Genomic DNA, 70,696 nt, shown 5'->3' with positions numbered 1-70,696 from the left:
CTTTTTTTCTATCAGGATCTGAGATCTGTTGTTGTGAAGATCAGTGACTTTGTGAGGAAAAATTTGACTGACGCAGCAATTGATGAAATAGTGAAGCGAGTCACCTTCTCAAAGATGAGGGTCGATCCTTTGGCAAACTATGAATTCCTGCTGGATACTGTCATGGACAAAGAGAAGGGAAAGTTTCTTCCCAAAGGTATGGAAAAGAAATAGCCTGATCAGAATTAAATAATTCTTCATCAAGGTCAGTCCTTGAGGGACACAATAACCTGAATTACTTTGGTAAATATCCATCTGTATATCCACACACATTGTTTGTTGAGTATGTATCTGTATAAATGGTGGAAGAGGCTGTCCTAGACACAAATGAATAAAGTTCAGAAGTCTTAAAATGTATAGCTGCTATAAGGTGTTTAGATTAATCTGCACCATTCTCTGCTCTCTCAAGTAATTCAGTAAAAATGAAATGGTGGTAAAATGACTACCTTCCTTCCCCATTCACGAAATTCATTTTAGTTAATTTCCTGAACTCAGAAAACTGAAATGGAATGGACTCCAATCCTCCAATCCTCTGCCCCCCGACTCAAGTTTGTCAGCTCCCTGAATAAGGATGTATACTGCACTCTTCACCTGGAGTATCTGCAATAAGATTGGGAGAGGTTTTCCATATGAGCATTTTAAGCACAAGATATTCTTGTGTCAGATGTGCTTATCTTACCAAATACATCCCTAATGACAAATATAATATCAAGAATACTTCTGATGATGAAAGCAATGCAGTTGGCTACCTGTCATAGTTATCTGTGTGTTGTTGTGATTCAGGTACAATTGGGGACTGGAAGAACAACCTTAAGGTGGCTCAGAGCGAACGCTTCGACAAAGTCTTCCAGGAGAGGATGAAGGACTTCCCTCTGACTTTTGTCTGGGACATTAGTGAGCTCCATGGCTGATGGCTCGGTTTCAGATGTCCTCTACAAAATGTACAGAATATACTGTATATCTGTGTGGCATAGTTACCCATTGTGTCTTCATTTAGTCACATTCTTTCATTTTCAATATGGAACGATAGGATGAGAATACCGTATATGGCAAAAGAAACAAAACATTCCATCAATTTAGAGACAGAAATATGGATTATGGTCCAGAATATTTCTGTGGTAAATATTATGCTATAAAATGCAATATTCAGCAGTATGCATATGGTATCAAACCAATATTTGTCTGACAGAAGTGTTTTCTACATAGTTGACCTATTGTTTTTGGGGAGATTTAAAACATTTTTAATTGTCAAATTCCTTTTTTCCTTTGTTTGAAGCACATTGCGCATGTCCATGGAGGGGAGATCAGAGCCAATGATTCTCTCTGCTGTCTTTATGACCCGTTGCAGTTTTTTCCTCTCAGCCATAGTGGTGTTTCCGTACCACACTGTGATACCACTGGCGAGGATACTTTCCACAAGTCCTCTGTAGACTTGGGCGAGGGGCTGGAGTCCGAGTCTGGCCTTCTTCAGCAGCCTGATGAAATATAACCTCTGCTGAGCTTTTTTCACTGTAGCTGCAGTGTGTTTTGCCCAGCTGAGGCTCTCACTGATCTGAAGGCCCAGGAACCTGTAGCTCTCAGTCCGCTCAATCACTGTCCCCTTGATGACGAGAGGCTGCAGAGAGGGGGCTTTTTTCCTGAAATCCAGATTCAGTTATTTTTTTTGTCCAGGTTTAGAACCAGATCATTGTCCTCCCCATAGGCAATGATCCTGTGGACCAGGTCTCTATATGATGACTCGTCCTCCCGCCGAGGATGGTCGTGTCATCCGAGTACTTGATGATGGTGTTATTGTCCTGATTGGAGGCACAGTCATATGTGTAGAGTGAAAATAGCTTAGGACTGAGGCAGCAGCCCTGCAAGGTTCCTGTACTCACTGTGCGCTCAGCAGAGACCTTCTTTCCCATCCTCACCACCTGTGGCCTGTCTGTGAGAAAGTCCAGGATCCAGTTGCGGGTGGGTGTGGGTACTCCCAGGTCTGCCAGCTTTGCGGTCAGCTTCAGCGGCCTGATTGTGTTGAAGGCTGAGCTGTAATCCAGGAACAGAAGCCAAGCATAAGTGTCATGAGAGTCCAGGTGTTGCAATATGGAGTGAAGTGCTAGTGCCACCGCGTCGTCCACTGATCTGTTCGAGCGGTAGGCAAACTGAAGTGGGTCAACAGTGTCTGGAACCACAGAGTTTATTTGTTCTAGCACCAGCTTCTCCAGACACTTCATGGCAACTGAAGTGAGTGCCGGAGGTCTGAAGTCATTCATTGTGGTTGTGTTTGGTTTTTTAGGGGCCGGCACAATGACAGAGGACTTAAAGGTACGTGGGACTGTTTCCTGTGAGAGAGAGGAGTTAAAGATGTCAGTGTACACCCCTGCCAGCTGCTCTGCACAGGCCCTCAGTGCTCTCGGTGCCACTCGGTCGGGTCCCACTGCCTTGCGGGGGTTCACCCGCCTCAGAGCCCCGAGGACCTGTGTGTGCGTCAGCTGAAGCGCTTTCTCCTCTGGATCACAGGTGGCCTTTAAGGGAATGTCTCTGTTTTGTTGGTCAAATCTGGCGTAGAAGCAGTTGAGGTTGTCAGGTAGAGCAGTATTAAGTATTGGAACATGTGACTGACAGGTGTTTCATGTTGCCCAGGTGTGTCCTCTTAGATTAATTGGTTAAACAATACATCAGTCTACTCGCCTTGGGTTTTGCCTGTGAAGACTGCATTTGTGTTAGAAAATATAAACCAACATGAAGAGAGAAAATTAGGCCATTTTGAAGCGGGGAAATCGAAAAGAGGGGAAATAGCTTGGACAACAACTTGGAATGTCCTAAAAAAGAAAGAAACTGCTGGCATACTGAGCCATCAGACATCAAACAGGTCGACTAAGGACAACAACAGCAGTTGATGACAGAAACATTGTGAGAGCTATAAAGAAAAACCCCAAAACATCAGTCAGTGACATCACAAACAATCTCCACAGGGCAGGGATGAAGGTATCTCAATCAACCATTCAAACAAGACTTAGAGAGCAGCAATATAGAGGCTATACCACAAGATGCAAACCACTCATCAGCAGTAAGAATCGGAAAGCGAGATTACTATTTGCAAAGAAGTACAGAGATGAGCCAGATAAGTTTTATGGACTGAAGAGACCATGATGAACCTCTACCAAAGTGAAGGAAAGGCCAAAGTGTGGAGAAAGAAGGGATCTGCTCATGATCCAAAACATACAAGCTCATCTGTGAAGCACAGTCATGGCTTGGGTTTGCAGGGCTGCTTCTGGAGTGGGCTCACTAATCTCTATTGATGATGTAGCTCGTGATGAATTCTCAAGAATTGATCATTCAGGATGAAATTAGGCTCTACACTTTCACCTCACCTTTTTTCTTGATTTGGCTCCATCCTTCACAATTTTGAAATCACTAGTTCACATTGATGCAGTTAATTAATGTATGTGCAGTTGAATTAGAGATTGGTAGTCAGAGCCCACTTGCTTAAGAGCGTTCTTCATTGTTCTCTCACTGATTCTGCCATCTTGTTACATTACATTAACAGCATTTGGCAGACGCTCTTATCCAGAGCGACGTACAACAAAGTGCATACCCACAACCAGGGCTAAGTGCGCTGAAAGACCCTAGAGGGAAGTACAATTTCAATTGCTACCCGTACAACAAAGATAAGGACCAGGGCCTATTTTTTTATTTTATTTATTTATTTATTTATTTTTTAAACAACAAATAAACAAACAACAAAGCAGAAGTGACCAAACTTAACTATCTAAATACTGCTTACCTAGCCAACTAAAAATACCGAAACACTACGTAAATCACAAAGACAAGAATTAAGGATCACAGGGAGGTAGGGAGGGATGGGGAGAGGTGCTGCTTGAAGAGGTGCGTCTTCAGTTTGCACTTGAAGGTGGGGAGAGATTCTACAGTTCTGACCTCAACGGGGAGTTCGTTCCACCACCGTGGAGCCAGAACAGACCGTAGTCGTGAGCGTGAGGTGGAGGTTCGGAGAGGGGTAGGTGCCAAGCGGCCTGTGGAGGCTGAACGAAGAGGTCTGGCAGGGGTGTAGGGTCTGATGATTTTTCGTAGGTGAGCTGGGGAAAACCCCTTAACTGCTTGGAAGGCTAGCACCAATGTTTTGAATTTGATGCAAGCCATGACAGGCAGCCAGTGGAGGGAAGTAAGCAGGGGGGTGACGTGAGTACGAGTGACCAGACGTGGAGGCGGTCTGGTCACTCGTTGAAGTTGGAGGGGTCTGATGGCGGACGCTGGGAGGCCAGCCAAGAGGGAATTGCAGTAGCCCAGGCGGGACAGAACCATCGCTTGGACCAGGAGCTGGGTCGAGTAGGGGGTGAGAAAGGGGCGGATTCTCCGTTTGTTGTATAGGAAGAACCTGCATGACCGGGTCACCGCCGCAATGTTCTCGGAAAGGGACAGTCTGCTGTCCATCACCACGCCGAGGTTCCTTGCACTGGGTGATGGCGTGAGTGTGGTATCCCCGAGGGAAATGGAGAGATCCAGGTGGGGAGAGGTATTAGCAGGGATGAATATCATTTCAGTCTTGCCTGGGTTGAGCTTTAGATAGTGGTTATCCATCAATCTGGCAAGCAGAGATACGGGCAGAAACCTGTGTATCAGATGGTGGGAACAAGATGAAGAGTGGGGGATCATCCGCATAGCAGTGGTAGGATAGCCCATGTGCAGTGATCACAGGGCCAAGGGAACGAGTGTAAAGAGAAAAAAGATGCGGGCCTAGGACTGAGCCCTGGGGAACTCCTGTGGCCAGTGGCCGAGGTGTCGATACCGTACCAGCCCAGGCAACCTGGAAGGAGTGACCAGAGAGGTAGGACTCAATCCAGTCCAGGGCTGTGCCACAGATGCCCGTTGCTGACAGGGCGGACAGGAGGACGGAGTGATCCACAGTGTTGAAGGCAGCAGAGAGATCTAGAAGAATGAGGACAGAGGAGAGGGAGGCTGCTCGTTCGGCATGGAGCGACTCACAGACGGAGAGGAGCGCGGTCTCTGTCTAGTGGCCCGATCTGAAGCCAGACTGATGGGAGTCTAGCAGGTTGTTGTTAGAAAAAAAAAGAAGAAAGTTGAGTAGAAGCAGCTCGTTCTATGGTTTTAGAAAGAAAAGGAAGAAGAGATACCGGGCGGTAGTTCAGGATGATGGAGGGATCCAGGGTAGGCTTTTTTAGCAATGGAGTGATGTGGGCCCTCTTGAAGGATGCTGGAAAACAGCCAGAAGACAGGGAGGAGTTGACAAGGGAGGTGACAAATGGGAGAATGTCTGGTGTGATAGTCTGGAGAAGAGAAGAGGGAATAGGGTCAAGGGCACAGGTTGTAGGGCGGTGGGAGAGCAGGAGTTGAGAAACATCAGAGTCTGTAAGGGGGGAGAAAGTGGAAAAGGAAGGGATGGGCCTAGAGGGGCGGAAGGGCACAGTGAGGGAGGCGGTGGTTGTAAAGGATCTGCGGATGACTGTGACCTTCTCATCGAAAAAGTCAGCAAAGTCATCAGCAGCGAAGGAGGACTGAGGTGGAGGAGGTGGTGCGTTGAGGAGAGAGGAGAAAATGGAGAACAGTTTCCAAGGGTTAGAAGCGGAGTTCTGAATTTGTGTCTGATAGTATTTTGCTTGGCGGCAGTGACAGCAGAAGAGAATGCCGCCAGGAGAGACTGGTAAATTGTGAGGTCTGAGGGGTCTCTGGATTTTCCCCATTTCCTCTCCGCTGCGCGGAGGCTGGTCCTGGAGGTACGGAGGGTGTCAGATATCCAAGGACTGGTGGGGGATGTGCGAGGCGGCTTTGAGACAGGGGGACAGAGAGAGTCAAAGGCGGAGGAGAGAGATGAAAGGAGGGTGGCAGATGCAGAGTCAGTGGGGAGTTTGAAGAAGGATTTGAGAGGGGGGAGTGAGGCGGTGACAGTGCTGGCAAAGGAAGAGGGTGAGAGGGAGTGGAGGAGGATGGGGAGGAAGAGGGAGGGAGAATGAGATGAAGTGGTGATCAGATGTATACAGAGGGGTAACCATGAAATCGGAGCATGAGCAGTTCCTCACAAAGACAAGGTCTAGGAAGTTGCCCGCCTTGTGGGTTGGAGGAGAATGTTGCAGGGAGAGGCCGAAGGAGTGGATTAGCGGTAGGAAGGCAGCAGTCTGGCAGGCTTCAAGGTGGATGTGGAAGTCTCCAAGGAGAATCAGTGGGGTGCCATCCTCAGGGAAGGAGCTGAGAAGGGTGTCTAGCTCATCAAGGAAGTTTCCCAGGTGCTCTAGAGGATGGTAGATAACTGCAATGAAAAGGTTAGTAGGGTAGGATACTGCAACAGAATGGAATTCAAAAGTGGATATGGACAGGTCAGAGAGGGGGAGAAGAGAGAATTTCCATGAGGGGAAATTAAAAGACCAGTACCACCGCCACGGCCGGAAGGCCAGGGAGTGTGCAAGAAGGAGAAGGAGGATGAGAGGGCAGCGGGAGTGGCGGTGTTGTCAGGTGTGATCCAGGTCTCTGTGAGGGCAAGGAATTGTAGGGACTGGAGGGAGGCATATGCAGGGATGAAGTCAGCCTTCCGAGTGGCAGACTGGCAGTTCCATAGTCCCCCTGTGACAGCAAAGTCCTCACAGGGGGTCAGCAGGGGGTAGCTGAGGTTCGAGGGGTTCCGACGCCGTGGAGGCCCACGTCGCAGGGGGGGTCTTCGTGGGAGAGAGCAGACTGGGATGGGGTGAAACATAACATCTCAAACTGGAACGGAGCGCTCTGACACGTCTATTTAAATTGCCTACAATTGCAATATCAAATCAAAGCTAATCTACTGATAAATTCCACAGCTATTTAAGCTATTTAAGACAAACATTCAATCACTCTACAGGTATGCAACTACTAGAAGTGATTAAGAGCGATCGAGACAAACAAACTGGCTCAAGCCCTAACCCTTGCTGTTCAAATTAGCAATTTTAAATCAAACGTTACCGCGTCTAGAGGAAAATCGGTTGGAATGATGCACTTACTGAGATCTTATTGTGGCTACACCGGCTACACCGGGAATCTAACCAGCGACCTTGCGGGTCCCAGTCATTTACCTTAACCTCTACGCTACAGACCGCCCTACTTTGTTGCAGTGGGCGACATGGCTCAGGCAGTAAGAGCTGTCGTCTCATTGGCTCAGGCAGTATGAGCAGTCGTCTCATTGGCTCAGGCAGTAAGAGCAGTCGTCTCATTGGCTCAGGCAGTAAGAGCTGTCGTCTCATTGGCTCAGGCAGTAAGAGCAGTCGTCTCATTGGCTCAGGCAGTAAGAGCTGTCGTCTCATTGGCTCAGGCAGTAAGAGCAGTCGTCTCATTGGCTCAGGCAGTAAGAGCTGTCGTCTCATTGGCTCAGGCAGTATGAGCAGTCGTCTCATTGGCTCAGGCATTAAGAGCTGTCGTCTCATTGGCTCAGGCAGTAAGAGCTGTCGTCTCATTGGCTCAGGCAGTAAGAGCTGTCGTCTCATTGGCTCAGGCAGTAAGAGCTGTCGTCTCATTGGCTCAGGCAGTAAGAGCGGTCGTCTGGCAGTCGGAGGGTTGCCGATTCGATCCCCGGTCTGTGTCAAAGTGTCCCTGAGCAAGACCCCCCAAATGCTCCTGGTCGGCGCCTTTCATGGCAGCCAATCACCGTCAGTGTGTCAGTGTGTCAGTGTGTGAATGAGAAGCATCAATTGTACAGCACTTTGGATAAAGGCGCTATATAAATGCCTGCCATTTACCATTTACCATATAAAACATTGAAAAATAAAGACTGAAAAACAGGCATCGCAGATAAAACATACTTTTACATTTTAGTCATTTGGGCAGACGCTTTTAATCCAAAGCGACTTACAAGTGCATAGATTCTCCCACAAGTTAAAGCATCACATCCGTAACTAGTAAAATACACATGAAGTGCTGTTATAAACCAAAATACAGTAGAGGGGGTGACATGGCTCAGGCAGTAAGAGCAGTCGTCTGGCAGTCGGAGGGTTGCTGGTTCGATCCCCCGCCAGTGCTGTGTCAAAGTAAATTCCAACCATTTACCAAGTGGAGACTGAAGACACACCTCTTCATGTTGCACCTCTCCCCGCCCCTCCCTACCTCCTGTAAACCTTAACTGTTGTTGTTGTGTCTTTACTTGTGTTATTACGCTAGGACTAGGATAATATCTTTGCTAGTTTTGTTTGGCTAGGTAAGCTGTTTATTGTTCATATATTTGCATGGTACTGAATAAAAAACTATTTTTAGATGTAAATATCATCCATTAATCAGATTAATCAAATATGGCCTAGTCCTTATCTTTGTTGTACTGTTAGCACTTGAAATTGTACTTCCCTCTTTCAGGGCAATTATCCCTGGTCATGGGTATGCACTTCATCTGCAGAAAATAAAATGTCTCCATCCCTCAGGTCAGGTGCAATTGGGAGGCTACATAAAGCTTGGAACTTGGACTCGGCATATTGCCATGAAAAAAAAAATTGATTAAGCAAATACTTTTTCAAAACACATTGTCAAATATCCTTAAATGAACTCATCTCCACGCTGGAATGCAGCTGGTTTTCTGTGAGCCTGATTACATAAGCATGGGGGAACGGTAATTGTACTCATACTGCAGTAAAGCGTGTGGAAATGGTCATGTGACAGGGTGTGGAAATGGACTTAGTCATGTGACAAACTACATCTGGTTTATTGTACCCCAAATTAGTTACATAGGTGTAAGTTGTATACTGAAATGTCCTTTCTATTTTTATTTATTCAGGTCCTGTACCCCACTCTCTTCCTTCTGGACATCTGTTATCATTTAATATCAAGATGTACTACTATTCATATTCCTCTTTCTCCCTGTATTTGTCTACTTGGTACAAACAAGATTTTCCAAGGAAATTAGAAAATCTCGCCTTATTAGCAGCAAGAAAATGTATAACAATCAGCTGGAAATCAGACACCCCTCTCTCTCTATCCCAATGGCTAAATTAACTTTTCAGCTATCAACCTCTGGATAAGATTCATTAAAATAAAAAAGGCAGGCAACACAATTTGAGTATTTGGCAACCTTGCATTGATTTTATGGCACACAGATCACAAGGTACCAATCTGGGAAAATAAATCTTTTTTTTTTTTTCTGTTTTCTGTTTTTTTTTTTTTTCTGGCAGGGTATTACTGATAGCGCCCCCCCCCCTCAGGGCAAGGGTAGGAAAAAACAGGAGAAAATAAAAGGCATGTGATAGGGTGGAGGAACAAGCCTGGGAGTGGGGCGTGAGTTTGTGAATGTTCAAGAAAAGAAAAAGGTTTGCCTGAATAGGTGCTGATTATTCTGTTTCTACGCTCCATGAGATCACTGGAATACATCAACAGCTTAGAACACTTTGACATCAGTGATTATTACTGTATATTGACACCTTTGTTGTCACTTTCCCCCTGACACTGGTGAGACTTCTGTTGATCTGATTTCACTTTGCGCTTAAATGGCAGCATCTAGGCTGGCTTTTTTATAATAGAGCAGTGGTTAGTGAGATGGTTTGTTTGTATCTGTGTGCGTGAGTGTGTGTATGTGTGCATGGGTGTGTATTACTACTGCAGTTGTTTCTACTCCATATTTGTCCATGGAAATTGCAGCTGCAGATCGTTTGAGTTACCCGTTTGTAATTTTTACCTCATTTCAGACTGATGGCTCAGCAGGAGTACAAGCGTCTTAGCGATGCCTTGTTCACGTACAAGGGAACAGCCTACCCTACTGATGACACCTATGAACTTACTCCGGAATATCTTGACAGCATGGAACACTTTGAGATCAGAGACAGTGACATTTTCGTTGTCACTTACCCAAAATCTGGTGAGACTTTCCCTGATCTGAATTTGCTTTGATCTTAACCTTCCTATTATGTTAAGAGTTTATGACCGCTTTTATTTTTGCGGTCAAATTGACCCCAACAGTTTAAATAAACACAAAATTATTGGAAAATAAAATTTTTGACACTTTATTTTTTCTTTATAATAATTATAACAAGAAGTTATTTTTCATTGTTATAATCATGTAACACGCTTCTGTTACAAATGTCTCGCACATACTTCACGATTGTAACATCAGTCGACGTTTCTGTTTCTTTAAATTGTACATTAATTGTTTGTGATCACCTGAAACATAATGTGACTTATTGTAGCAGACAAGCGTATGCTCTCTGAAGTGATGTAACCATGTCAACAACCATGCCTTCAGCTACAATCACGTATTTTCCATCTGGAAATGCTGGTTAGGTCTCTCCCTCAAAAGGAATTGCATCGTATGTATTTCAGTCAAATGTAGGTTTGTAAACAGCTATTCATAGAACTTTATGGTCAGACTTTGAAACTTGCAAAGTAGTCTATCAGTAGTCAGATATAATAATATATCTATAATGTGATCGGTGTTCGTTTCTTTTAGCACGTACATGTAAGTAAGTGTACAAAATAAGTTTCACATTTATTCTTGCTTTGTGTCTCTCTTCTTATGCTCCTTTTGCCCACACATACAGTCAGACAGGCAAATTGTTTATTTAGTCTTGCAAAAAAAAAACCCCACAATGTTTTGAAAAAAGTTTTATCTGCTCCATCTGGTCGTTTTCACAATAGATCTTTCATCAAAGAAAAGATCATCATGTGGCTACACCGGGGATCAAATCACCGACCTTGTGGGTCCCAGTCATGTACCTTAACCACTACGCTACAGGCCACCCTGTGCGAAAGGCACTAATTTGTGTACCGTCCGTGAAGGGGAGTCGGGTACAGTATGGGGGGTTTCCTTTAGCACTTTTGCTCTGCTGTTCTAAATATTTGTATTATTCTGTTAGAATAGTGAAGTATCTAAACGGGTAGAAACAACATATATTTAAATGGATCAGTAAATCAACAGGCTCCTCTTGGTTGCTTGAGTTTCAGGTCATCCATATTTTTTAACTAAAAAAAATAATTAAGACAATGTGGGTTTGTCATGTTATCATTTGCTTTATCCTAGCAACAATGATTTCGTTTTAGTAGTCATGTGTCCCCTCGTTCATCAATTAACAACTTGTTCAACACAGTCTTTAATTTTATCAGTTAAATAATGGAGTTAACGAACATTTCATGACGAATAAATAAGAAACTATTTCTTGATAAGCGTTGGTTTTTGCACCACCTGTCACAGGCTGAAATGCAACGAGGCTGCCCCCTACTGTTGAAAACCTATTTTGGTAACGCTTTATAATAACGGTCCCAGCTTTTTAAATTGTCAATATTATTGGAGGCCTCCAACAAATAAATAATTAATACAACTACAATGTGATAGTAAGATATAGATTTTTTTCTATTTCTCTCTCTCTCTCTCTCTCTCTCTCTCTCTCTCTCAGGCACAGTATGGACCCAGCGCATTGTTACCTTGCTGTATGAAGAGGACTTCCCAGACTCTCTAGACAAGACCACAATTGAGCGCATGCCCTGGCTGGACTACTTGGTTAAAGGTACAGACTACAGCAAACGGCCATCACCCAGGCTGTTTTGCTCCCATCTGCAGGAGCACCTGTCCCCCAGAGGCCTGCAGGAGAAGAAGGCCAAAGTAAGTTGTCAGGTGGAGGTGCCCCATGGACATCACACATTGTACTCTTCATTTATGTCCATAGACTGTAAACCTGTATACCCTGTAGGTCAGTGCAGGTATGAGAGTACTAATTTCCCTGCTGATGGCAGGAGCCCTCAAACTATTCGTGTGTAACATTAAGCCTGCTGTATCTCTTTCGTTCAGGTCATTTACATAATCAGGAACCCCAAAGATGTCCTTGTTTCTTATTTTCATTTCACAAATTGCATGGTCTACCTGGAGAAACACAAAGACCTGGACGAAACCCTGGATAAGTTTTTCTCTGGTTGGAGTAAGTGTGTCAGGGTTCTCACAGCCATGAATATTAAAATTATTTGAGCTCTTTCACTGGTCTTCTCAATTAATACTATTAACCCCTTGTATCTGGTTCAGCCCCCTAACCCTGAATAATTTCTTGTTTTGACTGATCTTTCCAGTTGTTGGTGGTTGCTGGTTTGACCACATCAAGGGATGGTACAACAACAGAGACAAGTACAACATCCTCTTTCTAAGCTATGAAGAAATGATAAAGGTGATGTTGATGAAAGGGGGAGGGCATATTCTTAATATTGGAAAAATTGCATACACAATACACTACTTGCATTTGTTTGTACAGAATGAAGTGAAAATCTCCAACCAAGTGAAACCAAATTGTGCAAAAGCTAAATTGAACAGGCCCATAATTTGTTTGCCATATTTACTGTAATTCCACTTTTAATGTAATGCCAGCCTCTTTCCAAGCATATAAATATGTCACACTCTGTACTCCCCTGTCATAGTGTTTTCGGTTTCCTGCCTGGTCTTTCATGTCCCTTGTCCTTGATTATCTCTCTTGCCTGCATCCGACCCCTGCTCATTCAATGAAGACAGTTATTCTGCCTACTTCTCGGTTGCGATTGGTTCTTAGGTCCCGACACCTGATAGAACCAGCCACCCAGCAGACCGGTCAGGAAGGTCTCCGATTCCAGGGTGAGGAGCTGGGTCAACACGAGTCGGAGATTCGCTCCATCCACCATAATCTCTGGTCCTTGCACGCCGGATTCCCTCTCCGGAATCCAAGCTGCCCGACCACAGGACCTCCAGTCGCCGTGGTTCCAGAGACGCCCTGACGCCCGTGACGCTTATGTGACTTTCTGAACAGATGAAGGATGAACGGCTCTCCAAACCCACTGCCGCTCCCCCGTGTCAACACCCCCATGGGGATTCTGGTCTCTGGGAATCGGGTGTGAATAGATTTCATTCTATGTCATGAAGTCGCCTCACGTTCCCGTGGTGTTGGGCAGACGCGACATGACAACCTGCAGATTGACTGGGTCCAAGGGATCATCGGCTGGAGCCCTGGCTGCCACGTTTTCTGTCTCCACTCTGCTTCCGGTCCTTTTGCTCCCAGGCACCTCATTCCCCCAGACCTCAGATCTTTCCCATAAGCGACGGAGGCCATGGAGAAGTACATCAGTGAGTCCTTGGCTTCCGGTCTCATCCGTCCTTCTTCTTCCCTTGCCGGAACGGGGTTCTTCGTCGTTGAGAAGAAGGACAAGTCCCTGCGGCCCAGCGTCGATTCCCGGAGCCGGAGTGACATCACGATCAAGAACCGCTATCCGATTCCACTCGCCTCCTCGGCATTCTCCACACTCCAAAGCAGCAAGTTCATTACTAAGCTCAACCTGCATAATGCTTACCACCTGGTCTGCATCAGAGATGGGGATGAGTGGAGGACACCCCCAATGGTCAGTATGAATACCTGGTGTGAATAGATTTATGCCGTTCTGGTTGACCAATGCCCCGGCCGTTTTCCAGGCGATGGTTAATGACATCTTGCGGGACATGATCTCCAGGTTCGTCTTTGTTTATCTTGATCACATCCTGATCTTCTCCTCCTCCCTTGAAGAGCACATCCAGCTCATTTGACAAATCTTTCTTTTTTGTTGTTGGAGAACCAGTTATTTGTCAAAGCGAGAAAGTCTGAGTTTCACCAGTCGAGAGTTCAGTTACTGGAGTTTGTGGTCTCCTGAGGCCAATTGAACATGGTCCTCGTAAAGACCAAGGCAGTCATGGACCAGCCTTCTTCCATCAATCACAAGGAACTACCTGGTTTTTGCCAACTTGTACTGATGCTCCATACGTAATTATAGCTCTGCTGCCGCCCCTCTCACTGTAAGACCTCAAGCATAGAAAGGAATAGAAAGCGTTGTAAGTTCCCGCCGCTCAGCTCCTGGTCCGTCCCCAGTACACCTTTGGACACTCAATGGTTAATTGGTTCATACCCCATCACCAGAGTTATAAGTTCCTCTGCCATCCAGATTTTGATTCCTCGATTACATTCTGTACCGTTGGCTGTCTGTTCTTCGGCCCCGGTACCTGATATAAATAAATGGTAAATTGTTGGAATTTATATAGCACCTTTATCCAAAGCACTGTACAATTGATGCTTCTCATTCACGCATTCATACACAGTCACACCAACGGCGATTGGCTGCCATGCAAGGCACCATGCTCAGGGACACTTCAACACACCCAGGGCAGAATCGAACCGGCAACCCTCCGACTGCCAGATGGTTGCTCTTACCGCCTAAGCCAATGTCACTGTCATACGAACAGCTTTCAGATAAGTGCTGAGTTTTGTTTGTTAAATGTGTTAAATGTTGTAACTCTCTGTTTTGCTTTGACGTTTTTTTCTATCAGGATCTGAGATCTGTTGTTGTGAAGATCAGTGAGTTTGTGGGGAAAAATTTGACTGACGCAGCAATTGATGAAATAGTGAAGCGAGTCACCTTCTCGAAGATGAAGGTCGATCCTTTGGCAAACTATGAATTCCTGCTGGATACTGTCATGGACAAAGAGAAGGGAAAGTTTCTTCGCAAAGGTATGGAAAAGATAAAAACAAGAAATAGTCTGATCAGAATTAAATAATTCTTCATCAAGGTCAGTCCTTGAGGGACACAATAACCTGAATTACTTTGGTAAATATCCATCTGTATATCCACACACATTGTTTGTTGAGTATGTATCTGTATAAATGGTGGAAGAGGCTGTCCTAAACACAAATGAATAAAGTTCAGAAGTCTTAAAATGTATAGCTGCTATAAGGTGTTTAGATTAATCTGCACCATTCTCTGCTCTCTCAAGTAATTCAGTAAAAATGAAATGGTGGTAAAATGACTACCTTCCTTCCCCATTCACAAAATTCATTTTAGTTAATTTCCTGAACTCAGAAAACTGAAATGGAATGAACCCTCCAATCCTCTGCCCCCCGACTCAAGTTTGTCAGCTCCCTGAATAAGGATGTATACTGCACTCTTCACCTGGAGTATCTGCAATAAGATTGGGAGAGGTTTTCCATATGAGCATTTTAAGCACAAGATATTCTTGTGTCAGATGTGCTTATCTTACCAAATACATCCCTAATGACAAATATAATATCAAGAATACTTCTGATGATGAAAGCAATACAGTTGGCTACCTGTCATAGTTATCTGTGTGTTGTTGTGATTCAGGTACAATTGGGGACTGGAAGAACAACCTTAAGGTGGCTCAGAGCGAACGCTTCGACAAAGTCTTCCAGGAGAGGATGAAGGACTTCCCTCTGACTTTTGTCTGGGACATTAGTGAGCTCCATGGCTGATGGCTCTGTTTCAGATGTCCTCTACAAAATGTACAGAATATACTGTATATCTGTGTGGCATAGTTACCCATTGTGTCTTCATTTAGTCACATTCTTTCATTTTCAATATGGAACGATAGGATGAGAATACCGTATATGGCAAAAGAAACAAAATATTCCATCAATTTAGAGACAGAAATATGGATTATGGTCCAGAATATTTCTGTGGTAAATATTATGCTATAAAATGCAATATTCAGCAGTATGCATATGGTATCAAACCAATATTTGTCTGACAGAAGTGTTTTCTACATAGTTGACCTATTGTTTTTGGGGAGATTTAAAACATTTTTAATTGTCAAATTCCTTTTTTCCTTTGTTTGAAGCACATTGCGCATGTCCATGGAGAGGAGATCAGAGCCAATGATTCTCTCTGCTGTCTTTATGACCCGTTGCAGTTTTTTCCTCTCAGCCATAGTGGTGTTTCCCTACCACACTGTGATACCACTGGTGAGGATACTTTCCACAAGTCCTCTGTAGACTTGGGCGAGGGGCTGGAGTCCGAGTCTGGCCTTCTTCAGCAGCCTGATGAAATATAACCTCTGCTGAGCTTTTTTCACTGTAGCTGCAGTGTGTTTTGCCCAGCTGAGGCTCTCACTGATCTGAAGGCCCAGGAACCTGTAGCTCTCAGTCCGCTCAATCACTGTCCCCTTGATGACGAGAGGCTGCAGAGAGGGGGGCTTTTTTCTGAAATCCAGAATGAGTTATTTTGTTTTGTCCAGGTTTAGAACCAGATCATTGTCCTCCCCATAGGCAATGATCCTGTGGACCAGGTCTCTATATGATGACTCGTCCTCCCGCCGAGGATGGTCGTGTCATCCGAGTACTTGATGATGGTGTTATTGTCCTGATTGGAGGCACAGTCATATGTGTAGAGTGAAAATAGCTTAGGACTGAGGCAGCAGCCCTGCAAGGTTCCTGTACTCACTGTGCGCTCAGCAGAGACCTTCTTTCCCATCCTCACCACCTGTGGCCTGTCTGTGAGAAAGTCCAGGATCCAGTTGCGGGTGGGTGTGGGTACTCCCAGGTCTGCCAGCTTTGCGGTCAGCTTCAGCGGCCTGATTGTGTTGAAGGCTGAGCTGTAATCCAGGAACAGAAGCCGAGCATAAGTGTCATGAGAGTCCAGGTGTTGCAATATGGAGTGAAGTGCTAGTGCCACCGCGTCGTCCACTGATCTGTTCGAGCGGTAGGCAAACTGAAGTGGGTCAACAGTGTCTGGAACCACAGAGTTTATTTGTTCTAGCACCAGCTTCTCCAGACACTTCATGGCAACTGAAGTGAGTGCCGGAGGTCTGAAGTCATTCATTGTGGTTGTGTTTGGTTTTTTAGGGGCCGGCACAATGACAGAGGACTTAAAGGTACGTGGGACTGTTTCCTGTGAGAGAGAGGAGTTAAAGATGTCAGTGTACACCCCTGCCAGCTGCTCTGCACAGGCCCTCAGTGCTCTCGGTGCCACTCGGTCGGGTCCCACTGCCTTGCGGGGGTTCACCCGCCTCAGAGCCCCGAGGACCTGTGTGTGCGTCAGCTGAAGCGCTTTCTCCTCTGGATCACAGGTGGCCTTTAAGGGAATGTCTCTGTTTTGTTGGTCAAATCTGGCGTAGAAGCAGTTGAGGTTGTCAGGTAGAGCAGCATCCCAGATCACAGTTCTGTTTGCAACTGTTCTGTAGTTAGTAATTGACTGGATCCCCTGCCACATGCTCCTTGCGTTGTTTTCCCTATAGCAGCTCTCCAGTCCTTGGGTATATGTCCTCTTGGCAGTCCAAATGGATTTTTGGAGCTCATAGCGGGAATGCCTGTACTCCATAATGTCCCCTGACTTGAAAGCTGCACACCGGTTCCTGATCTTGCTGCGTACATCCGCATTGAACCAGGGCTTCTGATTGGGAAAAACACAAATAGTCCGGGAGTCTGGGAATGTAGATTGAAGTGCACCAGTCAATATAGCTGCTAACAGTATCTGTGTACTCATGTATGTTGTCTGTGGCTACCTTAAAAGTGTCCATATCTGTGGCTTCCAAACACCCCTGCAGTTCTGCTAGTGCATCTTCAGTCCACATCTTCACAGTTCTCACTGTGACTGGGCCTGCTTTGAGCTTCTTGATGTAGGTGGGCTGTAGCAGAATAGCAAGGTGGTCGCATTTACCAAAATGCGGCTTGGAGACAGCAGCATAAGCACCTTTAATATTGCAGTAGCATTTGTCCAAGGTGTTGTCTCCCCTAGTGGGGAAATTAACAAGCTGATGGAATTTGGCGATGCTTTTCCGGAGATCACAGTGGTTGAAATCTCCCAGAATAACGAAAGCAGCATCAGGATATGAGTTCTCATGTCTGCTGATCATGTTGTGCAGCTCTCTGAGTGCTGTGTCCTCGTTAGCCGAGGGGGGGATGTACGCTGTGCTCAGAATGATACACTGCAGTTCTCTGGGCAGGTAAAGAGGCCTGCACTTCACGGTAATATACTCCACATCCTCAGAACATGACTGTGATATTACCGTGTTGTCGGTGCTCCAGGACTGTTTGACAAAGATTGCTGTTCCTCCCCCGCGTGTTTTACCGCATTCCTCTGCGCTGCGGTCGGCTCTGTACACTGTAGCCTGCCGGTGTTATGGCCTCGTTGGGGGTCCTTTGTCCGAGCCACGTTTCACAGAAACATAGAACGGAACAATCCTGGATGTACCGCTGTGTTGCCAACCGACTGATGAGATCGTCCATCTTGTCAGACTGGACGTTGGTGAAAAGTATGACCGGTAGAGTTAGCCGTCCTCGGCTAACCAGTCGGCAGAGTCTGCGTTCTGCTCCTCCCCGCCTACCACGCTTCCGTGTGTCAGCCTCCGGGCGCCAGGAGATCCCCCTGCTGCGGCCTGACCCGGCGACACTCCAGCGTGGAGCTGTATCTCCGGGAAGGAGAAATCTCCCTTGTGGCTCAGTTCTCCCGATCGTACGTGATACTAGCTCTAACGTACCGCACATGAAAAGACAAAAACAAAACTAAAAGTACAAAATAAAATAAAACAAAATAAAACCTGACTCGGACACAGGGGAGCGCCATCTTGGAGTGTACTATAATTATACTAGACTATACTGCTTAATCAGTGTGCTATAATTATACTGGACTATAGTACTTAATCAGTGGGATACGCATTCAAATAATGCAGCAGCTTCAGTTTACATGCAGCCATTTAAGTTCAATTCAGATCAAGGAAAGTCTCACCAGATTTTGGGTAAGTGACAAGAAAAACGTCACTGTCTCTGATCTCAAAGTTTTCCAAGCTGTCAATATATTCCGGAGTAAGTTCATAAGTGTCAGTAGGAGGGAACAAGGCATCGCTAAGACGCTTGTACTCCTGCTGAGCCATCAGTCTGAAATGAGATGGAAATACAAAGGGGGAAATCAAACAATATGAAGCTGCAATTTCCATGGACAAATATGGAGTAGAAACAGCTGGAGTAATAGACACATATGCGCCCAAACAAAGACACACCCACACTCACTAACCACTGCTCTATTATGAAAAAAACCCCAACCTAGATGCAGTCATTTAAGCACAAAGTGAAATCAGATCAACAGAAGCCTCACTTGGTGAAAGTGAAGATGAAGTCGTCAATATATATCACTGATGTCAATAGATATCAATCTGCTGATATATTCCAGTGATCTCATGAAGTGTAGAAACAGAGAATAATTTGCACATACGGAGGCAAACCTTTACTTTGACTTTTGAAAATTTTTAAAATATGAATATTTTGAATGTACCAACGATTTGCATTCTTTGACATTTTGTTCTTTTTGAAAGGTTATGCAAAAGTCAGGTTTATCTGCCCTCACCATTGCACCTGACCTTTTTTTTGTTTGGATGTATACAGTTCCCTCCCAAAGTATTGGAACAGCAAGGTGAATTCCTTTGTTTTGCTCTACACTGGAGACAATTGAGTTCTGAATCTGAATTTCAGCTTTTATTTCCTGGTATTTTTATATTATATTTAGGTGATCAAAAGTATTGGAACATGTGACTGACAGGTGTTTCATGTTGCCCAGGTGTGTCCTCTTAGATTAATTGGTTAAACAATACATCAGTCTACTCGCCTTGGGTTTTGCCTGTGAAGACTGCATTTGTGTTAGAAAATATAAACCAAAATGAAGAGAGAAAATTAGGCCATTTTGAAGCGGGGAAATCGAAAAGAGGGGAAATAGCTTGGACAACAACTTGGAATGTCCTAAAAAAGAAAGAAACTGCTGGCGTACTGAGCCATCAGACATCAAACAGGTCGACTAAGGACAACAACAGCAGTTGATGACAGAAACATTGTGAGAGCTATAAAGAAAAACCCCAAAACATCAGTCAGTGACATCACAAACAATCTCCACAGGGCAGGGATGAAGGTATCTCAATCAATCGTTCAAACAAGACTTAGAGAGCAGCAATATAGAGGCTAGACCACAAGATGCAAACCACTCATCAGCAGTAAGAATCGGAAAGCGAGATTACAATTTGCAAAGAAGTACAGAGATGAGCCAGATAAGTTTTATGGACTGAAGAGACCAAGATGAACCTCTACCAAAGTGAAGGAAAGGCCAAAGTGTGGAGAAAGAAGGGATCTGCTCATGATCCAAAACATACAAGCTCATCTGTGAAGCACAGTCATGGCTTGGGTTTGCAGGGCTGCTTCTGGAGTGGGCTCACTAATCTCTATTGATGATGTAGCTTGTGATGAATTCACAAGAATTGATCATTCAGGATGACATTAGCCTCACTTTCACCACACCTGAAGTGTTTGATGATGAATATCTGGCTACAAGAACGAGATATGGCGGCAGATTTTGACAGCTGTGCAGAGAGCTTGGGAATTTTATTCTTGATTTGGCTCCATCCTTCACAATTTTGAAATCACTAGTTCACATTGATGCAGTTAATTAATGTATGTGCAGTTGAATTAGAGATTGGTAGTCAGAGCCCACTTGCTTAAGAGCGTTCTTCATTGTTCTCTCACTGATTCTGCCATCTTGTTACATTACATTAACAGCATTTGGCAGACGCTCTTATCCAGAGCGACATACAACAAAGTGCATACCCATAACCAGGGCTAAGTGCGCTGAAAGACCCTAGAGGGAAGTACAATTTCAATTGCTACCCGTACAACAAAGATAAGGACCAGGGCCTATTTTTTTATTTTTTTTATTTATTTATTTATTTTTTAAACAACAAATAAACAAACAACAAAGCAGAAGTGACCAAACTTAACTATCTAAATACTGCTTACCTAGCCAACTAAAAATACCGAAACACTACGTAAATCACAAAGACAAGAATTAAGGATCACAGGGAGGTAGGGAGGGATGGGGAGAGGTGCTGCTTGAAAAGGTGCGTCTTCAGTTTGCGCTTGAAGGTGGGGAGAGATTCTACAGTTCTGACCTCAACGGGGAGTTCGTTCCACCACCGTGGAGCCAGAACAGACAGTAGTCGTGAGCGTGAGGTGGAGGTTCGGAGAGGAGGAGGTGCCAAGCGGCCTGTGGAGGCTGAACGAAGAGGTCTGGCAGGGGTGTAGGGTCTGATGATTTTTCGTAGGTGAGCTGGGGAAAACCCCTTAACTGCCTGGAAGGCTAGCACCAATGTTTTGAATTTGATGCGAGCCATGACAGGCAGCCAGTGGAGGGAAGTAAGCAGGGGGGTGACGTGTGAGTACGAGTAACCAGACGTGGAGGCGGTCTGGTCACTCGTTGAAGTTGGAGGGGTCTGATGGCGGACGCTGGGATGCCAGCCAAGAGGGAATTGCAGTAGTCCAGGCGGGACAGAACCATCGCTTGGACCAGGAGCTGGGTCGAGTAGGGGGTGAGAAAGGGGCGGATTCTCCGTTTGTTGTATAGGAAGAACCTGCATGACCGGGTCACCGCCGCAATGTTCTTGGAAAGGGACAGTCTGCTGTCCATCACCACGCCGAGGTTCCTTGCAGTGGGTGATGGCGTGAGTGTGGTATCCCCGAGGGAAATGGAGAGATCCAGGTGGGGAGAGGTATTAGCAGGGATGAATATAATTTCAGTCTTGCTTGGGTTGAGCTTTAGATAGTGGTTATCCATCCAGCTCTGGATGTCACTCAGGCAAGCAGAGATACGTGCAGAAACCTGTGTATCAGATGGTGGGAACGAGATGAAGAGTTGGGTATCATCTGCATAGAAGTGGTAGGATAGCCCATGTGCAGTGATCACAGGGCCAAGGGAACGAGTGTAAAGAGAAAAAAGAAGCAGGCCTAGGACTGAGCCCTGGGGAACTCCTGTTGCAAGGGGCCGAGGTGTCGATACCGTACCAGCCCAGGCAACATGGAAGGAGCGACCAAAGAGGTAGGACTCAATCCAGTCCAGGGCTGTGCCACAGATGCCCATTGCTGACAGGGCGGACAGGAGGACGGAGTGATCCACAGTGTTGAAGGCAGCAGAGAGATCTAGAAGAATGAGGGCAGAGGAGAGGGAGGCTGCTGGTGCGGCATGGAGCGACTCACTGACGGAGAGGAGCGCGGTCTCTGTCGAGTGGCCCGATCTGAAGCCAGACCGATGGGGGTCTAGCAGGTTGTTGTTAGAAAAGAAAGAGGAAAGTTGAGTAGAAGCAGCTCGTTCTATGGTTTTCAAAAGAAAAGGAAGAAGAGATACTGGGCGGTAGTTCAGGATGATGGAGGGATCCAGGGTAGGCTTTTTTAGCAATGGAGTGATGTGGGCCCTCTTGAAGGATGCTGGAAAACAGCCAGAAGACAGGGAGGAGTTGACAAGGGAGGTGACAAATGGGAGAATGTCTGGTGTGATAGTCTGGAGAAGAGAAGAGGGGATAGGGTCAAGGGCACAGGTTGTAGGGCGGTGGGAGAGCAGGAGTTGTGAAACATCAGAGTCTATAAGGGGGGAGAAAGTGGAAAAGGAAGGGATGGGCCTAGAGGGGGGGAAGGGCACAATAAGGGGGGCGGTGGTTGTAAAGGATCTGCGGATGACTGACCTTCTCATCGAAAAAGTCAGCAAAGTCATCAGCAGCGAAGGAGGACTGAGGTGGAGGAGGCGGTGCGTTGAGGAGAGAGGAGAAAATGGAGAACAGTTTCCGGGGGTTAGAAGCGGAGTTCTGAATTTGTGTCTGATAGTATTTTGCTTTGGCGGCAGTGACAGCAGAAGAGAATGCCGCCAGGAGAGACTGGTAATTTGTGATGTCTGATGGGTCTCTGGATTTTCCCCATTTCCTCTCCGCTGCGCGGAGGCTGGTCCTGGAGGTACGGAGGGTGTCAGATATCCAAGGACTGGGAGGGGATGTGTGTGGTGGCTTTGAGACAGGGGGACAGAGAGAGTCAAAGGCGGAGGAGAGAGATGAAAGGAGGGTGGCAGATGCAGAGTCAGTGTGGAGTTTGAAGAACGATTCGAGAGGGGGGAGTGAGTCGGAGGTTACGGCGGGCTGAGGAAGTGTGGGTGGAAGGAGGAGGAGGAGGATGAGGAGGAAGAGGGAGGGAAAATGAGATGAAGTGGTGATCAGATGTATGCAGAGGGGTAACCGTGAAATTGGAGCATGAGCAGTTCCTCACAAAGACAAGGTCTAGGACATTGCCCGCCTTGTGGGTTGGAGGAGAGTGTTGCAGGGAGAGGCCGAAGGAGTGGATTAGTGGTAGGAAGGCAGCAGCCTGGGAGGCTTCAAGGTGGATGTTGAAGTCTCCAAGGAGAATCAGTGGGGCGGCCTGCAGCGTAGTGGTTAAGGTAAATGACTGGGCCCCACAAGGTCGGCGGTTCTAATCCCGGTGTAGCCACAATAAGATCCGCACAGCCATTGGGCCCTTGAGCAAGGCCCTTAACCTTGCATTGCTCCAGGGGTGGATTGTCTCCTGCTTAGTCTAATCAACTGTACGTCGCTCTGGATAAGAGCGTCTGCCAAATGCCAATAATGTAATGTAATGTAATGTGCCATCCTCAGGGAAGGAGCTGAGAAGGGTGTCTAGCTCATCAAGGAAGTTTCCCAGGGGCCCTGGTGGACGGTAGATAACTGCAATGAAAAGGTTAGTAGGGTAGGATACTGCAACAGAATGGAATTCAAAAGTGGATATGGACAGGTCAGAGAGGGGGAGAAGAGAGAATTTCCATGAGGGGGAAAGGAAAAGACCAGTACCACCGCCACGGCCGGAAGGCCGGGGAGTGTGTGAGAAGGAGAAGGAGGATGAGAGGGCAGCGGGAGTAGCGGTGTTGTCAGGTGTGATCCAGGTCTCCGTGAGGGCCAAGGAATGGTAGGGACTGGAGGGAGGCATATGCAGGGATGAAGTCAGTCTTCCGAGTGGCAGACTGGCAGTTCCATAGTCCCCCTGTGACAGCAAAATCCTCACAGGGGGTCAGCAGGGGGTAGCTGAGGTTCGAGGGGTTCCGACGCTGTGGAGGCCCACGTCACAGGGCGGGTCTTACATTTACATTTTACATTTTAGTCATTTGGCAGACGCTTTTAATCCAAAGCGACTTACAAGTGCATAGGTTCTACCACAAGTCAAAGCATCACATCCAGAACAAGAAAAATACACCTGGACTGCTGTTCTAAACATATAGTCGTCATTATAAGTGCAATTTTTTTTTTTTTTTTTTTTTTTTTGGGGGGGGGGTTAGACAGGGATAGGGGTATCAGAAGGGGGGGGCGGGGTAAATCAGGAGGGGGGACTAAGGTAGAGTTTGAAGAGGTGTGTTTTGAGTCTGCGTCGAAATAGGGGGAGGGATTCTGCTGTCCTGACAGTGGTAGGCAAGTCATTCCACCACTGCGGAACCAGAACGGAAAACAGGCGTGAACGTGCAGCTCGACAGCCAGGTGCCCGTAGAGAGGGAACCGTAAGGCGACCAGAGCTGGCAGACCGGAGTGGTCTAGCTGGGGAGTAGGGAGTGATCAGGGATTGTATGTAATGTGGGGCAGTCCCCTTAGCAGCCTGAAATGCCAACACTAGGGCCTTGAATCGGATGCGTGCGGCAATAGGAAGCCAGTGGAGGCCAATGAGAAGCGGGGTGACATGAGCCGACCTGGGCTGACTGGTGATCAAGCGGGCTGCAGCATTCTGGACCAGCTGGAGGGGCTTGATGGCGCACGCTGGGAGACCGGCTAGGAGGGAGTTGCAGTAATCCAGGCGGGAAATGACGAGCGCCTGGACTAGGAGCTGGGTGGCTTTCTCCGTCAGGAGATGACGGATGCGGCGTATATTAAACAGAAAGAACCTGCAGGTTCTGGCAGTGGAGGATACTTGTGGAGCCAGGGAAAGGCAGTTATCAAGAGTCACCCCAAGATTCTTTGCCGTACGGGAGGAGGAAACTACAAAGTCCTCCACAGTCAGTGAGAGGTCGATTGACGGAGAGGACTTAGCAGGGATGTAGAGAAGCTCAGTTTTAGCAAGGTTGAGCTTCAGGTGATGGGAAGTCATCCATGCAGAGATATCAGCCAAGCAGGCAGAGATCTGTGTGGTGATTTGGGTGTCAGGGGGGAAGGAAATGAAGAGTTGGGTGTCATCAGCGTAGGAGTGATAAGAGAAGCCGTGGGAAGAGATAACAGAGCCAAGAGACATGGTGTATAGCGAGAAGAGGAGAGGCCCAAGAACCGAGCCCTGCGGGACTCCAGTTCGTAGGGGTTGAGGGTCGGAGAGTGCGCCCCTCCAAGTCACCTGGTAAGAGCGACCAGAGAGGTAGGAGGAAAACCAAGCGAGTGCAGAACCTGTGACACCCATCCCAGACAGCGATGAGAGCAGAATCTCATGGTTGACTGTATCGAAGGCGGCCGACAGGTCGAGGAAGATGAGGACAGAGGAGAGGGATTTTGCTTTAGCAGAGTGGAGTGCCTCAGTGACCGCGAGCAGGGCGGTTTCAGTGGAGTGGCCACTCTTGAAGCCAGACTGGTTGGGGTCATGGAGATTGTTGTGGAGAAGATAAGTGGACAGTTGGGAGCAGACCGCCCGTTCCAGGGTTTTAGCAGGGAGAGAGCAGACTGGGAGAGAGCAGACTGGGATGGGGTGAAACATAACATCACAAACTGGGACGGAGCATTGTTCTGACACGCCTATGTAAATCGCCTACAATTGCAATATCAAATCAAAGCTAATCTACTGATAAATTCCACAGCTATTTAAGCGATTTAAGACAAACGTTCAATCACTCTACAGGTATGCAACTAGTAGAAGTGATTAACAGCGATCGAGACAAACAAACTGGCTCAAGCCCTAACCCTTGCTCTTCAAATTTGCAATTTAAAATCAAACGTTACCGCGTCTCGAGGAAAATCCGCAGCGATACTAGAACACCTGGGTGGAATGATGCACTTACTGAGATCTTATTGTGGCTACACCGGGAATCTAACCAGCGACCTTGCGGGTCCCAGTCATTTACCTTAACCTCTACGCTACAGACCGCCTTACTTTGTTTAAGTGGGCGACATGGCTCAGGCAGTAAGAGCTGTCGTCTCATTGGCTCAGGCAGTATGAGCAGTCGTCTCATTGGCTCAGGCAGTAAGAGCTGTCGTCTCATTGGCTCAGGCAGTAAGAGCTGTCGTCTCATTGGCTCAGGCAGTAAGAGCTGTCGTCTGGCAGTCGGAGGGTTGCCGGTTCGATCCCCCGCCCGGTCTGTGTCAAAGTGTCCCTGAGAAAGACCCCCCAAATGCTCCTGGTCGGTGCCTTTCATGGCAGCCAATCGCCGTCAGTGTGTCAGTGTGTCAGTGTGTGTATGAATGGGTGAATGAGAAGCATCAATTGTACAGCGCTTTGGATGAATGCGCTATATAAATGCCTGCCATTTACCATTTGCCATATAAAACATTGAAAAATAAAGACTGAAAAACAGGCATCGCAGATAAAACATACTTTTACATTTACATTTTAGTCATTTGGGCAGACGCTTTTAATCCAAAGCGACTTACAAGTGCATAGGTTCTTCCACAAGTTGAAGCATCACATCCATAACTAGTAAAATACACATGAAGTGCTGTTATCAACAAAAATACAGTCGAGGGGGTGACATGGCTCAGGCAGTAAGAGCAGTCGTCTGGCAGTCGGAGGGTTGCTGGTTCGATCCCCCGCCTGTGCTGTGTCAAAGTAAATTCCAACCATTTACCAAGTGCAGACTGAAGCCGCACCTCTCCCTGCCCCTCCCTACCTCCTGTAAACCTTAACTGTTGTTGTTGTGTCTTTACTTGTGTTATTACGCTAGGACTAGGATGATATCTTTACTAGTTTTGTTTGGCTAGGTAAGCTGTTTATTGTTCATATATTTGCATGGTACTGAATAAAAAACTGTTTTTAGATATAAATATAATCCATTAATCAGATTAATCAAATATGGCCTAGTCCTTATCTTTGTTGTACTGTTAGCACTTGAAATTGTACTTCCCTCTTTCAGCGCAATTATCCCTGGTAATGGGTACGCACTTCATCTGCAGAAAATAAAATGTTTCCGTCCCTCAAGTCAGGTGCATTTGGGAGGCTACATAAACCTTGGAACTTGGACTGGGCATATTGCCATGAAAAAAAAAATAGATCGAGCAAATACTTTTTCAAAACACATTGTCAAGTATCCTTAAATGAACTCATCTCCACGCTGGAATGCAGCTGGTTTTCTGTGAGCCTGATTACATAAGCATACTTACCGGGGAACGGTAACTGTACTCATACTGCAGTAAAGCGTGTGGAAATGGACTTAGTCATGTGACTAAGGTTTATTGTACCCCAAATTAGTTACATAGGTGTAAGTTGTATACTGAAATGTCCTTTCTATTTTTATTTATTCAGGTCCTGTACCCCACTCTCTTCCTTCTGGACATCTGTTATTATTTAATATCAAGATGTACTAGTATTCATAGTCCTCTTTCTCCCTGTATTTGTCTACTTGGTACAAACAAGATTTTCCAAGGAAATGAGTCAAAGAAAATCTGCAATTGGTTAGGTGCAATTGGGAGGCTACGTAAACCTTGGAACTTGGACATGGAACAGCATATTGCTGCCAAAAAACAAATAGAACAGGCAAATACTTTTTCAAAACGCTTATCCTAAAATGAACTGTATTTCAAGTATTCTAGCTTTCTTCATGCTGGAAAGCAACTGTGGATATGGATTTAGACATGTGACAATGCTAATTGTTTACAATTCCTGCCTCTTTTTCCAAGAAAACATGGAGTGTTTTCTACATTTTATTTGTTCTATATGTCAACTGGCTTATCTCAAAACAAAAGCCATTGGTTTTTAATGGGTCTGAATTAATTAATTAATTCATTAATTATCCTAACCCGCTTATCCTGAACAGGGTCACAGGGGGGCTGGAGCCTATCCCAGCATACATTGGGCGAAAGGCTGGAACACACCCTGGACAGGTCGCCAGTCCATCACAGGGCACACACACCATTCACTCACACACTCGTATGTATGGGCAATTTAGACTCTCCAATCAGCCTAACCTGCATGTCTTTGGACTGTGGGAGGAAACTGGAGTACCCGGAGGAAACCCACGCAAACACAGAGAACATGCAAACTCCGCACAGAGAGGCCCCGGCCGACAGGGATTTGAACCCAGGACCTCCTTGCTGTGAGGCGGCAGTGCTACCCACTGCACCATCCGTGCCGCCTGGGTCTAAATTGTACACTCCAAATATGATAAAATACACTCAGCAAGCACTTTATTAGGTATTTATTAGACTTATTTTTTAAACTTCTACTAATGTAGCCTATCCACTTAAGAGTTATGATGCATTGTGTGTTCAGATATACTCTTCTGCATACCACTGTTGTAATGTATGGTTATTTGCATTACTGTCACCTTCCTGTCAGCTTTATCCAGTCTGGCCATTCTCCTCTGACGTCTCTCAATAACAAGGCGTTTTTATCAGCAGAACTGCTGCTCACTGGATTTTTTTTTATTTTTTTTTGCAAACTCTAGAGACTAGTGTGCATGAAAATCCCAGGAGATCAGCCATTTCAGAGATACTCAAACCAGCCTGTTTGCAACCAACAATCATTCCACGGTCAAAGTCACATATTTCTCCATTATCTGAAGCTCCTGACCCTGAACCTGATCTTGTGGTATAGCTTCTGTATTGCTGCTCTCTAAGTCTTGTTTGAATGGTTGATTGAGATACCTTCACCCCTGCCCTGTGGAGATTGTTTGTGATGTCACTGACTGCCATGTGGAGATTGTTTGTGATGTCACTGACTGATGTTTCGGGGTTTTTATTTACAGCTCTTTCTGTCATCAACTGCAGTTGTTTTCCTTGGTCGACCTGTTTGATGTCTGTTGCTGAGTACGCCAGCAGTTTCTTTCTTTTTGAGGACATTCCAAGTTGTTGTAAAAGCTATTCCCAATGTTTGTGCATTTCCCCTCCTTTCTAAGCTTCAAAATGGCCTGATTTTCTCCCAAAGACAGCTCTCTCGTCTTCATGTTGGTTTATCTCTTCTGAAGAACTTCTTCTGAAGTTTCTTCTTCAATACTATAACTGTTTCGCTGCTGGTACTTCGAATCGCGTTTCAGGAAAGAAAGAGTCGTTACTCGAAATTTGAGGGTGTAAGACAAGTTTCAGCTCTTTATTCGTGGTTCCAGGTAGTGTGCACGTTCTCCTGAGCTTTCATCAATCTTACACAATCCTTACTGGGAATGACAGAGTTTATATCAATATCTGAAAGGAAGTGCTTCATCCATTGTGACAAAACACTCCTTTAGATATGATAATGTCTATTGACAGGTTTCCTGGTTAGGCCAAATGGTTGTGCAGACAAATGTTTGTCGGCACCTAGACCTCAAAACAAGGCCAGGAAAGGAAATGTAAATAGAGTGGGGGAAAACAGGGTGATTGTGGGGTTTATGCATTTGAATAGGAGCAGAACTTGCGTGTCAACTTTTTAGCTCAGTTACATCTTTTTAGCTCAGTTACACCTGTCAGTCACATGCTCCAATACTTTTGCTCACTGAAAAATGTGGAGGTCTGATACAAAAGGTGATATGTTCACAAATCTAGATAAAAATACCAGGAAATAAAATCTGAAATTCGGATTGGGAGTAGAGCAAGGAATTCAACTTGCTGTTCCAATACTTTTGGAGGGAACTGTATATCCCTCAGGTCAGGTGCAATGGTGAGGGTGGATAAACTTGACTTTGGTTTGCATGACTTTCAAAAAGAGCAAAATGTCAAAGAATGCAAATGGGCTGGTTTCCTGTGAGCTTGATTACAGACGCATGGGGGGACCGTGACTGGGCTAACACTAGTGTAGCGTGTGGAAATGGACTTAGTCATGTTACAGCGTGGGGAAACGAGCCTGGGAGTGGGCCGTGAGTTTGTGAATGTCCAAAGGTAACCAAAGAAAAGGTTTGCCTCAATAGGTGCCGATTATTCACTGTTTCTACGCTCCATGAGATCACTGGAATACGTCAACAGCTTGATATCTATTGACATCAGTGATATATAGACGAATTCATCTTCACTTTCCCCAGGTGAGACTTCTGTTCACTTTATGCTTAAATGGTTGCCATCTAGGCTGAAAGTGTTTTTGTTTTTTCACAATAGAGCAGTGGTTAGTGAGATGGTTTGTGTGTGTGTATGGTTGCACTGCAGCTGTTTCTACTCCATATTTGTCAGTGGAAATTGCAGCTTCACATTGTTTGAGTTCCCCCTTTGTATTTCCATATCATTTCAGACTGATGGCTCAGCAGGAGTACAAGCGTCTTAGCGATGCCTTGTTCACGTACAAGAGAATCGTCTACCCTACTGATGACAGCTATGAACTTACTCCGGAATATATTGACAGCTTGGAACACTTTGAGATCAGAAATAGTGACATTTTTGTTGTCACTTACCCAAAATCTGGTGAGACTTTCCTCAATCTGAATTTGCTTTGATCTTAACCTTCCTATTATGTTAAGAGTTTATGACCGCTTTTATGTTTGGGGTCAAATTGACACCAACAGTTTAAATAAACACAAAATTATTGCAAAATAAAATTTTTGACACTTAATACACATACTTCACACATAATAATTATAACAACAAGTTATTTTTCATTGTTATAATTCTGTAACACACACGATTGTAACATCAGTCAAGGTTTCTGTTTCTTTAAATTGTACATTAATTGTTTGTGATCACCTGAAACATAATGTGACTTATTGTAGCAGACGAGCGTATGCTCTCTGAAGTGATGTAACCATGTCAACAACCATGCCTTCAGCTACAATCACGTATTTTCCACGTAAATTTACTGTGCATGTATGAGAGTACAAATTTTTGTACTTTGTACTTTTTGTGAGTTTTGTTTGTCAAATGTGTTAAATGAGCTTTTTGATGTTAAATGTTGTAACTCTCTGTTTTGCTTTTACCTTTTTTTCTATCAGGATCTGAGATCTGTTGTTGTGAAGATCAGTGACTTTGTGGGGAAAAACGTGTCTGATGCAGCAATTGATGAAATAGTGAAGCGAGTCACGTTCACGAAGATGAAGGTCGATCCTTTGGCAAACTATGAATTCCTGCTGGATACTGTCATGGACAAAGAGAAGGGAAAATTTCTTCCCAAAGGTATGGAAAAGATAAAAACAAGAAATAGTCTGATCAGAATTAAATAATTCTTCATCAAGGTCAGTCCTTGAGGGACACAATAACCTGAATTACTTTGGTAAATATCCATCTGTATATCCACACTCATTGTTTGTTGAGTATGTATCTGTATAAATGGTGGAAGAGGCTGTCCTAAACACAAATGAATAAAGTTCAGAAGTCTTAAAATGTATAGCTGCTATAAGGTGTTTAGATTAATCTGCACCATTCTCTGCTCTCTCAAGTAATTCAGTAAAAATGAAATGGTGGTAAAATGACTACCTTCCTTCCCCATTCACAAAATTCATTTTAGTTCATTTCCTGAACTCTGAAAACTGAAATGGAATGAACTCCAACCCTCCAATCCTCTGCCCCCCGACTCAAGTTTGTCAGCTCCCTGAATAAGGATGTATACTGTACTCTTCACCTGGAGTATCTGCAATAAGATTGGGAGAGGTTTTCCATATGAGCATTTTAAGCACAAGATATTCTTGTGTCAGATGTGCTTATCTTACCAAATACATCCCTAATGACAAATATAATATCAAGAATACTTCTGATGATGAAAGCAATACAGTTGGCTACCTGTCATAGTTATCTGTGTGTCGTTGTGATTCAGGTACAATTGGGGACTGGAAGAACAACCTTACGGTGGCTCAGCGTGAACGCTTCGACAGAGTCTTCCAGGAGAGGATGAAGGACTTCCCTCTGTCTTTCGTCTGGGACATCAGTGAGCTCCGTGGCTGATGTTTCAGATGTCATCTACAAACTGGACAGAGTATACAGTGCAGTCCATAAGTATTTGGACAGTGACATACTTTTTGTTGTTTTCACTGTACTCCAGCGAAGAAACAGTTGACGTGTAGTAAATGCACTATTTTGCTTGCCGTGATCTTATTCCCAGTACATTGTTACAATTTCACTTTAAAAGTTATGAGCAAAAAGTAACGATGGTTGCATGAACACTGAATCAAGCTTAATTGCATGCACGTGTGCATTGCCATTTTGAGGGTGGCTGTGTAGAAGGGTGTGACATCTTACTCCTGATTGGGGGGGATTGTCTTCCTAATTGCCGTCTCCTTTCATTTCAGTTCCATGACCACATCTGTTTTAAAAGGCTCCGTGTGGCAACCGATAAGGTGTGACCGCAACAGGCATCACAGGAGCAGCACTCTATACTTGCCGATATCATCATCAGCTATACCCTATAGTTTATTGTCTTCATCTCCCTTCCGGGGGTTCGTAGATGTACCATTGGCGTGTGGCCGCAAAGTGGCAGTATGTGATTGCTGTCAATAACGTGTTTCGTACGCTCGCATTTGATCGCAGATGATTTATACGTTTGCTTGATCGTATACTTGCCTGTAGAGTTGCACCGATTTGTCTTTTCATTTTGCACACGTTTCCTCCATTGCGGATTTGCACATTTAATATCCATACTACAGCTGCTTTCTGCACAAAACATGACAAAATACAAGGTACTTGTAGACACGTACCTGGATTGTAATCCCTCTTGTGTAGCCACGCGTATGGATTCTTAATTTGTGCTTGTCCAATTACATTGCCTTCGTATGTACTTTAATATTTTTATTGAATGATATTGCTGGTAATAAACCGAACCTATTTCCATAATCCTGTTTGGCGTATTTGCTGTAGTGTACTCCATTGACCCACGCCGATTACTGACTTTTCACGGACCTGTGTTTCCTCAAAAACCACCAAGTAATTATGTATTACCCCTCAGTAAACTGTTAGGTTTAATGTTATGGACTGTGTTTCTGTTTAATTAGCCCGTTTGTTTTCGACCCATTGCCTGTGACCGCGACTATTCTTTGGATTATCCTCATTACACCGGTTTGCTGGAGATCTGACCCTTTGCCTGGACTATCGCTTATGAACTGCCTTATCACTGCTATAACTGTTTGCTGGCTATTGACCCTCGTTGTACCAAACTACCCTGAGAAAATAAAGACCTTAAAAAGTGTTTGGTTGCAATTACTGTGGTTAAAGGTGGTGCAACAGGATACGGACACGTTTACCGTAGTATAGCGTGTGGAAATGGACTTGGGTCTCTTCATGCTGGAATGCAGCTGTTTTCCTGTGAGTCTGATAACATAAGCATGGGGGGGCTGTTACTGTACTCATTCCGTAGTGTAGCATGTGGAAATTAATTAGTCATGTGACAGCATGGGGAAATAACTGGGTGACAGGCTTGGGAGTGGGGCGTGAGTTTGTGAATGTTCAAAGGTCGCCAAAGAAAAAGGTTTGCCTCAATAGGTGCTGATTATTCTCTATTTCTACGCTTCATGAGATCACTGGAATACATCAACAGCTTAGAACACTCTGACATCAGTGATTATTACTGTATATTGACACCTTTGTTGTCACTTTCCCCCTGACACTGGTGAGGCTTCTGTTGATCTGATTTCATTTTGTGCTTAAATGGCTGTATCTATGCTATGCTTTTTTAAAAATTTTTTAATTAAAAATGTATTTATAATGAAGCACTAGTTAGTGAGTGTCTGTTTATGCGTGTACATGATTGTATGTGTGTGTCTATTACGACTGCGGCTGTTTCTACTCCATATTTGTCTGTCGAAATTGCAGCTACTGATTGTTTGATATTCTTACCTCAAATACCTTGTATTTTTACTTCATTTCAGACTGATGGCTCAGCAGGAATACAAGCTTCTTAGCGATGCCTTGTTCACATACAAGGGAATCGTCTACCCTACTGATGACACCTTTGAACTTACTCCGGAATATCTTGACAGCATGGAACACTTTGAGATCAGAGACAGTGACGTTTTCCTTGTCACTTCCCCAAAATCTGGTGAGACTTTCCTCAATCTGGATTAGCTTTGATCTTAAATGGCTGCATTAAAAAAAACAAAAAAAAAGATTAACGTCTTCTATTATCAATGATGAAAAGTTTATTATTTGTAACATCCCATTCCATTCCATATCTGTTATGAGGAGGAGAGATGGCCACGCGAGGTGAGCTCATCACACCCAATGAACTTGAATTAAGTTTGGCTAAAACTGCTGATGCTCATCGAATAAAATAGAAATGATCTAAAAAAAAACACATGGCAACACGTCATGAAACAGTGGTAAGGAAAGGTTAAAGTTTGCTTAGCAATCACGTGGAAGGGGCTTAGCAATCATGTGGACGATATATAGTACCCTGTATCTTATTTTATCTGGTCTAATCTAGTCACATTGCCTCTCAGAAGCCACTGGAATGCTGGACTGACTTGGGTAACAGCAGATCTTATCAGCTTAGCCTTTGTTAACATTTATTTAACATTTTGAAATTACCGCACCTTATATACACTCACTGAGTACTTTATTAGACCTGTACACCAACTTGTTAGTGCAAATATTTAATCAGCCAATCATGTGGCAGCAACTATGCATAAAAGCATGCAGACATGGTCAAGAGGTTCAGCTGTTTTTCAGACCAAATATCAGAATGGGCAAGTGACTTTGACAGTGGAATGATTGTTGGAGCAAGACAACAGGGTGGTCTGAATATCTCAGAAACTGCTGATCTCCTGGGATTTTCACACATAAGTCTCCAGAGATTGCAGAGAATAATACAAAAAACAAAAAACATCTCATGAGCAGGAGTTATGTGGGCCTTGTTGAAGAGTGGTCAGTGGAGAAGGCCCAGACTGGTCAAAGCTGTCAGGAAGGTGACAGTAACGCAAATAACCACGCGTTACAACAGTGGTATGCAGAAGAGCGTTTCTGAACACACAGCATGTCAAACCTTTTAAGTGGATAGGCTACAGTAGCAGAAGACCAATAAGTCTTAAAAATATGCATAATAAAGTGCTCACTAAGTTTTTTCATTTCCTGTTTCCAGGGCTTTTTGCCCTGTTGCTGTACCATGCCCCCCGCACCTGATGTGTGTTTTTTCTTGTATCATTCCATGAGTGCTTCAGCAGATGCACATGACAGGGAGGGGACGTGGCTTGGCAATACTATATCCATCCTTCCATTATCCTAACCCGCTTATCCTGAACAGGGTCGCATGAGGGCTGGAGCCTATCCCAGCATACATTGGGCGAAAGGCAGCAATACACCCTGGACAGGTCGCCAGACCATTGCAGGGCACACACACCATTCACTCACGCACTCATACCCACGGGCAATTTAGTCTCTCCAGTCAGCCTAACCTGCATGTCTTTGGACTGTGGGAGCAAACCGGAGTACCCGGAGGAAACCCACGCAGACACGGGGAGAACATGCAAACTCCACACAGAGAGGCCCCGGCCGACGGGATTCAAACCCTGGACCTATTGTCTTTACAATCGCAACTGATGTGGGAGTCAAGTGAGAGGTTTGGACCCAGGATGACTCCAAGGTTGCAAACTAGGGGTGAGGGAGAGATAACTACGTCATTGATGCTGAATGAAATTTGGGCAGACTTGTTCAGTGTGGATTTTGAACCGATGAGCATGACCTCTGTTTTGTCGCTGTTTAGTTGAGGAAGTTTGATTGTCGAGAGGCAGGCTTCAATGTGGTAAAATGCCGGGTTACGGAAGGACTTGGTGCTGATGTAGATTTGGGTATCGTCGGTTTAACAGTGGAAATCCCGGTATCATCCACGGATGATTTGTCCAAGTGGTAAAATGTAGATGGTGAAGAGGAGGGTGTCGAGGACAGAACCTTGAGGAACGCCCAGTGGAACACACTCAACACCCAGGTGCAGCAGCCTTTCCATGAAGGGGTAATGGTTCACTGTATCAAAGGCTGCACTTAGATCCCGTGGGATTAGGGTGTTGAGGGCACCACAGTCAGCAGGTAGTGTTATGGATTGGACATGTATGGCTACTCCTGGAACTGCTTTTTATTGAGTGATGACAACAGAAGCAGGATGAATTCTGAAGTGTAATTCTGCTCAGATCCATTCAAATTCCTGAAAACCTGTTTGATGGCGCTCACCTTGCCACGGGACAATTATCCAAAACACTGGGTAATTGTTTTTCAGGGAGAAGAAGTGAAGCTATATTGCATGTCAATCGCCTGACCTGAATCCAACTGGACGTGGACATGTCACTTGCAGAAAACTGGGGCTCATTCATCATTCAGCATGACTGCAAACAGAGTGGTATGTATAGAGTATAATAGTAGAGGAACAATTAGCTCATTGAGAGAAACCAGCGCTGCGTGTATCAAGGCAAAGTATGAATGTTCACAAACATTATGCCAACATATTTAGGATCCCCACCTCCACCCCCCATCCCACATGAATGTGGTCTTGAGTGGATGCATGACTGCACCACTTGCAACAGACACAGAGAGAAGAATGGTGAGAGTTAGTCTAGTTAAGCCTGGCTACAGATAAAACAATTTTTTAAAGAACTTAATCATCTATTCAATTGCCGATAGTATTGGAGGGGGCAAATTAGCCCCCACTCCATTATCTCTCTCACTCACACTCTAACTTACTCAATTTCTTGCTTGCTCTCATTCTCTCTCTCTCTCTCTCTCGCGCTCTCGCTCTCTCTCTCTCTCTCTCTCTCTCTCTCTATCAATCAATCATGCTCCCTCCCTCCCTCAGGCACAGTATGGACCCAGCGCATTGTTACCTTGCTGTATGAAGAGGACTTCCCAGACTCTCTGGACAAGACCACATTTGAGCGCATGCCCTGGGTGGAGTTTTTAGTTAAAGGTACGGAATACACCAAACGGCCATCACCCAGGCTGTTCTGCTCCCATCTGCAGGAGCACCTGGTCCCCAGAGGCCTGCAGGAGAAGAAGGCCAAAGTAAGTTGTCAGGTGGAGGTGCCCCATGGACATCACACATTGTACTCTTAATTTATGTCCATAGACTGTAAACCTGTACACCCTGTAGGTCAGTGTAGGTTCAGTAAATTTGCTGTGCATGTATGAGAGTACAAATATGGCTGCTGATAGTAGGAATCCTCAAACTATTTGTGTGGTGGCACAGACATTTAATCACAAAGCTCGGAATTACGATTAATTAGATCCACAGTTTTCATTCATTTCATATGTGTGATACTAAGCCTGCTGCATCTCTTTGTTCAGGTCATCTACGTCACCAGGAACCCCAAAGATGTCCTAGTTTCTTACTTTCATTTCACAAATTTCATGCTAAAACTGGAGAAACACAAAGACTTGGATGAAACACTGGATAAATTTTTCTCCGGTTGGAGTAAGTTTGTGTCAGGGTTCTAACAGCCATTAAAGCTGGGGTAGGCGATCTTTGCTTCATTTAGTACTTTTTCTTTTATCCAAAGCAATGTACAAAAAAGTGCAAAGAACAGTACAGAACAGGTCGGATGAGGAACAATTCACATAGGATTGGCTGTAAAGTGATGAACATAGGTCTAGTAAACAATGTTTACATTAAGTAAGGATCTACAGTACAGAGATATACACATTAACGACATGCATTGTTGTATCCATTGTGCTTTTCAACTGGTTCAGCCCCCTAACCCTGAATCTTGTTTTAACTGATCTTTGCAGTGGTTGGTGGTTGCTGGTTTGACCACGTCAAGGGATGGTACAACAACAGAGACAAGTACAACATCCTCTTTCTAAGCTATGAAGAAATGATCAAGGTGATGTGGGGGGCAGGGGTAATTGTATACATAACACCAGACACTGTGGATAGTTTCCTCCAAATTCTATTTGGTGTCAAATGTTAAAGTACATCTCCATGTTTTGCTTTTTTCTTTCAGGATCTGAGATCTGTTGTTGTGAAGATCAGTGAATTTGTGGGGAAAAATATGTCTGATGCAGCAATTGACAAAATAGTGGAGCGGGTCTCCTTTAAGGAGATGAAGGTCGATCCTTTGGCAAACTATGAATTCCTGCCGGCTGATGTCACGGACAAGGAGAAGGTGAAATTCCTACGCAAAGGTAAGCAAAATCACCTGTTGTCATCTTCATGGTCAAGTACTCAAGCTGATACCAATAATAATAAAAAACTTTATTTCGAAAGTAGTAAAAATAAGTTAATACAGACGTTCACTGATGTTCATACAATCTTGACGCTCACCCTCGAGGTACAAAATACTTGAAGATATTTAACCGGAATGAGTAAATATACAACCGCAAAAATACTAATAATATACAGTATCTGTATAAATGGATTGTATGTGAAGAATGAAAGCTACTTGTACTGAATGCCTTTTACCTCCGGAGACCCAGGATGACAAAAACATGTTGCAGTGAAAAAATTCAACCCCTCCTGTATGACTGAACTCAGAGTCTACCAAGTCCACCTTCCTGTCCTTACCCTCTCATATTCTCCTCCCACCCACAAGGCAGGCAACATTCTTCACCTGGTTTTCACAAGGTCCTGCATGACAACAAACCCCTCAGTAACACCCCTCTGTATATCTCACCATCCTTCATCTCTTTTTCTTACCCACTCTCCTCTAACACATCATCCATGCCTCCCTCCCACCATCCGCTATCACCTGTCAGCGCAATCTATGCCACCTTTCAACCTCCACCCTCTCCTCTATAATCCTCTCCTCCATACCATCTTTGGTATGGTGGTATAGACTATAATGGCACTTAAATAGTTATATAGATATTGTTGTGTTTTGTATTAGCTATTGTATTGTTGTACTCAAGGTATTCTAGCTGTGGTATGCTAGTTTGGAAGTTGATGTATTCTTCAAGGGTTTGGATTGGGTTCTGATTGTATCTGTATGGTCACACTAGGACTCAGAACTGTACTGTCCTCTCAGGTCCTCTTCATACTTGTACTTGTACTTGATCTGCACTTCGTTGTACATCGCTCTGGATAAGAGCGTCTGCTAAATGCCTTGTATTGTAATGTAAAATAGTCTGGGTTACGGAGTCACTCCACTCTGCTAAAGCCAAATCCCTCTCCTCTGTCCTCATCTTCTTCGGCCTTCGATACAGTCAACCATGAGATGCTGCTCTCGGCGCTGACGGGGATGCATTCGCATGGTTATCTTCCTACCTCTTTGGTCGTTCCTACCTGGTGACTTGGAGGGGCTCAGTCTCTGACCCACGCCCCATGCGGACTGGTGTCCCGCAGGGCTCAATTCTTGGTCCCCTTCTCTCTGTACACTATATCTCTTGGTTCTCTTGCCATGACTTTTCTTACCGCTCTTATGCCGTTGACACGCAACTCTTTCTTTCCTTTCCGCCGGATACTCAGGCCACCATGCATATCTCTGCCTTATCTCTGCCTGCTTGGCTGACATCTCTGCGTGGATGACCTCCCACTACCTGACGCTTAACCTTGGCAAGACTGAGCTTCTCTACATCCCTGCTAAATCCTCTCCGACAATCGACAATCCGACAATCAACCTCTCACATGTGATGTCCTTGGGGCACCTCCACCTGACAACTTACTTTGGCCTTCTTCTCCTGCAGGCCTCTGGGGGCCAGGTGCTCCTGCAGATGGGAGCTGAACAGCCTGGGTGATGGCCGTTTGCTGTAGTCCGCACCTTTAAGTCAGTCCTCCTCCCACACAGCCAAGAATCTGGGGGTGACCCTTGATAACCCTCTCACCCTCGCTCAACACATATCCTCAACTGCCAGAACCTGCAGGTTCTTCCTCCATAACATACACTGTATCCATAATCTCCTCACGGAGAAAGCCACCCAGCTCTTAGTCATCTCCCACCTGGATTACTGTTACTCCCTCCTGGCTGGTCTCCCAACTTGTGCTATCAAGCCCCTTGAGCTGGTCCTGAATCCTAAATGCTTTAATTGCTCCCTACGCCTCAGCAAGACCACTTTGCCAGTTCTGGTCGTCCTTTTAGTCCCCTCACTATAAGCACCAGATGGCCAAGCTGCACGTTCACGCCTGTTCTCTGTTCTGGTTCCTCAGTGGTGGATTGACCTGCCTACTACTGTCAGAACAGCAGAATCCCTCCCATTTTTCAACGCAGTCAGCCCACTTTACCCGCTAATTTACAAGATACTCTTGTACACTCTCTGAAATAAAGGTATGAAAAAGTGGCTAAAAAGGTACAAATGATTGTCGCTGGGGCAGTATCGTATAGGTACTTCAAATTCTACCACAAGCCAGCAATATTTCTGAAAGTGTCTAGGATGTGCTTATCTTATCAAATTCATCCGTAATGACAAAAATAATATCAATAATACTTCACTGATAAATTATATTATAGAAATTTTAAAGTACTTATTGAAATGATTGAAAGCAATACAATTGGCTATCACTGTTACTTTGCACTGAAGTTCATTGTTATCTGTCTGTGTGTGTCGTTGTGATTCAGGTACAATTGGGGACTGGAAGAACAACCTTACGGTGGCTCAGAGTGAACGCTTCGACAGAGTCTTCCAGGAGAGGATGAAGGACTTCCCTCTGACTTTTGTCTGGGACATTAGTGAGCTCCATGGCTGATGGCTCTGTTTCAGATGTCCTCTACAAAATGTACAGAATATACTGTATATCTGTGTGGCATAGTTACCCATTGTGTCTTCATTTAGTCACATTCTTTCATTTTCAATATGGAACGATAAATATTATGCTATAAAATGCAATATTCAGCAGTATGCATATGGTGTCAAACCAATATAGGCCTGACAGAAGTGTATTCTACACAGTTGACATATTGTTTTAGGGGAGATTTAAAACATTTTGAATTGTCAAATTCCTTTTTTCCTTTGTTTGAAGCACATTGCGCACATTTTAATGGGGCATTATATTTTGATTATATTTGTCATAATGGACGCTTTCTGTGCTGATTAAAAAATTGCATTTCAATCATGGAACAAGAAGGAAATACTCTTGTTGAAAAGACAAGATAAATGAAAATGATTTTTGTCACACAGTCTCACGTACACACAAATAAATGTGCACTCCTGCTCATACTGGAACACTATATTGTGAATAGACATGAATGTGCACAAGCTCCTCTTTGACCTTTGACCTGATATTTCTCTTTGATTTACCTGGTGTTGCTTCAACAGTTACCTCAGTTCCAGCTATTTAAAAAGGCAACTGTTAAGAGTATCACAGAATGTAGCTTCAATCAGTTATGCTGCTGCATGGATGGGCCCCTCTGTGGCTGGACCAGGAAGGAGCTGTTGGTGCTCAAAAAAAACCCATCAATTAAATTGTTCTTTGCAAAGAAGCATGGGCTAAAATTCCTCCACAGCAATGTGAGAGACTGATGTCAAATAATAGGAAGTGTTTGGTTTTTGTTTTGGCAATTTGGCAATTAGCTTGGCAATTATTGTGGCTAAAGGTGGGGCAACCAGTTATTGGGCTTAAAGGGGCAGTTTGTTGTTGACGGGTGATTTGGGTGTTTCGATACCTTTTTTCGTAAAATAAATTAAATTGTAATTTCAAGAAAATGTTTTGTGTTTTCTCAGGTTCCCTTTGTCTAATGTCACATTTTGTCTAAAGATCTGAATCCATACAGTGTGAGAAATATGCAATAATAAAGGAAATCAGGAAGGAAGCAAATACTTTTTCAAGGCACTGTATGACCGTATAAACACATTGTCAAGTACCCTTAAATGAACTGCTCTCTTCACGCTGGAATGCAGCTGTTTTCCTGTGAGCCTGATTAGATAAGCATGGGGGACCTGTAACTGTACTCATTCTGTAGCGTGTGGAAATGGTCATGTGACAGGGAGGGGGAACAGGCCAGAGAGTGGGGCGTGAGTTTGTGAATGTTCAAAGGGTGCCAAAGAAAAGGCTTGTCTCCATATGTGCCAATTATTCTCTGTCACTGGAATACATTAACAGCTTAGAGCACTTTGACAGCAGTGACATAAATAGCCGGTGAGACTTCTGTCGCTGCATTTATGCTCAAAGTGGATGTTTTTTTCATAATAGAGCAGTGGTTAGTGTGTATGTGTGTGTGTGTATCTGTGTCTGTTACGACTGCCGCTGTTTTTACACCATATTTGTTTTCCGGGATGCATTTTGCCATTCCTGAGAGTTTGGGATGTGTTTGAATGGTGTAATCAGCCTGATTAAAAGACCTGCCTCGTCCCCATCCCCCCGAGGGTGCTCACAGAAAAGTGGCTAAAAAGGTACAAATGATTGTCACTGGGGCAGTACCCTGTAGGTACTTACAGTACCCCAAGCTAGCAATATATAATTCATTTGTACCTCTTTTACTTAAAGAACATTCCCATTTGTTCCCAAAGAGAACATTACAGTACTTTCAGGGTACATTTGTATCCTTGAAGAACAATACCTCCACTGTCACTTTATTTCTGAGAGTGTATCGGACGTCTTTACCTTATCAAATTAATCCCTAATGACAAAAATAATGTCAATAGAACTTTGATGATGAATTGTGATATTTATATTTTTTAAATAAAGCACTGCGATTGGCTACCACTGTTACATTGCACTGAAGATGATAGTTAGCCTTATTGTGTGTGTCGTTGTGTCTCAGGGACTGGAAGAAAACCCTTTATGCTCTTTCTGACATTACATTACATTATATTACATTATTGGCATTTGGCAGACGCTCTTATCCAGAGCGATGTACAGTTGATTAGACTAAGCAGGAGACAATCCTCCCCTGGAGCAATGCAGGGTTAAGGGCCTTGCTCAAGGACTCAACAGCTGTGTGGATCTTATTGTGGCTACACCGGGGATCCAACCACCGACCTTGCGTGTCCCAGTCATGTACCTGACTGGGCCTGTGGCGTAGTGGTTAAGGTACATGACTACAGACCAATATAATACTTTTATATTATACATACCATACAGTCCCATCTCCTGTGCAAGATCATCGCCCACAAGCCCAAAGTCACCCCTCTGAAACGTTTCATTCTCCCAACATGTTTTTAACACATAATGAAGAATAACCCCAAAACACCTGTCTTAACACATCAGAAACGTGAGGCATGTCAGTGACTACTGTCAGCAGAAGACTTCACAAACAGATTTACAGAGGCTACTCTGCTAGATGCAAACCACTAGTAAATGGCTGGCATTTTTAAAGCACCTTTATCCAAAGCGCTGTACAATTGCTGCTTCTCATTCACCCATTCATACACACACTCACACACCGACGGCAATTGGCTGCCATGCAAGGCACGAACTAGCTCATGAGGAGAATTTGGGGGTTAGGTCTCTTGCTCACTTCGACAGACCCAGGGTGGGATTGAACCAGCAACCATAGTCTGCCACAAAAACTAGTCTGCCACAAAAACAGGATGGCCAGGATGTAGTTTGTTAAGAAGTACTGAAAGGAGTTCAGGAAAAATATTTTGTGGATAGATGAGACCAAGATTCACTTGCATCAGTATGATAGCAAGAGCAAAGTGAGGAGGCCAAAAGTTTCCAAACAATATTATGTATATTCAATATTCTTAAATTAGCACTGTCGCCTCACAGCAAGGAGGTCCTAGGTTCGAATCCCCGTCGGCCGGGGCCTCTCTGTGCAGAGTTTGCATGTTCTCCCCATGTCTGCGTGGGTTTCCTCTGGGTACTCCGGTTTCCTCCCACAGTCCAAAGACATGCAGGTTAGGCTGATTGGAGAGTCTAAATTGCCCATAGGTATGAATGTATGAGTGTTTGAATGAATGGTGTGTGTGCCCTACGATGGACTGGCGACCTGTCCAGGGTGTATTCCTGCCTTTCGTATGCTGGGATAGGCTCCAGTCCCCCTGCGACCCTGTTCAGGATAAGCAGGTTAGGATAATGAATGAATGAATGAATGAATGAATATTCTTAAATTTATATTAGTTTTGTTTAATGTATGGTGTCCACTCTAGTAGAAACTTCTGTAACTTGTTCAAATTCATGAACATTTAAAATAAAAACATGGTTTTCGCTGTCTACTTCTGGAAATTCCAGTATTTACCTCTTTAGACCTCAAGAGGGCGTGCCGGCCACGTTCAGCAGGAGAAATTACCTCCCGGATGTGGAATGCGGGTGTAATCATGGCCGATTGCAGTCAGCTGCGTGGAGAGCTATTCAAATCTCTTCCTGGCACTGCTCTGAGCTTTAGTGTTTCATTTTGACATGTGCACTGAGCCGGTGTAGAGGTGTAGAGGTGTGGAGGTGTGGAGGTGTAGAGGTGTAGAGGTGTAGAGGTGTAGAGGTGTAGAGGTGTAGAGGTGTGGAGGTGTGGAGGTGTGGAGGTGTAGAGGTGTAGAGGTGTAGAGGTGTAGAGGTGTAGAGGTGTAGAGGTGTGGAGGTGTAGAGGTGTAGAGGTATGGAGTTGTTGGAGGACTGAATTGCTTTTAGTCTTGAAAAGCATTCAGTTTCGAAATTAGATAGAAGTGTAGGGACCAATATTGTTTCCTTTGGGTTGGTTGGTTCCTGTGGACCTTCCCTATTTTTGTTGCTTAGGTCCGCTTCTGTTTAGAGGAGCGAGAGGAAGAGTTTGGCGCTTTAGCCCTTTCCAGACTGCCTGTCAAATCTCGTTTTGTCATGGCTCAGGTCAGATATTCGGTTGGCGTATCGCCGGGGAGTTTGGTTCCCTTTTTCAGTTATTTTCTCACACAAAACTCGTCCACTTCTTTGGGGATTTCGTGCTAGTTTGCACTTTTTCACGGTTTTGTTTCAATGGGCAGTTCGCCAGGGAGTCTCTCTCCTGTTTTCTGTTTTATATTCTTCTCCTAGTGGCCCCACATTCGTGAGCCTATTTTAGTGGTTATCCAACTTATCGTTGGTAACTTTGTGATCCCTTCGCTGTTGGTCTCCCGCCCCTGCTCCCTCAGAATTTTGCATTTCCTTAGAAGTAAAAGGCACGCACAATAGGTGGTTGACTTTATTCTGTCGCAAAAACAGAATTTCAAACACATTGATGGTTCATAAGAATTTAAATCCCCCTAAAATGATAAATCATCTTTAAAGAACAAACTTCTGTGAGGACCATGCCCTGTATTTGTTTTACACAACATGCATCCCACTGAATATTGCATTTTATCGCATAACATTTGAAACTTTCTTTGGCAATATAAGATAAGATAGATAAGATATACTTTATTGAACCCTGTGGGTTAATTTGTCCTCTGCATTTGACCCATCCTAGTTACCTAGGAGCAGTGGGCAGCCACAGTGCAGCGCCCGGGGAGCAATGCGGGGTTAAGGGCCTTGCTCAAGGGCCCAACGGCTGTGCGGATCATTTATTGTGGCTCGACCGGGATTCGAACCACAGACGTTGTGGCTCCCAGTCATGTACCTTAACCACTACGCTACAAGCCGCCGCTACTCCCGTATCCTATTTATCTAAATTGAAAATTAAAGAATGCTTTCTTAAGCTACAAAATGAAACACATTCAGCAACTATGCAACACAGATATGTAGGTCCGTAAGTACAGATATGGATGGTGGCACAATTACTTTGTTTTACCTTGTTTTGGCTCTGTGCTCCAGCACATTTGATTTTGAGATGAAAGGACTGAGTGTAGGCTGGCACCTTTAATGTGACCACGTTTACCTCCATATCAGATGATCCATGTAGGAATCACATCCCTTTTTACACATTGTCCCACTATTTTAGGGGGCCGAAAGTAATTGAACCACTCACTTCTCTGCTGTTTCTGATCATTCACTTGTAGGGGAGAGTGGGTTAAGTTGTCACATGGGTAAGTAGTCACACTGTTAGTTCCTCCAAAACAACAGGCACTACCCCAAGAATTGAATTGCCATTTTGTGTTCTTCCTGTTTACAATGCAAAATCACACTAATCTGAGGTGTGGATAATTTTCTTATGCTACAACTTCAAAAGTACAAAAATGGCTCAAATTAAAGGTAGCAATCTGACCTCATTTTCAGTTACAGTTCAAATCCAATGTGCTGGAGTACACAGCCTAAAGAACATAAATTGTGTCACTTTCCAGGTACTTACAGACCTCACTGTATATTCTGTACATTTTGTAGAGGACATCTGAAACATCAGCCATGGAGCTCACTGATGTCCCAGACGAAGGTCAGAGGGAAGTCCTTCATCCTCTCCTGGAAGACTTTGTCGAAGCGTTCACTCTGAGCCACCGTAAGGTTGTTCTTCCAGTCCCCAATTGTACCTGAATCACAACGACACACAGACAACTATGACCTTCGGTTTAATGTAGCAGGGGTTAGTTATATTGTGACGTAAAAAAAAAATATATATATATATATATTTCAAGTATTATTAGGGGGCGGCACGGATGGTGCAATGCGTAGCACTGCCGCCTCACAGCAAGGAGGTCCTGAGTTCGAATCCCCGTCAGCCGGGGCCTCTCTGTGCGGAGTTTGCATGTTCTCCCCGTGCTTGTGTGGGTTAGGCTGATTGGAGAGTCTTGAATGAGTATTACTAGGGGTATTACTAGGGGTCCAACACAAAGTGCTTTTTTTGGTCCTTTTTTTTCCTTTCTTTCTTTTTTCTTTGGTAAAACTGAATTGGTAGCAACAGCTGTAAATCGTAGAGCTTTTGAAATAAACAGTTATTTTATTGGCGAGAGTACATGACCATGAATATGATATCAGGCGATTTCATTCTGATCAGAAGAGGCTTCTTTTCTGTGTTAATCTTTTCCTTACCTTTGCGTAGAAACTTTCCCTTCTCTTTGTCCTTGATATGATCTGGCATGAATTCATAGTTTGCCAAAGGATCGTCCTTCATCTTCTTAAAAGTGACTCGATCGACTATTTCATCAATTGCTGTATCGGACACGTTTTTCCCCACAAACTCACTGATCTTCAGAACAACGGATCTCAGATCCTGATTGAAGAAAAGTCAAAATGAAAACAAAGAGTGATACCATTTGTAGGAAACTGAGCCACTCTCTGGAAGCTGTATGAAATATTTTATGCAGAAAAATAAGCAAGTTATCCTAATCCTGAGTAGCTTTTTCGGCGCTTATTTAATTGTGCACCTGTTCAATTCAGCTTTTTTATTCTCATTTTGTGGAAATAAATGTTATGTTCTCTTGACCACAGTGTCTAGGGAGGTATTGTGTATACAAGTTACCCCTGCCCCCCAAGTTACCTTGATCATCTCTTCATAGCTTAGAATGAGAATGTTGTACTTGTCTCTGTTGCTGTACCATCCCTTGACGTGGTCAAACCAGGAACCACCAATAGCTGGAAGGATCAGTTAAAAGAAGAAATCATTCGGGGTTAGGGGGCTGAACCAGATGAAAATTAAAATGGATAAAAGGATGGTTAATATTACCCATTGAGAAGACCACTGAAAGATATTTTTAAAAAAGCTATAGTGTCAGAGAGGAGGGAGGCAGCAATATGTGGATGGAGCTGGGAGAATATGGAAAGAGGGAATATGAGCTGGCATGACTAGTGGGCTATGGAAGCGGGCCAAATTAAGCCACCCACAACATCCTTCTGACTCTGCAGAACCTTGGGCAACCGGTAGGTGAAGACTACAGTTTGAATGGAGCTGCGACCTTGCAGCATAGAATTCTGTCAGGCTGTGCAGTTAGTTTGATGTCAGTTAGACATGAGCTAGATAAGGCTAGTGCGTTTTTAGAAATTAACACAGGACTGGTGGCACTGAGCAGGCCTTCACGATGCCAGTGAGTTTAGTCACAGCCTTCGTCACTGGGGATGTCTGTCTTTCTGTGCATGGGTACACGAGTGGTAAGCGAGGGGTGTCTGATGGGGGTAATGAGAGGGGTTTCTGATGGGGGTAATGAGAGGGGTTTCTGATGAGGGTAATGAGAGGGGTTTCTGATGGGGGTAATGAGAGGGGTTTCTGATGGGGGTAATGAGAGGGGTTTCTGATGGGGTTAATGAGAGGGGTTTCTGATGGGGGTAATGAGAGGGGTTTCTGATGGGGGTAATGAGAGGGGTTTCTGATGGGGGTAATGAGAGGGGTTTCTGATGGGGTTAATGAGAGGGGTTTCTGATGGGGGTCTGGGATACCAGGCTTCACCATTGAGCATTCTGGAGGTGTCGTGGGTCTAACTCAGCGAAACACCAAGATTCTCTCATTAGCACCCTGTTGTTTGTGCATACATTGTTGTTCCTTGCCTGGCTATTTGGTCGGTAGTGAGTCATGCTAGATCATTTACAGCTGGGCCTTCATGCACAGTCCCCAATTACAAGGACAAGGAAATTAACACTATAATCCTCTCTCATGTTAAATGTTAATATTCATGGCTGTCTGAAAGACACTTACTCCAACCGGTGAAAAACTTATCCAGCGTTTCGTCCAGGTCTTTGTGTGTCTCCAGTCTGTGCATGCAGTTTGTAAAATGGAAGTAAGAAACAAGGACATCTTTGGGGTTCCTGGTGACGTAGATGACCTGAACGACAAAAAACAGATGCAGCGAGCTTAGTGTCACACATATGAATGAAACCGCGGATCCATTTAATCTCAATGTTGAAGCCATTTCTATGGAAGTCATAATATTTTGAATTTATTTGCTAAGACCTGAGAAAACCTGTGTTGCATATGGAGTTCGAAATTGGAATGTAAACAGTTGACCAGTGATATCTAGAATAATGTAATTTGATTGGCTGTTAGTGTTAGTATAAAATAATCGAAACCCCGCGAAACAGCCAGAAGCCGCTGGACCTTGGAGCAACACAGTCTTTTGACCTACGCAAAACTACGCAAAACTACGCAGAACTACACAGAACTACACAGTTGGTGTATAAGAAAAGTAAAGAACCTAAGTTTGTATACTGTATGATTTGTAATTCATAAGTAAACAGACAAACGAAGAACTTCGGATTCAAGACTTTTATTTTCTGACGTTTTGTGTCGAGTACAAAAGAACTTTGAGGTCCTAAGCTAGTGAGTCAGCTTGCTGCACTCACACTCAAATCAGAGCTCTGTGATTAAACGTAGCATCCACACACAAAGAGCTTGGGGGACCGAATGTGAATTTACTCCTGCCATTAGTCGATGCTCTAGAACCCAAAATTTTACAGTTACTAAGCCTGCGCTGACCTACAGGGTGTACAGGCTTACAGCCTATGGACATAAATGAAGAGTACAATGTGTGATGTCCATGGGGCACCTCCACCTGACAACTTACTTTGGCCTTCTTCTCCTGCAGGCCTCTGGGGGCCAGGTGCTCCTGCAGATGGGAGCTGAACAGTCTGGGCGATGGCCGTTTGCTGTAGCCCACCATGTCACGCATCAAGATCTCCACCCAGGGCATGCGCTCAAATGAGTTCTTGTCCACAGAGTCTGGGAAGTCCTCTTCATACAGCAAGGTCACAATGCGCTGGGTCCATACTGTGCCTGAGGGAGGGAGGGAGGGAGGGAAAAAGAGAGAGAGGGAGAGAAAGAAGGAGAGCGAGCGTGATCATCAGCGAGAGAGAGAGAGCGAGAGAGAGAACCAGATAAATAGAAAATCGGACCATCATGCTGTGGTCGTATTGATTATTGATTTTTGGGCTCAAAAAGGTATGACGTAGGGTCATTTTTGTAGTGTATTCATGTCAGCCAGTGTGTTGATTATGTGAGGGGGCGATACTGTAGATATTGGCACTGTGTTCAGAATTACTAGTGGCTGGCCAAGTTGGATACAGTAGCCCATTTCCTGAGGTAAGTCTACAGACGCATTTATGTCTACATTCATGTTGATATGAATGAAGTAGTTACAATGGTCTGCCAACTTAACCGTCCTATTATTTTTAGAATTCATGACCGCTTTTATGTTTGGGGTCAAATTGGTGGTACCACCACCCAGTCCTAACAACAAACTAAAGCCTCTACGGCTGGTAAGATTTCAACTGGCCAAGTTACACAAGTTACACAGTAACTTGGCTAGCCTAAACAACCTGGTGAAATCACACTCAGACAGCAGAAATCAGCATTTGCAAGAGAGGTTCTTCTTGGTGAACGTGCCACCATTGTGAATGTTTAGAACGAAAAGTGTTCGAACGAAACGAGATCGAAATGACCCTTTAAGACTATCTTTATGAGCGCTGTTGATATAGGCATGAGGGAATTATTAACCAGCGGCAACTCCATGGTGACATGAATTGAGCCCTGCACACGCAGAAATCAGATCCAGGAAAGGTCTCACCAGATTTTGGGAAAGTGATGACAAAAACATCACTGTCTCTGATGTCAAAGTGTTCCATGCTGTCGAGATATTCCGGAGAGAGTTCTACATCATCATAAACAGGGTAGACAATTCCTTTGTACGTGAACAAGGCATCGCTAAGACGCTTGTACTCCTGTTGAGCCATCAGTCTGAACTCTGAAATGACCTGAAAATACAAAGGGGGAACTCAAACAATGTGAAGCTTCAATTTCCACGGACAAATATGGAGTAGTAATAGACACATATGCACCCCTACACACACATATATACACACACACACACACCATCTCACTAACCACTGCTCTATTCTGAAAAAACATAAACTTTGGGCATAAATGCAGTGACAGAAGTCTCACCGGTTTTGAGGAACGTGACGACGATGTCAATATATATCACTGATGTCAAAGTGCTCTAAGCTGTTAATGTATTCCAGAGAATAATCAGCGCATATTGAGGCAAACTTTTTCTTTGGCGACCTTTGAACATTCACAAACTCACGCCCCACTCCCAGGCCTGTTCCCCCTCCCTGTCACATGACCATTTCCACACGCTACACAACAGAATGAGTACAGTTACAGTCCCCCATGCTTATCTAATCAGGCTCACAGGAAAACAGCTGCATTCCAGCGTGAAGAGAGCAGTTCATTTAAGGGTACTTGACAATGTGTTTATACGGTCATACAGTGCCTTGAAAAAGTATTTGCTTCCTTCCTGATTTCCTTTATTATTGCATATTTCTCACACCGTATGGTTTCAGATCTTTATACAAAATGTGACATTAGACAAAGGGAACCTGAGTAAACACAAAACATTTTCTTGAAATTGCAATTTCATTTATTTCACGAAAAAAGGTATCAAACACCCAAATCACCCCTGTCAACAACAAACTGCCCCTTTAAACCTAATAACTGGTTGCACCACCTTTAGCCACATTAATTGGCAAATTGGCAAAATAAAAACCAAACACCTGCAGCATAACTGATTGAAACCTTTGAACCCTGTTCATAGTTTTATGTTTTATGATGAATGCAATAAATTCCTTGATACTTTGAAAGGTTGCCTTTTTAAAGGAGTAACAGTGTTACACTTGCAAGTTGTCTTTAGGCAACAAAAAAATAAATGTGCATTTTTTAAAATTATAATTCAGTCATTTAAATGTATTTTAAAACAAAATGTAAAAATTTTAGGCCTAAATTTCCCATTATAAAAGTTCTCTGGAACTGGCGTGGTAATGAGAACTGTCAATTAGCTATGACCTGCCCCTGTAAGGGTTCTGGGGCCTCATTTATAAAACTGTGCTTAGGATTCACGTCAAAAGGTTGCGTAAGCATGAAACCTAGGACGTGCGTACGCAAAACAATATTCTGATTTATAAAACAGTGCATACGCACGTCCCACGCCAGTTTTCCTTTATAAATCACAATCAACTCTAAATGTGGCGCAACTTTGCCAGCTTCATGTCCCGCCCACAAATAGGCAGTGAAACACCCCTAATGAATATGCATTTCACGAAGACGACAATGGCAAACGCTGAAAAGAAGGCCAAGAAAAGGGATTTCAGCCATTTGATTGCCTCTGAAAAGCTACAGGTGTGGGAATTATCCTGATTGATTGTAAATGACGAACAGTTCTGCACAACGAATGTGATGATGACGATGATAATAATAATAATAATAATAATAATAATAATAATAATAATAATAATAATAATAATACACGTTATTTGTCTAGCACCATTGAAAACACAGTTACAAAATTAAGAGATAAAACGAACAAAAATCCATAACAATAAACACATTATAAAACATAATATATGAATATGATAGCAATATATGAAACTATGCACTCGTATCTGCCCGACTGACGCATTGTAAACGGCATCAGTGTTCACCATATTATTTATGAGAATACATTTAATAACATGAAGTATTGTTTTAACAATTCGTCTACATATTTGAGGGATTATTTTACAACAACATCTCCGTTTATATTTATCATCCTAAATCATATTTTTTGGGCACTCCAGGGAGCATCAATCAAGCAGCTGTTTGTTTATTCGTTGTAAGAGAGGCTTTTATCCGTTTTTGCAAATTAACTCTTCATATATGATACGTGAGAGGTAATATTTCATTACATTACATTACATGGCATTTAGCAGACGCTCTTATCCAGAGCGACGTACAACAAAGTGCAAATTAAACACAAGAACAAGTGCAGAGGACCTGAGAGGACAGTATAGTTCCGAGTCCTAGTGTAAACATGCAGAAAATCAGAACCCTTTAAGAGTACAATCAACAACAATCAATTTAGATTTATTTTACACAGTGGTATCTGTTGTGTATCATTTTCGACTTCTCTCGTCGCCAAATGTTGTGTTGCACTTAGGAAGGGAGAGAACCCGTATAGCGAGATTCAACAATACAACACTTTCATAAGTGTAACAGGGACGACGCACGTCCTTAAAGCAGCCATACCCAGCCACAACTCCCGGCAAATCTTTATACCTTTTTACATCCTGTTTGACTTCCCGTTTTCCTGGGCTTACGTCACGAGCATTAAAGGCACAGTTTCTCATTTCTCCAGTTAATGTGCGTACGCATGGGTCAGAGTTTCCGTGGAGAACCGCACATTTTCCCGTCAAGTTCGTTTTTTATAAATGCCAAGTTTGCTTAGAAAGTGGCGTACGCATTCTTCTGTGCCTACGCAACGTTTATAAATGAGGCCCCTGAGCTGTTTCCTAATATATTTCCAGGCACTGTCCGCTAGAGGGCGCCCTTGTCTACCTACAACCTTTTTGCGCTGCTAGACGCAAGCCGTGACAGGCAGCCGGTGGAGAGAAGTAGGCAGGGTGGGATGCCATGAGAGCGTTTGGGAAGGTTGAAGACCCGATGATCTGCTGAATTCTGGATGAACTAGTTGGAGGGGTCTGATGGTGGACGCTGGAAGGCCAGCCAGGAGAAAGGTGCAGTAGTCCAGGCGGGTGAAAACCATCACTTGGAGCAGGAGTCGGGTCGAGTAGGGGGTAAGAAAGGGGTGAATTCTCCGGATGTTGTATAGGAGGAATCTGCATGATCGGGTCACTGCCACAATGTTTTTGGAGAGGAGATATCACTCAGATATAGAGCCATTGTGATGGAGGACTGTACATCCTGTTCAGCTAATACAGGCAGACAGCAGACAGACTGCAGGTGAGCAGAAGAAAGGCTCTTAAATTTTACATTTGAGTCATTTGGCAGTCAAAGCATCACATCCATAACTAGGAAAATACAAGGGAAGTGCTGTTTTAAACATATAGTGCAAACATAAGTGCAATTTTTTTTTTTTGGGGGGGGGGGGGGGTTAGACAAGAGGGATAGGGATATCAGAAAGGGGGGCGGGGGAAATCAGGAGGGAGGACTAAGGTAGAGTTTGAAAAGGCTCTTGTGTGATAAGACGGGGGAAACCCTCCCACTGATCTGTTCTGTGGCCAATTCTGTGCTCCCTTGTGCGGTTGCTTCAAACAGTCAGCACTGGCCAGGTCTGAGTTCAACACCAGACTCTAGTACTGTAGTGCTTTTACATTGGGAGCAACAGTAGCACTCTGTCTCCCTCCTGTGCGTGTGTGATGAAAGGAGAGAGAACTCTGGAAGCAGAACCCATAGTGGTTCCTCTACTTAAAATCGGCCCGTAATTAAACTGAAAGTAGTCTCCAATAACCATGAAAATGCCCCCTGAAACACGACTATAACAAAGAACAATGTTTTTCCTCACCCCAATATCAATGAGAAAGAAAGAGAGAAATAGATGTTTGTGTTTTAAACACAACCAAGGGTGAATGTGAAGTGTCTGAAGGGGCAGCATTACTCTATCTGGCGTCAGCTGCACTTAAGTTGGGAAACAAGTTTATGATTCACCACATATCTGTACATTGAGGAACCAGTGGGCCTGATGGAAGGGCCAGTGGCCAGAGCCAGAGGACCTCAATCTGGGACAGCTGCCCTGAGGGTGTGTGACTTTCCCCACAGATGCTGCTGCACTGAGGGTGTGTGTCTTTCCCCACAGATGCTGCTGCACTGAGGGTGTGTGACTTTCCCCACAGATGCTGCTGCACTGTGGGTGTGTGTCTTTCCCCACAGATGCTGCTGCACTGAGGGTGTGTGACTTTCCCCACAGATGCTGACCCAATGTACGGGACATAACCATCACTGAGGATGTTACCAGAGAATTTATGAATGCCAAAGTATCAGACGTTCCTGCAACATCTGTTCTCAGGCATTGCAATGATGCACTTGTTACCCGCCCTCTGCTAGGGGTCAGAGGTCAGATAACCTGTAGTGTGTAATAGGGTAGGTGCAACAGAGGTGCGCAAGATGGCGTCGTTCGATTTCCGGCTTGCACCGGAACTTCCGGTCTGGTTTGTTGCTAGAAGAGATGTCTTCGTTTTACACTAGGTGTTTGCAGGACCTCCCGAAAATCACGGTAAACGATGTACACCGCATCGTGAGTGCTTCCTCGGTCGCCCATACGAGCAAAAGAGAAAAGGGGTTTAAAATGTATATTTCGAGCTACATCGACAACTATGAGGGTGAGTAACGGCGTCATTAGTTAGCTAGCGCTAGCTAAGCTAGCGTTAGCTGGCTGCCTCGCAACTAACGTTACCTTACTACTTTGTTTTTACTAGTCAGCTAATGTTGCCAACTTACATCTACATTCACAATTCACAAAATGAGTAACGTTACATTCTTGTCTAACGTAAATATGTCTTTTTTTCAGTATCAAACAAAGATAAAAGTACAGGAGAGGTCAGCGTCAGGGCGACCTGCTACAGATCCATGAGAAAGCATGAGAAACCGCACGATTTGAGAGTAGGAGGATGCGCAGTTAGTTAGCTCTAGCTCTAGTTCTCAGTCATGTTCTGGGGAGTCAGTGTTGCCAGAGTTTGGATGTTAGGCAAAACACCAGTCAGTGATTTGTATGTTCACACTTTTGAAATTTAGTTGCAGCATGTTTAGCATGGCTAAATGCTCCACTCACCTTATGAACTATCACCTTCCCCTCACTCATCTTCTTACTGTTCCTATCTGTTACTATCCACATATATTCATACTTCCTTTAAATGAATCAGTTGAGACAGTTTCCAGAACCAAAAATTAAAAATGAAAAATATTATTACTTATTAGAATGCATGTCCAATGCAGAGATCTGTGTTGCTGAAATGCTACTTTGGATTTTGAGTTTTCCTTGAACCCATGTATGTAAGCGTTGTCTCAACTTATTCTTCTTTCTTAATCACAAATCATTCAAAATGTTCAAATGAAGACCGACAATTCTACTACCTTTTAATGAAATATGAACAATATCTTCATGACATGCATTTTCTATGCCTTACTATTTCAGGTTATCTTGAAGGACTCATGCCCTGTGGAGCTCCTACATGCACAGTGCTCCTGTGTCGCTGGTACTGCCTTATGCAACCACACTGTAGCTCTGTTGTATCAGTCCGCACATTACTCGCAGCTGAAGACTCCAGTGGTCCCGCCTGTCCTGAGCTGCACAGAGAGTGAGCAGCGTTGGCACAAGCCAAGAACAATGGTACGTTGTATGTATATATTTACATTTACATTTTAGTCATTTGGCAGACGCTTTTAATCCAAAGCGACTTACAAGTGCATAGGTTCTACCACAAGTCAAAGCATCACATCCCGAACTAGAAAAATACACCTGGACTGCTGTTCTAAACATATAGTCGTCATCATAAGTGCAATTTTTTTTTTTTTTTTTTTTTTTTTTTTGGGGGGGGGTTAGGCAGGGATAGGGGTATCAGAAGGGGGGGGCGGGGTAAATCAGGAGGGGCCTACATAAGAGCACGAAGGCCTACATAAGAGCGCATGACATCAATATCTCAACAAATGTCTTTCAATTAAATAGGGTGTGAAGCCAGGCCCAGTGGACAAAATGGTTGCCTTGTCTGCGAGGCCTAAACCAACACAGACGACGATGGCTGATGGCGTGAGGTAAGTTCTGAAATGTAAATCAGACACATAATTTACGATAACACCACTCGCACATCCAGTTATCTGGTACTGCAGGTGCATACAATTAATCAGCAAGTTAATTCCCTTATTCAGCAAGTATCAAAAGGTAATCCAACACATTATTAACAGAAAGTTAGAGAATGCTCTTAATGACGTTTTTATGTTTACACAGGAGCACACTCTACAAGGCTTATCAAGGAGAACTACCAGACCTCTCTCTTCTGCAAGTGTCAGAGATTTATAAAGACATGGCCTGTGCACCACTGATTACCACTATGGGCATCTCCAGTGAGGTCCCGTTGGTGGACTCTGCACTTGGAAAGGTCCAGGCAGGAAGTCCACTGTCGTATCAGCAACCGCTGACCACAACCAGGCAAATAACCTTCCCCCCAGATGCACACCTGTAGCTGGCACAGTGAAATAACCCGGTTCAAAATGCCGACTACACACTTTTGTACCCCTGGTGACGGTAAACGCATCCCTCCGAATCTTCGCTAGCCACTTAGCTCTTTCCTCGCCGTTACTAGGGAATACGTGGAAACTTAAAAGAGAATTATAGCGCGCCGAATTAGCACAGTAAGGCACACAACAGTGATAAGTTGAGCCTGATTCACGGCGTTGACATTTGAACGCCCGTTTTTGCCCTGTTTGATCCATTGATTTTACAATTTCGGACGGATTGCACCTACCCTATAAGAGACACAACAGGTGGTAAAGTTGTTTAGCATTTCAAAGGTATTTATTTTTAAATCCCTCATACATCAGTTATACACACACAAGTGGTATCAAAACATGACACTCGTATCACTTCAGGTAATTAAATTACCAAATACATAACAATTAACAATGACACATGTAATCCATGCTTTCATTCACTTCCATCAGCCGTAAACGTATTTAAACCAATGGAAATTTCCATATGACAGCAAAACTTTTTCACCTTTAATCAGTAGTTACAGTAAGAAAATTAATAACCTTTTATTTTCGCATTTCATGTAATGACACAGTCCAGTATAATATAATGTATAATAATGTGCTGAACTCCCTCCTTTTAGGTTAGTTAGGTATCGCGAAACAATAACCATAAATCATACACACACAGGGCAACAATAGAGCATTTAAATGAATTACTCTTCAGTGTGATTAATGCACTAGATTAGACCCTTGAGATTGCTGCATACTGCTACATACTCTTAATAAATTAATTACTGATCCTACTGATTATCAACACTCTTATTTTAGTTGTTGAGATCTCATTTCAACACACAACCCATAGAATTTTTTTAACAACACACATTCATGAACTCCGTATAATTTGTATATGAACTCATTCTGCAACAATCACTCTTTACGATGAACCAACTCACAGCGACCGCCATTTTATCAACTCTTCAATGTATCTGCTACGTCACGTCAGACTATTAGTCTTCCCATTTACTTAACAGAAATCTTACACCGAATCATTGCACCAATAACGTTATTCCAAACGTAAACCTCAAAGGATTCAAACTGAAAATACATCACTCAATTTAGAATAACGTTCGTGATAATTCACTATATATCCCAACATGTGACCAACGTTAACGGAACATTAGTATTAGCACATACTACGTTAGCTATGTGGTTATCTAGTGGCTAGCTCTGTCGAAGAAGACTGGACAGCGCTTGTTAAAACTCATTTCTTAACACAGTACACAAACTTAATCAAAACCTTTATAATAATTAGATGCTAGATATTGTTATCCTTTCGAAATCTAATCAACCTGTAGTGTATAATAAGGGACACGACACGTGATGAAGTTGTTTAGCGTTTCAACGGTAGATTTATTTGAAAATCCACGAAAAAAACGCATAATATATTGTTCACGAGCAAGAAGCTCTCCCTAGCGGTCTGGAAGACAATTTCCATAGAATAAAAGGTTATTTCGATTCAGTACAATGCTAAATATAGGGGGTGCTTAATTTTAGAGTGGATTTCAAGCCTTTACACACTGCCAACCTGTGTCTGTGTTCACTTGCTTGTTTACTGTAGGCCTATCTGAAAAGCATGTGGCCAAAAGATGGAGAAGGAGGACATGTATTATTATTATTATTATGATGATATACTTTTATACTTCATTTAAACTCAATGACATCATAGGTCAAGGCATTAAAATGAAAATAAAACATAAAAATGATGGACCTCTTTTCCTGATGGTGGAGTGGTGAATTGGGTTGGCTACTACAGATTCTACCGCTTTTTTGCTCCCTTTTGTGGACAAAAATCACCTGAACATTTCAACATTGGAGATCTCTAATCTGAAACCAAAGGCTTGTCCACTCCATTGGATGGAGAAGTTATGAGGAAGCGCTGAATAAGGCTGGCTCACCGTTGTTTAATTAGTGGCAGAATAAGCGAACAAAAAGCCAATCTGCATACAGCAGTGCAGAATCTAGTGTTGGTACTAGTGACCCCTCAGTGGTGTGTCTTTGGTGTTGTGCAAAGTCACAGATCCCATTAATCACAAGCTCTCCATTCTGGAAATGTGTTAATTGTTTCACTTTTTGTTTTTGTTTAACCAGCCACTGTCTGGTGGATGAAAAACTCTTTTAAATTTTTGCCAGACCAGACCTTTGTTTCTGCAGTAAAATCACAGACCAGTCTCTCTAACTAGCTGTTAATATCCTCCACTTCATCATTAAGACTTCCTTTTTCAACCTCGCTTCAGTCAGGACCATTGTAGTCAAAGTAAGAATCTTCATAACAATCTTAGAAGGCAACACAGTCATGTTCGGCAGTATGGCTCTGTTCTGGAAGACCTCCTGGCATGGACGGAGAAGACCAGGAGGAGGAAGCAGACACCCCCAGAGGGGTACACCCAGAACAGATCCGGCAGCACAGGACACAGTTATTTGTATGGGATCGGTTGACAGCATATCTTTGGATTTGGAAGGAAACCGGAAGAAACCCACGCAGACATGGGAAGAACCTGCAAACTCCATACAGAAAGGCTCCGTTCAGATTCTAACCCGGGACGTTCTTGTTGTGAGCTGACAGTGCTATCCACTGGACCACCATGCTGCCCATATATGATAGTCTAATGAGGGGCGGCCTGTAGCGTAGTGGTTAAGGTAAATGACCGGGACACGCACGGTTGGTGGTTCTAATCCCGGTGTAGCCACAATAAGTTCCGCACAGGCGTTGGGCTCTTGAGCAAGGCCCTTAACCCTGCATTGCTCCAGGGGAGGATTGTCTCCTGCTTAGTCGAATCAACTGTACGTCGCTCAAGATAAGAGCGTCTGCCAAATGCCAATAATGTAATGTAATGTAATGAACATGAGGGCGAAGCAGGAGTGGAGGTTTAGACTAGCAGTCTGGAGTGAGCATACGTGACTTAGACTAGCAGTCTGTAGTGAGCATACGTGACTTAGACTAGCAGTCTGTAGTGAGCATATGTCGGAGGGTCAGGAGTGGCACTAGCCTCCCCTGCTACCCCCCCACCACAGGTACTGGAATCCACCCACCACAAACAGCCAGGACACAGGGATAAGGCAAGCAGCGTCTTTAATTATTAAAACCGCTCATGACAGGGCAGCCGCCCCGCTCTGACCCCCCCTCCCGTCTCCATCACCCCCCTGCTCGTGTGGTGGCCCCACCCACCGAATAACCCCAGGCCACATGGGGATCAACGCACTCATACACATGTACACAGAGGTACACACACTCACACACACGCACACACATACACACAGAGGCGCACACACTCACACACACGTAATACGTAGCCAACTAGCTAGTCCTTTATTTTTATCCGGACAACAATACACCCAAAATATTATCCAGACTACGTTTATACTTACAACTAAGTTACTGGTAACCCTTCCGATGGAGGCAAACTAACTACCAACAGGATTTGCTTCCAAGAGGGCGAAAACCCCCAGAAAAAAACCTTGTTAGCTTGATAGGGTCTGATTATCTAACCGGCATACAGCCGAGTGCTAACAAAGGAAAAAAAGGGGGAAATTCCCTCTCTGTCCCCTAACGGCAACAAAGGTTTTCACCTTAAAAGCAAATCTACTTAAAAACAACACTTAATCTCCTTCGTCCCTTTGCAAACACACAACACCACAAACAGGAAGTGCGTAGACACGTAGGTGTATATCATACCAATAGCGTCTCAATCAGCTCCGACATGCACACACACTCACATGCTCACAGAGGCACACACACATACACACAGAGGTGCACACACACACTCACATACACACAGCAGTGCACACACACACTCACATGCACACAGAGGCACACACACACTCACATGCACAGAGGCACACACACATACACACAGAGGTGCACACACATGCACACAGAGGCACACACACACCACATACACACCGAGGCGCACACACACACACACACACACACACACACTGTCACACACATAAACACACTCACACACACACACACACACACACACACTCACACATACATACACTCTCACACTCACATACACACACACACACACACTGTCACACACAAACATAAACACACTCACACACAACCACACACACTCTCACACATATATACACATTCACACACACACACACACACTCTCACACACACACACACACACACTCACACATACACACTCACATACACACATATACACATACACACTCACACATACATACACTCTCACACTCACATACATGCACACACAAACACATTCACACACACACTCTCTCACACACACACTCACACTGTCACACACAAACATAAACACACTGCAACACACATACACACACATAAACACACTCACACACACTCTCACACACACACACTCACATACACACTCACACACACATATACACACACACACTCACACATACACTCTCACACTCACATACATGCACACACAAACACATTCACACACACACTCTCTCACACACACACTCACATACACACACACACACACACACACTGTCACACACAAACATAAACACACTCACACACAACCACACACACTCTCACACATATATACACACTCACATACACGCAAACACATTCACACACACACACACACACACTCTCTCACACACACACACACTCACACATACATACACACTCACATACACGCGCACTGTGTGCTGTGAGTGTGTATGTATGTGTGAGTGTGTGTGCGTGTATGTGAGTGTGTATGTATGTGTGAGTGTGTGTGTGTGTATGTGTGTGTGAGTGTGTATGTGAGTGTGTGTGTGTGTGTGCATGTGTGTGTGCGGGTGTGTTTATGTGTGTGTGTATGTGTGTGAGTGTGTGTGTATGTGAGTGTGTATGTGTGAGTGTGCGTGTGTGTGTGTGTGTGAGTGTGTGTGGACCCCCCTCTCACACTGGGGTGGTTGAGTCTGGGCTGGTCTGTGCCATGTGGGCAGGCTCAGGAGAGGGTCCGAGAGTGAGCACAGAGTGGAGTGAGTGTGGAGCACAGAAGGTGGGGGTACTTACCAGTGTGGGGTGTACTGGGTTTAAGTGTCCGCACTGCATGGCGACCCACTACACCACACACTGGCAATACCCCCCCCCACCCTCCCCAGAGTACTTACCAGTGTGGGGTGTAGAGGGTTTAAGTGTCCGCACTGCACCGAGACCCACTACACCACACACTGGTAAGTCCCCCTCCCCCTGTGCTCCACACTCCCCACACTCTGTGCTGCACTATGGGCAGCTGCCTCCTCCCTCTCGCCATTCCACACCCGTCACCACAGCCCCTCTTCCCTGAGTGGCCGACACGGTCCCAGGTCTGCTGCCCCACTGCCACGCTCTCAATCACACCTAAAGGAAATACCCCACTGCCACGCTCTCAATCACACCTAAAGGAAATCCCCCACTGCCACGCTCTCAATCACACCTAAAGGAAATCCCCCACTGCCACTCCTCAATCACACCTAAAGGAAATCCCCCACTGCCACGCTGTCAATCACACCTAAAGGAAATCCCTCACTGCCACGCTCTCAATCACACCTAAAGGAAATTGCCCACTGCCACGCTCTCAATCACACCTAAAGGAAATCCCCCACTGCCACGCTCTCAATCACACCTAAAGGAAATCCCCCACTGCCACGCTCTCAATCACACCTAAAGGAAATCCCCCACTGCCACACTCTCAATCACACCTAAAGGAAATCCCCCACTGCCACGCTCTCAATCACACCTAAAGGAAATCCCCCACTGCCACGCTCTCAATCACACCTAAAGGAAATCCCCCAACTGTCACGCTCTCAATCACATCTAAAGGGAATCCCCCACTGCCACTCCTCAATCACACCTAAAGGAAATCCCCCACTGCCACGTTCTCAATCACACCTAAAGGAAATCCCCCACTGCCACGCTCTCAATCACACCTAAAGGAAATCCCCCACTGCCACGCTCTCAATCACACCTAAAGGAAATCCCCCACTGCCATGCTCTCAATCACACCTAAAGGAAATCCCCCAACTGTCACGCTCTCAATCACATCTAAAGGAAATCCCCCACTGCCACGCTCTCAATCACACCTAAAGGAAATCCCCCACTGCCACTCCCTCAATCACACCAAAAGGAAATCCCCCACTGCCACGCTCTCTCAATCACACCAAAAGGAAATCCTCCACTGCCACGCTCTCAATCACACCTAAAGGAAATCCCCCACTGCCACGCTCTCAATCACACCTAAAGGAAATCCCCCACTGCCACGCTCTCAATCACACCTAAAGGAAATCCCCCACTGCCACACTCTCAATCACACCTAAAGGAAATCCCCCACTGCCACGCTCTCAATCACACCTAAAGGAAATCCCCCACTGCCATGCTCTCAATCACACCTAAAGGAAATCCCCCAACTGTCACGCTCTCAATCACATCTAAAGGGAATCCCCCACTGCCACTCCTCAATCACACCTAAAGGAAATCCCCCACTGCCACGTTCTCAATCACACCTAAAGGAAATCCCCCACTGCCACGCTCTCAATCACACCTAAAGGAAATCCCCCACTGCCACGCTCTCAATCACACCTAAAGGAAATCCCCCACTGCCACGCTCTCAATCACACCTAAAGGAAATCCCCCACTGCCACGCTCTCAATCACACCTAAAGGAAATCCCCCACTGCCATGCTCTCAATCACACCTAAAGGAAATCCCCCAACTGTCACGCTCTCAATCACATCTAAAGGAAATCCCCCACTGCCACGCTCTCAATCACACCTAAAGGAAATCCCCCACTGCCACTCCCTCAATCACACCAAAAGGAAATCCTCCACTGCCACGCTCTCTCAATCACACCAAAAGGAAATCCTCCACTGCCACGCTCTCTCAATCACACCTAAAGGAAATCCCTCACTGCCACGCTCTCAATCACATCTATCAGTGGACGAGCGGCTATTTAGAGTTTGTAAATGCAATGAATAAGCAGACCAGCTTCCCCTCGCCCACCCCCCTCCCATCGTTCGACCTCCACCCCCCCCACCCCCTCGCCACCACCTTAGCTGAAGAACTTTCCCTCTTCGTTTGTCTCATGCACAGTCTCCAGGTTTTCTCCTCCCTGCTGTCAAATTTGCTTCTCGGCTGCCAGTTTCTGCCTTGTCGCCTTGTACAGGGAGGTCAAGACTGTCAGTTTCTTCTCCGTGGTCTGCCACAGGTCTGACACGGCCGGCAGCTTCTCTTTGCCTGTCTCAAACTTCAAAGTCATGGCAGCCAGCTCCTGCTCCTTGTCCTGAAAGAGCTGCATCACAGCCTTCAGGCTGATCATACTCTGCTGACCAAACCATGCCGGGTCCTCCAGTTTGTCCCTTGTAGCGTCGTAAAAGTAGGTCAAGTCTGTCAGCTTCTTCTCCATGGTCTCGAGCAGGTCTGACATGGCCGCTAGCTTCTCTTCATTTGTGTCAGGCTTTGAAGTCACAGAACCCAGATCCTCCACATTGTTCCTGCATAACTGCATCTCCAGGCTTTGTCCTCCCTCCTGTCGAATTTGCTTCTCGGCTGCCAGTTTCTCCCTTGTCGCCTTGTACAGGGAGGTCAAGACTGTCAGTTTCTTCTCCGTGGTCTGCCACAGGTCTGACACGGCCGGCAGCTTCTCTTTGCCTGTCTTAAACTTCAAAGTCATGGCGGCCAGCTCCTGCTCCTTGTCCTGAAAGAGCTGCATCACAGCCTTCAGGCTGATCATACTCTGCTGACCAAACCATGCCGGGTCCTCCAGTTTGTCCCTTGTAGCGTCGTAAAAGTAGGTCAAGTCTGTCAGCTTCTTCTCCATGGTCTCGAGCAGGTCTGACATGGCCGCTGACTTCTCTTCATTTGTGTCAGGCTTTGAAGTCACAGAACCCAGATCCTCCACATTGTTCCTGCATAACTGCATCTCCAGACTTTCTCCTCTGTCCTGTCCAAGCTGCTTCTCGGCAGCCAGCTTGTCCATTGTAGCTTCGTACAGGTAGGTAACGTCTTTCAGTGTCTTCTCCGTGGTCTGCCACAGGTCTGACATGGCCGCCAGCTTCTCTTCGCTTTTCTCATGCTTTGCAGTCATGGCAGCCAACTCCTGCTCCCTGTTCCTGCATAACTGCGTCATGGTCTCCAGCCTTTCTCCTCTCTCCTGTCCAAGCTGCTTCTCAGCTGCCAGGTCATCCCTTGCAGCCTCGTACAGGTAGGTCATGTCTGCCAGTGTTTTCGCCATGGGCTGCCACAGGTCTGACATGGCTGCCAGTGTCTCTTTGCTTGTCTTATTCTTTGAAGTCATGGCAGCCAGTTCTTCCTCCTTCTTCCTGCACAACCGCATCACGTTCTCCAGGTGTTTTCCTCTCTCCTGTCCAAGATGTTTCTCGGCTGTCAGGTTATCCCTTGCAGCCTCGTACAGCTTGGTCATGACAGTCAGTTTGTCTTCCTTGATCTGACACAGCTCTGACATGGCAGCCAGTTCTTCCTCCTTCTTCCTGCACAACCGCGTCACGTTCTGCAGGTGTTTTCCTCTCTCCTGTCCAAGCTGTTTCTCAGCTGTCAGGTCGTCCCTTGCAGCCTCGTACAGCTTGGTCATGACAGTCAGTTTGTATTCCTTGGTCTGACACAGCTCTGACATGGCAACAAGCTCCTCCTCCTTGTTCCTGCATATCTGCGTCACGGTCTGCAGGTGTTTTCCTCTCTCCTGTCCAAGCTGTTTCTCAGCTGTCAGGTTGTCCGTTGCGGCCTCATACAGCTTGGTTACAGCTGCCAGTTTATCCTCCTCAGCCTGACAGATGTGCTCCATGGCTGTCAGCTTCTCCTCACCCATCTTGAGCGTCACGGCTATAGCAGCCAGCACTTTGTCCTTCCTCTTCTTAGGCATGTTTCCCATCAGTTTTCTTAAGGCCAGCTCTTCTTCCTGAAGTCCATGTTCCTCAGCCTTTGCTGCTTCTTTCTGGCAGGTATTTCCCATGGCTGAAAGCAACTTCTGCAAGGCCTGGACGATGTTGCACTGTCGCTTTGAGTTGCCTCCTCTACAAGACAGCTGGACAATTCCTGTTCAAAAGAGGACATTCATCACTTTGCCAAAATCGATTTGTCAATCGATCTGATCTTTGTCAGAATCGATTCCACATAAATCACAACTATGTGTGTAGCTGTGAGATGCCAAGTGCCACAGTGTTAGAACATCATTGTTAATCAGCTGGCCAAACTGCCCACTACTACCGATCTTACCTTCAGCTCCGCACGAAGGTCTTCAACTTCGGAAGCAGAGTCCTTGCAGGCAATCAGTTCCTGTTGAAGTTTCCGAATCTTCTCACTTTTCCTCGTCTCGCTCACTTCGAAAGCAATGTTAAAATGGAAATTAAACATTAATCATCTCATTCTAAAAGGCAGTCGGCTAGCTAAGCCATGTAAAGTGGTAGTTCATGTCTAAAATAAAAAGACTTCCTGTTTTTAACCTGGAGAAAAATGAATGAACGGAAGAAAAATCAATCACAGACAGGATAATTAAGTGCACACAGAGCAAATTTCCCCCCAAAAAGGCAGCGTTGTAGCCTACAAGCCGCTAAAGAAAATTAAGTAGCTAATTGCATTTCATGTACATAGATGAAATGTATTCCATGAACGAATATTTCACACAATAATTCGTATGATTAAGTTACCCTACATTTCCATGAGCAAATTAACATTTAACGTACATTTATGTTGGTAATATCGCTCCGGAAAATAACATTCTTAGCTCAACAATATATTATATTAACGTTAAGTAAAAAAACAACTTGCCACAATGACGATAACGATCACTACTATTGAATTCAACTGAGAAAAAAATGAGACAAACATGGTCAAAAACGCCGTTTCCGTGGCCCTTATCGCCCACACATTTCCCCAAACACTCATCAAACACCGCACATTGCTGCTCTTGCAATGGGGGTTCTTATGGCATTCTAGCTACATGAAAATAAAACTTTAGCATAGCTTATTCGCTGTACATGGAAAATATATTTCTGAAGACTTACAATTTCAGAAGAGACCGAAACAAATTTGCTGTTATCAAGAATGCGAATACGGATGAGAAAAGGTTATAAAATCGACTGAACTCTGTAAAGTAGGTAGGTTTATGATCTGGCCGACGTTAATAACCGTTATTTATTTAAAAAAATAAACTACTGTGACGTAGTCCTACTCACTGAAAATACAGTGACGTGATCATTTTAACAGAAAACTCCCTGTGGAAGCCTACCGGACATCGGCCTAATATATGAAGTTGTATCAATAACGAATAATTGTTTTTTTTAATTCTCCAAAGAGAATGCGAATTTTTTTTACATGAATGACATAAAGCAATTTCATCTTGAATCAAACTTCATTGTAGCACTGGGATATTTGTTTTTTTATTTGTATAAATATTTCATTTTTATTTCTTGCTCTCAACTTGTTGTGTCCAGCACGTATAGTGTTCTGTTACTTGCTAGTTGGTTGTTGGGGATGTCATATTCTCACAATCAGTGTCGTCCCACTTGAGGGAGGTACAGGGGAAAGGCCCCAACGTGTTTGTCTTGTTTGTTGTGTGGATATATTTCCAAAATCAGTGTTTATTATTTTTACAATGTGTTGTCTTTGTCATTCTTTGTCATTGGCTTAATGTAAAGCACTGTCAGGTACATTTTTTGTATGAAAGCTGTCATATAAATTTTAAGTTTATTATTATTATTATTATTATTATTATTATTATTATCATCAAATAGGCCACGTTCGGTAGTTTGCTGCTTTTTCAATGTTTTAGATGAAGTAGCAACTTTCTTATCAAATAATACGAATCGGAAAATAAAAATGTGAATGCACGTTGACTGACCGCAGCTCAGATAGATGTTTTCAGTTACTCTGGAGGGCGCCATCACGCAAGCTATATGCATCGATGCACTTGAGGAGAGACCGTAAGAGACATTTAATTTTAGCTCGGCTTGAGAACAGGTAAGCCATTAGAAAACCCAAATAATAATTTACGGTATGATATCTGTGACTTTTATAATACATAAATAACACTTCAATCATTTTGCTAAGCTAGCAAGCTAGCGAACACTAGTAGCCTAACATTAGTTAACATAAACATGAGAGGAATACTGCTAGCTGAGTCACAAACAAGTGTATACAGCTAAGTATATCTAACCCTATATCGAAGTAGTTTGCTTTGTTATATGATTTGTCTAGCTAATATATGTTGGCCAGTAACCAGAGCAGCATTTAGCCAGCTAAGTTACAGCTGTTATTCGCTAGAGCTAGCTAGATGGCTAACGATGGTTACCTTACCAAGCCAGTGACCGTTATTTCAAATGGAATGAACTGGAGAGGTGGGAAGAGCGAGGGGTTTCTAGCTAGTGAATATGGTGCCCAGTGCACTGTAGCATTCATTCATAAACTCATGCATCTTCTGTGAAAGGAAGGGTTTTACATTCATTCAATTGGGTAATGTTATGTGATCTCTGAAATGTGTATTTTAGCTCTGAGCTGCCCTCCAGCGCTCCCCTGTGCTGTCTCCTCTCTCTGAGGGCTGTTGGATGAGTTTATCAAAGCATGTTTTAAAAAGTAAGATTAGAATTGTCTTGTGAATGGCCCTAACTTGCCTGTTCCATCGGGAGGTAAAGCGGATGTTTCAGGAACGATACATGCGGGATTCTGCTCCCTGGTACAGTTTTTTACGATCACTTTGGCGCTAATATCAGTCGCAATTTTCATTGTGCATTGTGCATCCACATCTTTGAAGCAATCTTGCACTTCCAAACTCTTTGGTTCAAATTCCCAATTTATCATGAAATACTATAGGAAAATTTGTTTCAGATCACTCACACACAGGATACCTATAGCTTCACTGTTTCGTTGTTTTTACAACACTTTACTTTGTTTTTAAAATACTTTCTGCATGTCTAAATATGGTTATTTTTGTTATAAATGTAGGGAATGGTGGAAACAGATCTTTGTTTCACATTTATTTTGCTAACAAGATTTTTTTTTCTCTTCTTACACACGTCTTTTCGTAGTGTTCTATTAAGAAAATGTGCGTCGAACAGATGACTTTATGAAATATTGTATTTTGTGTGCGACACAACACTATTTATATGTTTTTGTATTTTTGAGGTTTTCACTTTAGCTAGTCAACGAGGCAATATTATGAGCAAGCAACGTACTTGGCGATGTAACTAGCTGGCTATATAACAGATATTTGAGACAAATTAAAATTTAGCTAAACACGCATGATTGAACACGTAAAGAAACTAACAGAACGTGTAGCTTCCCAAATTCCCGACAAGCGATCGCTGAAACTCTGTATAGGCTTCTATTGGTTAGTATCCAAGCGGAGAATTCATATCTAGTTATAAAACGACACGAGTTCGTTTTTGGTAGCAACAAGCAAATTCGCTATTGCCGAATTTACACCGAGAAAAATTCGTGGAGCTCACTATGGCTAATTTGTTTGTTGCTGCCGATAGCGAACTGGTATTGTTGTATAACTAGGTATGTAGTCTTCGCTTGGATAATAAGCAATAGTGTACAGGTTTTGTGATCGAATGTCTGGAGTGCAATTTGGCCAGCGGCAATTAGAACAAATTTTCACCCAATGAGCTTGTATTGTTATCCAGCTGTGCAGCGTTTTGATACAGAGTGACAGCCCGTCAACTGTATATTTAGAAATGTAAAGACTATAAACACGGACAGAGGGTGAGTCAACATGTCAGTGAGCCTTTTTCAACGATATGAAAGGATTTACAATGTTTTTACACAAAAATCTTACCTATTGTACCTTTAAACAATTGTCCATGCCAGCTAAAGCTGATCTTTGGACTTCAGTATTGTATTATATAGTACTGTATTTTTGTTTATAACAGCACTTCATGTGTATTTTACTAGTTATGGATGTGATGTTTTAACTTGTGGAAGAACCTATGCACTTGTAAGTCGCTTTGGATTAAATGTGTCTGCCAAATGACTAAAATGTAAATGTAAAAGTATGTTTTATCTGCGATGCCTGTTTTTCAGTCTGTATTTTTCAATATTTATATGAATTGTGAATTAAGATTTTACATTGTGAATGTGCACATGTGCACACGACTAGGCCCTTATGTCATGTGTCCTTCACTGTTTCCGTAACAACGGAGAATGTAACTTGTCGCTTGTTGTCGTTGTCCCCTGGTATGTGCATGTAATATTGTACAGTTATCTTTCTAACTTCATGTCCTATTTTATAAAAACTAGTGGGGGACTATCGATGAAAGGGGCTGTAATTCCTACATGGTTTACCCAATATAGATGCCATCAAATTAAAGCTGAAAGCCTGCACATTAATAGTGGTTGTTTTATTTGAACTGTTCATTTGCTGGAGTACAGGGAGCACAACAAAAAGTATGTTACTGTCCAAATACTTATGGACTGCACTGTATACTCTGTCCAGTTTATAGATGACATCTGAAACATCAGCCACGGAGCTCACTGATGTCCCAGATGAAGGTCAGAGGGAAGTCCTTCATCCTCTCCTGGAAGACTTTGTCGAAGCGTTCACTCTGAGCCACCGTAAGGTTGTTCTTCCAGTCCCCAATTGTACCTGAATCACAACAACACACAGGTAACTATTACCTTCAGCGGTAATATAACAGTGATAGCCAATTGTATTGCTTTAGATTTAAAAAATGAAATGATACGATTAATCATCAGAAGTAAGAATAATATTGCTATTATTATTGTTATTAGGGATTTCTTTGGTAAGATAACATCTGACAGAAGTGTCTAGTGCTCAAAATGATCATATTGAAAACCGCTCCCAATCTTATTGCAGAGTGTTCCATGGGGAACCTATAAGAGAAAGTATTTGAGCTATTGAGACTATAAATGTAACAGCAGGTAAAGTGGACTGAGTGTAGTACACATCCTCCTTCAGGGAACTGACAGACTGAGTCGGGGGGCAGAGGATTGGAGGGTTGGAGTTCATTCCATTTCAGTTTGCTGAGTTCAGGAAATGAACTAAAATGAATTTTGTGAATGGGGAAAAAAGGTAGTAATTTTACCACCATTTTATTGAATTACTTGAGAGTGCAGAGAATGGTGCAGATTTATCTAAACCCCTTTATTGCAGCGATACAATTTAGAAACCTCTGAACTTTATTCATTTGTGTTAACATTTCATGCATTTAGGACAGCCTCTTCCACCTTCTATACAGATACATTCTCAACAAACAGTGAGTGTGGATATACAGATGGATATTTACCAAAGTAATTCTGGCTATTGAGTCCCTCAAGGACTGACCTTGACAAAGATATCAGGTGATTTCATTCTGATCACAGAGGCATCTTTTGAGTTTTTAGCTTTTCCTCACCTTTGCGTAGAAATGATCCCTTCTCTTTGTTCTCTTTGTTCATGAAGTCATAGTTTGCCAAAGGATCGACCTTCATCTTCGTGAAGGTGACTCGCTTCACT

General features: G+C 44.2%; 5 protein-coding genes across 6 annotated transcripts in view; 3 read left to right on the top strand and 2 right to left on the bottom strand.

Annotated features, from left to right (window-relative positions):
- Positions 1-9,348: 9,348 nt before the first annotated feature.
- LOC133122437 (amine sulfotransferase-like) lies at positions 9,349-15,255 on the top strand. The gene is made up of 7 exons (XM_061232403.1): positions 9,349-9,444; positions 9,681-9,850; positions 11,382-11,587; positions 11,774-11,900; positions 12,046-12,140; positions 14,291-14,471; positions 15,103-15,255. Exons 2-7 carry the CDS (start codon positions 9,685-9,687, stop codon positions 15,228-15,230), a joined length of 903 nt encoding a protein of 300 aa, XP_061088387.1. The 5' UTR covers positions 9,349-9,444; positions 9,681-9,684; the 3' UTR covers positions 15,231-15,255.
- A 14,249-nt stretch (positions 15,256-29,504) lies between these two features.
- LOC133121420 (amine sulfotransferase-like) lies at positions 29,505-31,546 on the top strand. Its single transcript, XM_061230585.1, has 4 exons — positions 29,505-29,563; positions 29,907-29,967; positions 30,601-30,781; positions 31,419-31,546. Exons 1-4 carry the CDS (start codon positions 29,505-29,507, stop codon positions 31,544-31,546), a joined length of 429 nt encoding a protein of 142 aa, XP_061086569.1.
- Positions 31,547-33,466: 1,920 nt separating this feature from the next.
- Positions 33,467-40,605, top strand: LOC133121692 (amine sulfotransferase-like). Its single transcript, XM_061231082.1, has 6 exons — positions 33,467-33,632; positions 36,372-36,577; positions 36,860-36,986; positions 37,301-37,395; positions 37,516-37,696; positions 40,063-40,605. The coding sequence occupies exons 1-6, from the start codon at positions 33,467-33,469 to the stop codon at positions 40,188-40,190; spliced, it is 903 nt and encodes a 300-aa protein (XP_061087066.1). The 3' UTR covers positions 40,191-40,605.
- A 4,382-nt stretch (positions 40,606-44,987) lies between these two features.
- On the bottom strand, positions 44,988-50,257 carry LOC133121691 (amine sulfotransferase-like). 2 transcript variants are annotated; one of them, XR_009708033.1, is made up of 8 exons: positions 50,131-50,257; positions 49,754-49,940; positions 48,755-48,963; positions 47,890-48,016; positions 46,741-46,835; positions 46,293-46,473; positions 45,950-46,037; positions 45,706-45,793 (listed from the first exon to the last, which is right to left on the bottom strand). XR_009708033.1 is itself a non-coding variant. In XM_061231081.1 (7 exons), the coding sequence occupies exons 2-7, from the start codon at positions 49,917-49,919 to the stop codon at positions 45,666-45,668; spliced, it is 906 nt and encodes a 301-aa protein (XP_061087065.1). In that variant the 5' UTR covers positions 49,920-49,940; positions 50,131-50,257; the 3' UTR covers positions 44,988-45,665. The 2 variants fall into 2 exon arrangements, 1 of the variants encoding a protein (XP_061087065.1); XM_061231081.1 differs by lacking the exon at positions 45,950-46,037 and having other exon boundaries at positions 44,988-45,793.
- A 19,305-nt stretch (positions 50,258-69,562) lies between these two features.
- Positions 69,563-70,696, bottom strand: part of LOC133122405 (amine sulfotransferase-like) — a 5,105-nt gene continuing 3,971 nt past the window's right edge. Inside the window, exons 6-7 of the mRNA XM_061232363.1 lie at positions 70,596-70,696; positions 69,563-69,826 (exon numbers count right to left, since the gene is read on the bottom strand). The exon at positions 70,596-70,696 is cut by the window's right edge and continues 74 nt beyond it. Of these exons, the coding sequence (XP_061088347.1) occupies positions 69,699-69,826; positions 70,596-70,696 (229 nt within the window). The 3' untranslated portion in view covers positions 69,563-69,698. The remainder of the gene's footprint in view (positions 69,827-70,595) is intronic.

This window comes from Conger conger, chromosome 2, assembly GCF_963514075.1.
Source record: "Conger conger chromosome 2, fConCon1.1, whole genome shotgun sequence".
Taxonomy (NCBI): domain Eukaryota; kingdom Metazoa; phylum Chordata; class Actinopteri; order Anguilliformes; family Congridae; genus Conger; species Conger conger.
Note: the sequence above shows the minus strand (reverse complement) of the source record. Positions and strands in the feature narration are given on the sequence as shown.

What these genes read in the sequence shown, in the direction of transcription:
- LOC133122437 (XM_061232403.1), top strand. Translation starts at nt 9,685, where the DNA reads ATGGCTCAGCAGGAGTACAAGCGTCTTAGCGATGCCTTGTTCACGTAC. An exon ending in TAAGTTTTTCTCTGGTTGGA is followed by an intron (nt 11,901 to 12,045) that starts GTAAGTGTGTCA and finishes TGATCTTTCCAG; the next exon opens with TTGTTGGTGGTTGCTGGTTT. An exon ending in GGGAAAGTTTCTTCGCAAAG is followed by an intron (nt 14,472 to 15,102) that starts GTATGGAAAAGA and finishes GTTGTGATTCAG; the next exon opens with GTACAATTGGGGACTGGAAG.
- LOC133121420 (XM_061230585.1), top strand. Translation starts at nt 29,505, where the DNA reads ATGTTACAGCGTGGGGAAACGAGCCTGGGAGTGGGCCGTGAGTTTGTG. An exon ending in TGTTCACGTACAAGAGAATC is followed by an intron (nt 29,968 to 30,600) that starts GTCTACCCTACT and finishes TTTTTCTATCAG; the next exon opens with GATCTGAGATCTGTTGTTGT. An exon ending in GGGAAAATTTCTTCCCAAAG is followed by an intron (nt 30,782 to 31,418) that starts GTATGGAAAAGA and finishes GTTGTGATTCAG; the next exon opens with GTACAATTGGGGACTGGAAG.
- LOC133121692 (XM_061231082.1), top strand. Translation starts at nt 33,467, where the DNA reads ATGGCTCAGCAGGAATACAAGCTTCTTAGCGATGCCTTGTTCACATAC. An exon ending in TGTCACTTCCCCAAAATCTG is followed by an intron (nt 33,633 to 36,371) that starts GTGAGACTTTCC and finishes TCCCTCCCTCAG; the next exon opens with GCACAGTATGGACCCAGCGC. An exon ending in GGTGAAATTCCTACGCAAAG is followed by an intron (nt 37,697 to 40,062) that starts GTAAGCAAAATC and finishes GTTGTGATTCAG; the next exon opens with GTACAATTGGGGACTGGAAG.
- LOC133121691 (XM_061231081.1), bottom strand. Translation starts at nt 49,919, where the DNA reads ATGGCTCAACAGGAGTACAAGCGTCTTAGCGATGCCTTGTTCACGTAC. An exon ending in TAAGTTTTTCACCGGTTGGA is followed by an intron (nt 46,836 to 47,889) that starts GTAAGTGTCTTT and finishes TGATCCTTCCAG; the next exon opens with CTATTGGTGGTTCCTGGTTT. An exon ending in GGGAAAGTTTCTACGCAAAG is followed by an intron (nt 45,794 to 46,292) that starts GTAAGGAAAAGA and finishes GTTGTGATTCAG; the next exon opens with GTACAATTGGGGACTGGAAG.